The sequence below is a fragment of the Glycine soja genome, chromosome 5, assembly GCF_004193775.1.
Source record: "Glycine soja cultivar W05 chromosome 5, ASM419377v2, whole genome shotgun sequence".
NCBI lineage: Eukaryota > Viridiplantae > Streptophyta > Magnoliopsida > Fabales > Fabaceae > Glycine > Glycine soja.
Window position 1 is genome coordinate 27443099 of NC_041006.1, and position 72089 is coordinate 27515187.

The following is a 72089-nucleotide window of genomic DNA, read 5'->3' on the forward strand; positions in this document are numbered from 1 at the left end:
GTGAACAACCTAATGCTATATCTTAAGGCTCAAGGAAAAGCTTGAAGAAGCTTTAAAGAAGTTTTGGCTTTTACATGCCTAACTCCCTTGACTTTTCTTCACACACACTTGGTTGTTATCTTGGCATTTGTATAAGTTGTTATCTCGATTGTCATCATAGTGTGTGTGAAGAAAAGTTTCTAAGTTAGAAAATTTTCTTCAGAGGTTAAAACTCTCTATTTTAGTCGATTACGGTCTCATTGTAATCGATTACCAAAAGTTGTTTGAAGCTTGTAGAGTTAAGTCTCGTATTGGTTTAATCGATTATCGATATCTTGTAATCGATTATACTGTTGTTTGAGACAATGAATGATAGTAAGGAGTCTTTGCTTTAATTGATTACCAAGTGGATTAATCGATTATTTCTCTCTCGTTTGAGTGTTCAGAGGTGAACAAGAACACTTTAATTGATTACTTGGGTCATCTAATCAATTACATTGTTCTTGAATTGTTTTCCAGATGTTGGAAGAACACTTTAATCAACTACTTAGATAATCTAATCAATTAGTTTGTTAAAATAATCGATTACCTTATAGATTTAATCGACTATAGACAGTTATAACTGTTTTCTCTATAAATAACCAGCTTGTGTTCACATCTACGCATCAAGAGATCAATAGAGAATACTCAATACATCTTGAAAATAACTTCTTAGTCTCAAAATGAGCAAGATTTTGTGCTTTCATCAGTGGATAAGAGAAGAGAAGAAAAGTGATTTTTTAGTAACTCACAACTTCTTAATCGTTTGGTTATGAAGATATTTTCTTGAAAGTGCGTTGTGTCTTGAGTAGAAGAAGATCACCTTCTCAATCCAGCAAGGTTTTTGTGGTAAGATTAGTCAGGTTGTATCTCTCCTACTTTTTAGTTTGGGCTAAGAGTAGGGTTCTCTTAGGCTTATATTCACAAAGGATCCTAGTGTTGGGTGCCTTAGTCTCTTTTTTTGGGGTGGTAATTGTAGATTGACTGTGATTGCTTGTAAGGATTCTTGATGCATAGTGAAAATCTAATTCAGGTTGTGGATTAGATAATTGGATTAGCTTATCTAGAAATAGAGAGTGAACCAGTATAAAAGACTGTGTCATTCTTCTCTTGTTCTAATCTTGTTCTCTCATTCAAGGTTTAATCAACTCATTCAAGTATTAAACTAGTTTTTCACAAAGATTCAAATGTCATGATTATGAAAGAAAGGATGTTAATGAAGGATCATGTTTAAGGAAGGATTGATTACGTATTGATTACATTCAATTCATATTTGTTTTGTGATATGATCCATACAAGAGTTTTTTTGTAACTTTGTTTTTAAAAGGTATATTTTGTTTTGAAAACCAATTCACCCCCTTCTTGGTTTATTGTGTTCCATCATCTTTTTCATAAATGACCACTAAGAAAAGCATGGCTCTCTCTAGGCGTGAGATGGCTTGACTTTCGGCCGAGAAGGAAAAGGCTGATCAAGCTACAACTATTGCTACCAAAGCTGCTGGTGGGTTGACTACGCCAGTTACTCCTCCTTTAAATGTTGTGTCCATGATGGAGAAAACCCATATTTCTAAAAAGAGGGCTTGGACGAAGGCTAACGATGAAACATACATCCAAGTGGACTTTGAAGACTTGGATGCTAGGTCGGTTGGCTCGGCTTGTACTGATAGACAATCACTAATCAAAGATATATGGGGCAATTGAAACCTCATGGATTTTGGCGATCACAAAAATGAGGACAGTTTGTTTTGGGAATATGCCTTCCCCCACTCAATTCATAACCCTGGGGACATAACATGCCAAAAAGCCAATTGTGGAAACCTGAAAAACCAACCCTTTTAAGCAATGTGGGGAGCACACATGTGAAGGTGAATCAGTTGAGCATTATCCTTTGTGTAGTGGAGGACCAAGGGAGGGATCTAATAAAAGAGAAGAAACTTCTTGAAAAGGAGAAGTCTCAACTTGCATCCAAGGCTAAGAAGCTGAAGAAATAAGTTGTCGATAATGAAGTTGACAAAGTGGCCTTTGAGAAAGCCAAGGTGAACTTCCAAAAAGACAAGGAGATTTTTGTGTGAAAAAAGAGGGAGATGTTCTCCGGCTTGGAAAGTTTGAAGAAGCAGAAGAACGATCTGCAAGATAGGGTACTATTCTACAAATGCAACTAGCCACGACCATTGATAAGGTTGAGGAGGTGAAGGCTAAGGTGATCGTGGCTAACACAGAATTAGTCGTGCAGTTTGTTGAAGGCTTTAATTCCACCATGGAACAAGTCAAAGTATTGGCGGATGACATGGATTATGGAGTAGTCAACCCTTTCAAGGAAGTGGTCAATAGGGATATTGTTGAAGTTGTCGACTGAGATGCCAATCTTTGATTAGTATTTTTAATATTTTATGTTTTGAATATTTTATGTTAAAACATTAGTAATTCCAATAGTATTTCATTAAGATTGCTAAATCTTTGTTCGAATTGCTATCATTTATATTCTGAATTCTAGAAGGTAAAAAATATTTGGTTAAGTTCAAACTAACCGATTCGATCATTTAAACTCCGACCTTTGAAAGGATAATAATATTTGGCCTAGTTAAAACTAACCAATGCAATCGTCTATATTCTGACCTTTGAAAGGAAAATAATATTTGGCTAAGTTAAAAATAACCAATGCAATCGTCTAAACTCCGACCTCAAAAAGGAAAGTAATATTTCGCTAAGTTAAGACTAACCAATGCAATCATCTACATTCTGACTTTTAAAAGGAAATTATATTTGGCTAAGTTAAAACTAACCATTTCAATCGTTTAAACTCCGACCTTTGAAAGGTAAATAATATTTGGCTGAGTTAAATTTTGACGTGTCAATTCATGCCAATCATGTCGTTCATGTCGATGTTGACCATGTATCATAGGTATCACAGAGGTTAAAAGTCATGTTGCTCGTGTTGATGCCAACCATGTACCATAGGCATCATGGTGATGTAATGATCGTGTTGATGTCAACAATGTATTGTAGGTATCATTGCAGTTTAAGAGTCGTGTCATTCGTGGCAATGTCGACCATGTGTTCGACGGCCGGCAAGTGCACCAAATCGCACAAGTAGTATAAAACGGTAAGAACCGAGTATCGAACTCTTGAGGAACTTGTTTTACTTGGTAAAGTTGTGGTTCAGTAAATAAATGCCTTTGGATGAAAGTTTGGTCTCATGTATGGACAGGTATGTAAACTAAACTATTCAACAGAAAATCACGTGAGTAGTGGTGTGTGAAGACAAATAAAGAACGTGTTGGTCTTCCTACTGGATGACTGATGTAATTAAAGATGTTCTCTACCTAACAATGTTTCTGTGTTCTATGTTGTCTCCTGGAATGCTAAACCCCAATGTCTCGTGCATGTTTAGCCTAATCCTAATCAAGCATCATCCTCAGATCCCTCTTGTTGGACTAAACTTGACCAGAACCGCATTAAGACATACATACCAACATCATGAAAATACGATCCCTCGTGAAATACGATAAACTAGCCCCGTCCTATCAAGTTCTAAGGATTAAACCATTTCCCAATGTTGAATGACCCTAACTGAGCATGCATCTACGTGATCAAGGTAAAAGCATACTAAAAATGAAGTATTGATAGCACAGAGAACACATGCAACATCATTAGATAGATATAAGAGTATTTACATCAAGTACCCCATAGGAAGAACCAATTGAGGATTTAGCTCTCCATAGCAGGGAGGCTTCTTTTACAACAAAGAGAAGAGAAAGTGAAAGATTGAATAATTACAGGTAGTGGGGATGTCTCCTCCACCTCTAGAAACCTCACAATCACTCAAAATCTCGTCCAATGCTTTACAAGATAGCTTCCTCTTCAAGCTCGATTCTCTCTAAACTCTTCCACAACCAAAACTCTCAAAAAAAACTCAACCATCTCCTCCATTTTGAGAAGATAGGCGCACGCTTAGCGGAAGATAGGCTTGCTTAGCGCGTGTAAGTGACTTCTGGCTTAGTGCCAGTCATGTTCACTCAGCCTGGAGGTTCAAGTGGCGCGCTTAGCTAATTGATTCTCGTTGAGCGCATCATGATAACTCATTTGCTTTCAGGATCTTCTACACCCTTAGCCATGAACTTCTATGCTTAGCAGATGGCTCGCTAAACCAGATAATTGGCTTAGCGAGCGGCTCAAAATCAGCACTTCCACAAACTTGCTTATTTAACTTGAAATTGAAATGGAAAGGTTATTAAATACACTAAAGTGGGATACTAAGTACTTATTACCTATATTTAACAAAAAGTAATTACAACACTACAAAAAGAACTATAAATGGCAGGAGTCAAATACAATTTACACAGTTTTTTTACACAAAAGTTAGTCGTATTAACCGACTAACAAACTCCCCCAAATTTACAGTTTTGCTTGTCCTCAAGCAAATAAAGAATAGCTCACTGGTCCCCAAGTGACAAAACATGCAGTGATTATGTAAAAAGGTGTGTAACTCCCAAAATATTAGTTGCATGATAACAAATGAAACAAAAATGCCTTTATCAATTGCTTTTCACAAGGCATGTAGTTTTTTAGAGAAAAGAGCATGTTAGCAAGCAACACAACTAAATAAAGCTAGGCAGGAGACAGATTTCATGGAAAGATGCTTAACCAAAATCTCACAACTTCTGTTTCACTCAAGCACAAGTGTTTAAGCTTTTTATCAATAACAACTAGCAAGAGGTCCAATCTTTTAACTTCATCTCATGTCATAAAGTCAGAAATACACAAATTATTGGCTTGTAATGAGGCTGAGCTACAAAAATATTGGTTTTTCTAGGATTCAAAGGCTTAAATTCTAAGAGAGCACAAATCCTAGACTTAACCAATTAGTCTTTTTAATATACTTAGCTTGCTCCTTAGCCTTTCACTTGACTTGTTCTAACAACACACACTTATTTGAACTCTTTTTTTTTTATTTTTTTATTTGCTGTTTGTGTTGTTGTTTCTTACCTTTAAACATTAACCATCTAACAGACTCCCCTAAATTTGGGGTGAAATTGTCCTACACCAATGTGCCCTAGGAATTACACTTCAATGCTCACGGTTCACTATAATTATAGTTTAGCTCAAAGATGGGTGCAAATAATATAATCATTGATAACATGTAAGCTTTTGGTCAAATGGCTTGTATAAATAACAGTGGCCTTCATCATTTCCAATCCATACATTTCATTCTAAATTTCAGAGATTGATGCAATAATTATTACTCTATGCTAGTCATTCTCTCAACAATTAAGTTCACACTCTTACCGGTTTATGATCAAGCTTTTCTTTCACAACCAACCTGTCTACTGACTAACATTTCTAACTGTGAGCTACTTTCTTGTTCTTTCTCATCTAACATACACACTTGCTCAACTCATGATAAAAACACAATCTTCATTTCAATCATGCATTCAATCCACAATCAATTCACAACACCAATAATTCCACAAAAAGATCAAGTGTTTGCACTTCATACTCAGATAATCAAGTTAAGTTGTTCAGTATGCTTCAAAACATGCATACTAATTATCCACAGAAAGACAAATATATAATTATAAATATAAACCAAAATCACCCAAAAACAATGTACTAAAACTATAATAATTCCCAAAAAGGAAAAATCAGGAATTTAGAATTCCTGTGACTAGTCCTGTGTGCCTTGTGTATCTTGCATATCCTCTTCATTTGTCAGATGTAAAATTGGGGTAGCTGGAAGAGTGGCTGAGAGTCTCAGGACTGGCGTGGTAGGGTCTTCTGGCATCTCCATGATAGGTGTAGGAGGATCTACTTGTCTCTCATGTACTGGTGTAGGAGGATCTGCTACCTGCTGAGCAAAAGATAGGTCCATCCATGGTGAGAGTGGACCTTCTGAGGTCTGTGGTGTCCTCTCAGGAGTAGCAGCCTCCTGCCTCAACTATGACTCACCTGCTTCAACAGTCTCATGTATAACTGGCACAATTGGCTCAGGAAGAACATCCTCATCAGGTCTCATCTCTACTCCTGCACCTGAAAAATCAAAATCTCTAGGGATGGTAGCCTCAAAAGACGCATCTTGTACCTGTTGAGGTACTTGAGCACTGGGACCCTCACCCTCTCTCACAACAGAAGGTAAGGTTCCAGGCCAGGATACCTTCTCAATGAACTGCTCTACTGACATAATGGACCCTGGAGGAGCTACCACCTGCAAGCTCTGCAGTAATAAAATCTGCCCCTGATGAATACTCTAAAGCATGGTTTCAAAGCGCTGAGAGTCTTGGGCAGCTGGTGCAAGGGTGGCAGAAGTGGGAGGAGCTGGTGTAGGAGTGGCAGAAGTGGAAGGAGCTGGTGGTACGGAAGAAGAAGGAATATCTGTTGGTCGAGCCCTTACCTTCCTAGCCCCTCTAAAGTTAACTGTCAGATCATCCACATTCCAACAGTTTTTCTTAATGTAGGCCAAGTTAATGGTCGGGCTCAGGCTCTCATAGGTTAGAATGTCAGAGATAACTCCTCTAGCTCTGCATATAGCAGTGATCAAGGTCGGGAATCCGAGCCTAGAGGAGTTACTCTGGGCAATGGTAGAAATTTGACCCGAGATTAAGGCTCTGATATTCATGTCCATGCCTGTGACTAATCTGTAAACCAACCTGGCTCTGTCCATATTAAGATCAGAGTGTAGATGCAAATGCCTTTGGTGTTTTGATGATGATCATGATGATATGATGCAATTGATGCAAATGGGCTTTTCAAGATTAAATTCAAGACAATACTTCAAGGTTACAAGTCACAACATCAAGATGATCACTAGTATATTAGAAAGGGAATTCCTAATCGAATTAGCAAAAGGTTTGGCCAAGTAATTTAAATTAAAAAGTGTTTTTCAAAGGTTTTACTCTCTGGTAATCGATTACCAGAGGATGTAATCGATTACCAGTGGCCAAATATGCTTTACAACAGCTACTAAAATTTGAATTTAAATTTTAGACTGTGTAATCGATTACACAATTTTGGTAATCGATTACCAGCAGTTAATAAACGTTTTAATTCAAATTTTAAAAGCTGTAATCGATTACACAATTCCTGTAATCGATTACCAGACAAGATTTTCAGAAAAATCTTTCTAAGAGTCACAACTTCTCAAAGGGCCTTTTCATGACCACCAATGGTCTATATATATGTAACTTATAACACGAATTTACTCAGATTTTTTCAGAACAACAAGTGTTTATCCTCTCAAAGATCAAAATCATATTATCCTCTTAAGAATTCCTTGGCCAATTCAGTTGCAATTCATTAAGGAATTATTTGAGTGCTCAATCTGTAAAATCTATCTCTTTCTAGAGAGATTCATTCTTCTTCTTCTCCTAATTTTCTAAGGGATTAAGAGACCGTGGGTCTCTTGTTGTAAAGGAATTCTAAACACAAAGGAAGGATTGTCCTTGTGTGTTTAGAACTTGTAAAAGGAATTTACAAGATAGTGGAACTCTCAAGCGGGTTGCTTGGGGACTGGACGTAGGCATAAGGGTGTGGCTGAACCAGTATAAATCTGAGTTTGCACTTTCTCTTCCCTTAATCTCCTTTATTTATTATTGCTTTATATTCATATTCAAATTGTTTTATTTGAATCAATATTTGAGAAGTTCATTGTTAAGGGAATTTTATAACTTGAATAAAAAGTGAAATAGATTTTTAATTGGGGAAGTAGTTTGGAATATCTTAATTCAACCCCCCCCCCCTTTCTTAAGATATCTGAGGCCACTTGTCTAACACAGAGGTATGGGAAGTGGAAGTCAGGTTGCTGTAGGAGAGGACACTCCATGTCTATGCAAGAGTGGTGAGATCTTTCCTCAGAAGCTTCCACGGGTGGCCCTCTGCATTCAGAACAAAACCCCTACTAGGGATGTAGAGCCGGGCAGCAAACTCTTGAGGATCAATCCTCATCATCGTAAATCTGGAATAGGTAGGTAGTGTCTCACCCTCCTCCAAAACTATTGGGGTCTCTAAGAAGGTATTCAGGCTGTCAGCATCAATCTTGATTAAATTTCCTCTTACCTTCACTTGCTTAGGGCTCTGGTCTTCCGGGTTGTATAAGTTAGAATAAAACTCCTTCACCACAGCTACATCTATGCTTCCATCTTGGAGATTGGCGAGACGTTTGTCCAAGTTACGCCTCTCCAACTTTGCCTTAAACTCGTCAAACTCGGTATGATAAATCTTAATATTCCTTTCCGGAAGGATCCTTCGATCCAGAATGTTATCTGTGTATCGATTCCAGGCTTCCAAGGTTGGAATCTCCTGGTATCATACTGAGCTTGAGGCCTGAAAGCGGTGCATTTCCTTTTCCTGGATGCCATCTGTAAAAGGAACCCAAAATTCACATTAGACCAAAATTTATTCAAGTTTAAAAACAGAAAATAAAAGCTGAAATTAACTATGTGCGCTTAGCTGGTTACTTCTCGCTTAGCGTGCCCTCAGAAATATAACACTACAATTTAGCTCAACAGGGGCACGCTCAGCCAATTATGACAAAATTTGTTTCTGCATAATTGGCTTAGCGAGGTAGGTACTCGCTTAGCCAAGAGTAAGTTATTTCATACAGTGGCTTAGCGCAACAGGGTCACGCTTAGTCGAATCAAGGCCGCATTGAATAGCGCTTAGCCCACAATAGTGGCGCTTAGCGCACCCAAAACTTCACAAAATTTTTTTAAGTTAAGTGGCTTAGCGCAACAGACGCGCTTAGCCCAATGATTGCCGCAATGAATTGCGCTTAGCTCAAATATCCTTGGCTTAGTGCACAACAAGTGATCAGAAAATGCTCTAAGTTACCTGGGCTTAGCGAGTCGACACTCGCTTAGCCTCAAGTTTTGTCTCTTTCGAGGCTCTGGTAGCTCAGCACGCACAGTTGTCGCTTAGCCATGTTCATACCAGGTGATGAACATTCATATAAAAAGATGAACTCGCTTAGCGCAACAGACGTGCTTGGCGAGTTCGTCGCATTTTCCATAAAAAACGCAGAAAATGAACTTCATTTTCTTCTCTTTTTAGGCCTCTAAAACGCACCTATCAAACATGCCAAATCATCAAAATTACCTACATAGTACAATCTTTCACAAAGTCCTAATTTTTATCTATTCTATTTACAATATAATCCTAAAAATTAAATTGCTAACCTAATGTCTTCTATCCTAAGGTATTAACAAAAGCAAAAGCACAAATGAAATGAGGAACTTACTTGGATCATAGGTGCTTCATGAAGATTAACAGAAGATGCACGAAGAATGCACAAATGCAATGTGCAAATATTTGGGAGAGAGAGGTTGCAGGAGAGGCGTTTTAGAAAATCTGAGTGAATGTGAGTGTAACTGCTGTTACGCTTACTTATCTGTTTTTCGACCAACTCCCTTAGCGAGTGCGACCGCTAAGTGAGTTGCGAGAGACGTTTGGTTTCTCAATATGCTCGTTTAGCGGGCCGTTTCGCTGAGCCCAAGCCCAAATTTTGAAATTCAATTTTTTTTACTAGGCTTAGCGAAAGTAGAAGCGCTCAGCAAGTTGTGCAGATGAAAATTCTTACAACTCTCACTAAGTCGAGCTCATGGCCGGCTTAGCTGATATACTTCATGCTACATGCAGAGGGGTATGTGCTTAGCGCATAAGTGCACGCTTAGCGCTATCTAGGCCGCAAAGAATAGGGCTTAGCACAAGGTGACTGCGCTTAGCCACTAAACATGATGCACTTAGCGGATGGCTCTAGCTTAGCCCAATTTAGACTGAGCTGAATTTGGCTTAGCTCAGCCATGATCAGCTTAGCTAGCCCAAATATCTAAAGATGTAGGGGTTGATGCGCTCAGTGCCATTATGACACGCTTAGCGCATTTGAATACATGCGCTCAGCCAGAGGGGCTGCGCTTAGCGAGAGGACTGTTTTTTAGAAAAATAAAATTTCTAAGTTAAGATCAGTCCCCTTTTAAAAGAAACCCCTATATCTATCATTCAAAACAAGCTAATAAACCCTTTTTTCAATGATCACCAAGCAAATTCTAACTTATGTAATGCATGAAAATAGAACGAAAGTATTCGGCATTGGGTTGCCTCCCAGGAAGCGCTTCTTTAACGTCATTAGCTTGACGCTTTTACCTCAATGGGTGATATCCACGTTGTCCTTTAACTTCGGGACCTCCTTACCACCCTCCATCACTTGCAAGCAGACATTCTGATCTGACATAGGCTTGTCTTCTTCAAATAGATCAAAATTGATCTTCAGATCTTCAAAACCCATTTCCAATGTCTTTCTTCCCATGTCAACTACACAGCTTGCAGTTAACATACAGGGTCGTCCCAAAATGATGGGAACCTCATGGTCTTCCTCCACATCCATGACCACGAAGTCAGCTGGAAAGACCATCTGCTTAACTCTTATCAGAGCATATTCAATTACCTCGTAAGACCTTGTGATGGATCGATCAGCAAGCTGTAAAGTCATTCTGGTGGGCATGATTTCCAACTCTCCCAACCTTTTACACATGGAGAGTGGCATTAAGTTGATTCTGGCTCCTAAGTCAATGAGAGTCTTTCCCACTGTGACTTCACCTATTGAACAAGGAATAGTCACACTTCCAGGGTCCTTGTGTTCTGGTCGAAGGATCTTCTGTATCACAGCACTATAGTTGCCTTCCACAACGATATTCTCCTGGTGAATGTATTTGTGCTTCCTTGTCAACATATCTTTCAAAAACTTTGAGTAGAGTGGCATCTATTGCAAAGCTTCTCCAAAGGGCATAGTTATTTCCAGTTTCCTGAAAATGTCTAGGAATCTTGCCAGATGGCGGTCCTTATCTTTCTTGGATGGTACCATGGGATATGGCACTTCCATACCCTTATCTGAAGCTTTTTCTTTCCTCTTTTCTCTTTCTTTTTCATTCCTACTCTTTTCTTCATCTTTATTTTTTTTAACTTTTTCTTTTTCTTCTTTTTCTTTTTCTTTTCCTACCTCTATTTCATTTTCTTGGTCTTTTATTTTTCTTTCTTCGACCATTATTTGTTTTTCCCCCCTCTGACTCATTGCATCAGTTACCTCATTCTTCTTTTTAATAGTAGTGTCCTTTAAAGGAGCATGCTCCTTCAAAGCAACAACATCCTTATCCTCAGCCACCATAAGCTTTCTGCTTCTTGTTACAACAACTTTACACTCTTCTTTGGGATTCTTCTCAATATTTGCCCCAAAGTTGTTTGATGACTTCTCAGCTAACTGCTTGGCCAGTTGACCCACTTGAATCTCAAGGTTTTTCAGGGCTGACTTAGTACTCTTATGATTAGACATGGTCACTTGCATGAATTGAGCCAGAGTTTCTTCTAGTTTGGTAGTCCTCTGGAAAATATTAGGCCCTTATTGAGGTGGCCTGTTGGGAGGTCCACCCTGGTCCTTATTGAATTGATTACCAGGGTGTGATCTCCATTGTCCTTGCTGATTGTAGGGACCTTGCTGGAAACCTGAGAATCCTCCTTGGTTGTATCCTTGCCTTTGTTGATTTCCCATGTAACTAACTTCCTGCGTTTGTTCTTCAAAAGGAATACAATGGTCGGATTCATGAGCACCACCACAAATGGTACAACCTGTAAGCTGCAAAATAGAAGACTATGAAGGTTGACCAGTAGAAAATTTAGTTGGCAACTTACCAATTGTTTCTGTTAAGATCTCAAGTTGCTTAGAAAGCAACTTATTTTGTGCCAACACAACGTCTTGTGATGATAACTCCAATAAGCTTTTCTTGGTGGGTTGATGCACTCTATCATGTAAAATAGCATAATGATTGGCATACATATTTTCAATCAACTCAGTTTCCTCCTCAGGGGTCTTCAGCTTTATCTTTCCTCTTGCTGAAGCATCTAACAACTGTTTGGTTTGTGGTCTCAGCCCATCTATAAACATGTTCAATTGAATTGGCTCAGAGGATCCATGTGTGGGAGTCTTTCTCAACAAACCCTAAAACCTCTCCAATGCTTCACTCAAGGATTCATCAGGGAACTGGTGAAATGATGAAATAGCAGCTTTCCCTTCTGCAGTCTTTGACTCGGGGAAGTATTTCTTCATAAATTTATAACCAACTTCCTCCCACGTCTTCAGACTGTTACCTTTGAATGAATAGAGCCATTTCTTGGCTTCTCCTGCCAAAGAAAATGAAAATAAATTGAGCCTAATGGCTTCATCTGGCATTACTGCAATCTTCACAGTGTTACAAATTTCTATGTACATTGCCAGATGTGCATAAGGGTCCTCATTTGGTAATCCATGAAATAAGTTCCCCTGTATCAGATGAATCAAAGAATGAGGATAGTTTATGTTGTGAGCTTGGACTTCAGGACGCACAATACTTGTAAAGAATTGCGGCACTGAGCTACTAGAATAATCCTCAAGGGTAACCCTTTGCTGGTCTTCATCAACCATGACAGAGGCTTCTGGTAAGTATACAGCTGATTCCCTTGATGATAGTGAATCAAATGATTTAAAGTTAGAAGATTAAGCTTCTTCTTCAAGAATGGAAGCTACTTTCCTATCTTGCAACAACTTCCTTCTCCTCTCGGCTCTGTTCCTTCTTAAGGTAGCTTCAATTTCCAAGTCCAGAGGAACTAGGTTGCCTGTGGGAGATCTATGCATACAAAATACTGATAGAAACAACAGTTATCCAATTCAAGAAGAAAATAAATATGAATCAAAAGCAAATATTCACAAATAATTAAAGAATAAAGAATCGACACTTAAAGAACTGACTAAACTTTCCAAATAGAAAGAAGTTCCCCAGCAACGACGCCAAAAACTTGTTCGACGACCAGCAAGTGCACCGGATCGCGCAAGTAGTATAAAATGGTAAGAACCGAGTATCGAACTCTCGGGGAACTTGTTTTACATGGTAAAGTTGTGGTTCAATAAATAAGTGCCTTTGGATGAAAGTTGGGTCTCGTGTATGGACAGGTATGTAAACTAAACTATTCAACAGAAAATCACGTGAGTAGTGGTGTGTGAAGACAGATAAAGAATGTGTTGGTCTTCCTACTAGATGACTGATGTAATTAAATATGTTCTCTACCTAACAATGTTTCTGTGTTCTATGTTGTCTCCTGGACTGCTAAACCTTGATGTCTCGTGCATGTTTAGCCTAATCCTAATCAAGCATCGTCCTCAGATCCCTCTTGTTGGACTAAACTTGACCAGAACCGCATTAAGACATACATACCAACAACTAGGTTACCGTACCCCGATCCCTCGCGAAAATACAATAAACTAGCCCCGTCCTATCAAGTTCTAAGGATCAAATCATTTCCCAACGTTGAATGACCCTAACTGAGCATGCATCTACGTGATCAAGGTAAAAGCATACTAAAAATGAAGTACTGATAGCACAGAGAACACATGCAACATCATTAGATAGATATAATGAGTATTTACATCAAGTACCCTGTAGGAAGAACCAACTGAGGATTTAGCTCTCCATAGCAGGGAGACTTCTTTTACAACAAAGAGAAAAGAAAGTGAAAGATTGAAGAATTACAGGTAGTGGGGATGTCTCCTTCACCTCTAGAAACCTCACAATCACTCAAAATCTCATCCAATGATCTGCAAGATAGCTTCCTCTTCAAGCTCGATTCTCTCCAGTCTCTTCCATAGCCAAAACTCTCCAAAAAACTCAACCACCCCCTCCATATCGAGATTCAACTTTAAATAGGCAAGTCCGTTGAGAGGCACGCGCTTAGCGGAAAATAGGCTCGCTTAGCGCATGTAAGTGACTTCTGGCTTAGCGCCAGTCATGTTCGCTCAGCCTGGAGGTTCAAGCGGTGCGCTTAGCTAATTGATTCTCGCTGAGCGCATCATGACAACTCATCTGCTCCAGGATCTTCTACGCGCTTAGCCATGAACTTCTATGCTTAGCGGATGGCTCGCTAAGCCAGATAATTGGCTTAGCGAGCGGCTCAAAATCAACACTTCCACAAACTTGCTTATTTAACTGGAAATTGAAATGGAAAGGTTATTAAATACACAAAAGTGGGATACTAAGTACTTATTACCTATATTTAACAAAAAGTAATTACAACACTACAAAAAGAACTGTAAATGGCAGGAGTCGAATACAATTTACACAGTTTTTTTACACAAAATTTAGTCGTATTAACCGACTAACACCATGTATCATAGGTATCAAGGAGGTATAAGAGTCATCTCGTTCGTGTTGATCCTGACCATGTACCATAAATCATGGTGGTTTAAAATCGTATTGATGCTGACCTATAACTAGATCGATCCTTCAGGAAAGGAGACCTAGTCTAAAAGCATTCAAGTATAAAGTGTAATTTGTCTTTCTAGGTCAAACGTTAAGGTTTATATAGGGATAACTAAATGATCTGATATTCACATAAATGTCTATCATACATGATCTCATATGTTGCCCCAATATTTATGGGCACATATCACAGGTGGTTAAAGTCACTAAATGACCAAGGATTGAACAATGTACATAGTGGGGCATGTCATGTCACTAGTAGCATCAAAGCTTCGGTTGATGTTTAAGTGTAATAGACGACAAAATATCGACTTAGACCATTACTAGACGATGGCTGAGAGGGTTGAGGGGTTAAAAAACTAACATCAAAAACTTTTTTTCTCACCCAATGCTACGAATCATTTTCCCCATCAGACTTTTTGTCCTAGTTTAGAACAATGATCTTTTGGCACATTAGTGGACTCTCATGTCTGCTACCTATTGTTGTATTTTGTTCACTTCTTATTTTGTGCCTTAAACCTTTGACCAAAACACAAAAAGGGATTGTCATTGTCAAAAAGGCAGATTCTTGTTTGCCATGGAAATTAGAGGAGTGGCATTAATTTTCTATAGTCTCAACAATATCTTATAATTAAATACAAACTATGACCTAGTTTCAAAGAAAATTTTAACTCATTATATGAATATGTGATATAATTGGTCAATAACCCATATCAAATCCTTACAGCTAGCCTTGAGCTAGCCCTAAGGCCCCTTGCCACAACCAAATTAATACTACCTTTGATCTTATATATAAGAAACAATTATTTAATTCATCAAGACCAATAAAAATGGTTAGATATATTAGTTTTCATAAATTTTAATTTTATTCCAAGACTATCCATGACATTAAATAGTTTAAGATATGATTATTTTTCAAAAGATAATTTTTCAACCAATGAGTATACCTTATTTTGTTGATAGCTCAATAAATGCACCCACTTTCATGGAAAAATGAGTGTATATCGTTAATAAGACATCACAATTAATTGGGAGTAAAAATATAATTTAGCAATAAGTAGATCTATGTTTCTTATAATCACGACCAAGAAAATGTTGCATTTTGTTTCTTATATATAGGACCAGAGATAATAATAATTAATATTTTTTCTAGGTGTCTTCTTAAAAAACAATCTTATTCAAGACATTGTTGGACATTAAATGTAACACTTCTAATCAAAGATTTAAACCCTAGTTTGTCACGTTGTAGAAAATTGTTCGATGGAATTGGCTTGGACTTGGTTCAACAACAAAGATCTGATTCAGATCTAGTGACGGGCAATTGGAAGAGTTGGTGTAGAACGATGGAGAAGATGGACATGGTGGTAGTAGAGCACCTGCAAACACTCTAATGCTCAAGTTAGTGTTTTGATATGAGAGAGCAGATAATATGAGATAGAGTTATTTCGTACCTCATAGTTCGTACCTCAATTTTAGGCAAAAAAGTTAGTTATAAAATTATGGTCACATGTTCTGTGTGACTCATTTGGAGTCACATGACACACATTTACTTGCTTGTCAATGGTGATACTCCAAAGTAGTCGGTCTACCTAGACTGAGTAGGCAATGAGATTTTCAATCCAGGTGGGTCCCTGACATGCTACTCCATAACCAACATTAACTTCTTTTATTAGACTCAACTCTAGTGTATTGATAGCTAATAATTAATATGCAATGGTTTTGCTAATAAAGATAGTAGTTAAAGAAAATATTCAAGGAATTAGTGAATAAAACTATATTAGAAATTATGGTAAAAATGTGTTAGTAACATTAAACGTTGTATTCTGTAAAAAAAAACATTAAACATTATATCTTTCATAAAAAAAGTTGATTGATTAATTAATACCTTAATTAACCCATATGGTTGATGCAATGGTGTTAGGTCAACTGGATTCACTTGTCGGAAAACAATATATTTCGTGGAAGAAATTGTATTCAAATTCCTCTGAATGTAAAATTTCCTTGGATCAACAACAATTACACAACACGAGTAAAATTAGTCTTTAATCTAATGAAGTGAGAACATTCATAATCTCCTACCTAGATAAAAAATAATACCTCAAAGCACTATATATAGTTTTCTTCATTTGACCATGTAAAAGAAAGAATATCCCTTTGTGTGGCAACTACAGCACCAATTGTAGGGTGAAAAAATGGAGTGAGTGTCCCACTTGAACATGAGCCCATTGATATGTCAAACTTGAATGGGGCGAGCTAGTCAACCTTATGGCTACTAGTCAATTTGAGGCATGTTCTCATTTGCTTTTTGCCCTTTCCCTTAAGTCAAAGCTATGATTGAGAGCCACTTTTGATGGGTTTACACATTTAATATAATATTACAGCTTAGGTGGAAAGCAAAAAAGCATGCATCCTTCGCGGTGTGGTTATATCTTCAGTTCTGTGCGTGTTTTATTCTTAGTGCAATATCTACAAGCAGCTATATTGCGACAACACATTTGCCAGTGGAAGGAAAATAATGGCCACTTATTGCTCTTTGATTTACATCCTACAGCAAGAGAACTCGTACGTGGAGCTTTTGCTTTGGCATGCCTAATCATCCATTTCGCATTATGATTTCCAATTGGCTCATTACTCTAGGTCAAGTGAGTCATGGCACTATGTTGAAAATAATAAGTTGGTCGATCGAGATCTTCTTTCTTTCTATTCAATTCTTTTGAAAATAATAAGTGAGTCATGACACTATGTTGAAAATTGAATTAGGTAGGGTTAAAAATTAAAACGTGTAATCGTGTGCCTACCCGTATATGCATCGTATTATTGCCCCGAGTATAGCATATTAAGGGTGAAAAACATTTCATTAAAAAGGTAATTAAAAACTCAATTGATTAGGTGATCCATGCATGAGAGACAGAGCATTGGGTTCGGATTGGGCATATTAATCTTGTAAACCCGATTTCTGGGCCCATTACAAACCTGATCGTCATTGCTTGCTTGAGCCCCAAAAAACAAGTATTACTATTTTATGTGGATAGACATTTATGAGATAACATATTGTCGAATTATTGTAACATATAGTAGTATCACATAAAGAAAAAAGAAAAAAGTGAATAAAAAGTATCGTGTCAAATAGATAAAGAAAGAAGGAAGAATAATTATATTGCTAAAGTGATGAACCCTCATAATACCTACGGCATGATGTTTTAAATACTTTATTATTGGACACAATTCATATGAATATTTATCTAATTATCAATATCTTATTTCTTATTATTTAATGAATCTTAACCAATTTCTAATGATAAAAATATATAAATTTTTTATATATTATTATATTAGTATTTTTGAAAAATACTAGTAACACTCTCTCTAATTAATATTTTTAAGTTATTTTCTATTATTAGCGAAAACTTGTTTGAATATTACAAAATATTACGCATCTCACTCCTCTTTCTAATAAACTTAGTTATGATATATTTTATAGGTTTCAATAAATTATAATTAATAAAATGGAATATGATGAAAGAAGTGTACTTTTTAAAGTATGTGTTGCTAGCACTTCTTAATATTTTTAAAAAAAATTAATATCAAGAGGCACTACTAAAACAATTTTTTTACGATGCGCATTCGACAACAATTCCCAATAACCATCTTAATATGTAAGGGGGTGACAATTATGTAAATATGAGATTTTTAACGAAGACGATTTTATAAAAAACTGTCTTAGAAGAGAGAGGAATATTTAATAACCCACCCGACATGTCTTTCCCTCTACTCTCTCGCACTTAGGGTTTCCAGCGAGTGAGTGATTGGAAAGATGCAAATTGGGTCACGACGCTCTCTTCTCCACGTGCAAACTCGTCCACCGCAACGACTTGGAGGATGTCCGACGACACCCTTTTTCACATCGATAGAGATGAAGTGAGAGACAGAGAAGAAACCATTTTCATTTCTGAGAAGCCATTTTAGAATCAGATCTACGAACCAAAAATGTCTTCGAAAGAGAAGGGTGCCAATGTTCTGGTCCTCCTCCGTTGTAGGTAATTCTGTTTTCCTTTGTTAATTTTCGTGTTATGGAACTCCATTTTCCAACTATACATGTCGATTTTTCGCAGTTCGTTTAGTGGTCGTGGTTTAGAGCATCGCCAACAAGCACATCGATAGGGTTTTCACCTTCGATAAGGTCCTTCTTCTCATTCTTCCTCGCATTCAATATGTTATAATCTCCAAGCTTGAGCTTACGAAAATGGACATAAATAGTGGGATGTTAAGTTAGTTTTAGGGGGATTTCAATTTGAAATCTGAAATGTGTTCATTTTATTTTGTGAAGGTTTTTGATTCTTCTGCCCAGCAAAGGGATCTTTATGAACAAGTTGTTACTCTGATAGTTAATGAAGTTCTAGAGGGATTTTTATGCAGGCCATGCTAGCAATCTTGCCACTCAAGCAGACCAAGTTGAGGTTGAGTTGACTGTTAATTTTTTTCATTATTTATACTCTTGCTAATTATATTCTTATGTTTGATTTCATTTGCACTTGGAAATTTGAGTGCAAAACATATGTGGACTGACATGCTACAATGGAGGAAGGAGTTTGGTGTTGATACTATTATGCAGGTAAATGCAGTTGGAATTTAGGGCATTTGTTTGGCTTCTGTTTTGGCAGGTTTGAGTACAAGGAACATGACATGCTTTTGCAGTGATTGGTTGGCTTATCTATTGTTTCGTTTTTCTTCAGGATTTTGAGTTCAAGGAGTAAGTTGATTGAAATTTTGAAGCAAGTTGACGATTGTTTTATAAGCAGAGGGCATAGAAAATGCAAGGTGTTTATTCTTGGTTTTAAAATACAGAGAGCACATTCTCTATGAATAACAGGAGAAGGAAGAAGTGTGTGAAAAAATGGCGGCGGCGAACTTTGAGGTCTCTATGAATAACTCTTTCTTCTTCACTTTGACTTTGATCAGCTAAATTCAATTGTTTTAACTTTTTGGCAGGGCAATGGTCAGAAAATGAGTTTGGAAATATTTTAGTTATTCTCTTCCTCCGCTTCCACCTTCAGAATCTTTGATGATGTTGCACAACAAGTTCCTCATATACCTCCTTTTCCCTACATTGAAGTCCTTGCTTCTGAGGTATTATTGCTTCTCCCTTCATGAATCATGATTCTTTCAAACTATGTCATTTTTAATATTCCTACATACTTAGGTTCCTTCATCCATCAAACACAACGTGGACTCTGTAAATTTGGATGGAGTTACTTTGTTAAAGGTAATGTTCCTTTCTTTGTCTTGGAATTCTTTCAATATTTGAATGTTTATATTATTTTATGAACAATTCTCAGGGGCGGGTGAATACCTAACAAGTTTTTGGTTTGTCCAACTCCGATTTAGTTCTCGGGAAATATGAAGGTGATGACATTTTCTATTTATTCATTCATTCCCATCTTGTTGATGACTAAATCAGTTGCAACTTTGGTTCCCTTTGGTCTATAGGAGGACTTAAGTTGTGGGAAGGTTCACTTGATCTAATTAAATCCCTTCATTCAGATATCAAAAATAAGCTTATCTCATTTAGTGGGAAGTGAGTATTAGAGGTGAGCTTCTTTTTCTCTGTGATAAATGATTGGTTGTCAGGTTGTTTAGTTTTCGGGGGAACAAGAATTATGGTTGTTTAGTACAACTTATTATTAATTGGGTTTGAGTGGAAATTCTAAATCCATACATGGAATTGGAAGCACAGTAGCTAGTATGCATTAATGTATTTTATATACAATTTATGTTCTTTTTATACCAGAGATAAAATTGCATTCAGAACTTGCACAACCAAATGTATGCAATTGTTGATATAGTTGTTAGAGTGGAGTCCTGATCATAATTTTTCACGTAGAAAGATACACATTGCATGAAGTAGATGCTTGTACCTTGCATAGCACATCTGAGACCGTTTCTTATCAATAATTTGTGGCAAGGCAGAAGTTCACTTTTTTGTTGTTGACTAGTGTGGAATTGATAAATTGCTCCCTCATGTCAGTACAGATGCAAAAAATGATCATGGTGATGGTTATGACCCTATTCTTATGGCAGAGACAATTTACTCAATCAACAATCTCCAAATATCTATGATCTTATCAAGAAGGTATTATTTTGCTCATAGACAAGAAAAATTATATTTCTATGTTGAGTCATTACATTTTGTAAAAAATATATAATACATAGATAAATGTACAATTATTTGTGTATTTTTAATTATAAAAATATTGTTTTGCTTATCTATTGAAGTGTCAATGCACAGTGCTTGCAGCATCCTAATGGAGTTGTGTACATGGCATTATGAAAAAAGGATTTTTACTTTTAAGTTATTGAAGCATTTATATTACTAGTCTAAGTCTTAGAATGCTTATATATACATTCCTAATGTTTGTGGTTTTAGGCCGATGATCGAGAAGTGCATCTGGGATTGATATATTCGTGCTTTCTAGGCTCAAGAATGCTAGGAAGCACTGCATTTTCGTGTCTCACTAGTGGACCATCATCGCTTAGAACTGAGGACTGCCTAGTTATTGCATACATTATACTGGCTCTTCTCCTGTGTATTGTGGCTTATGACTATCAGGTGCAATTATTTATATATCTAGAAAGTATCAAATATATTTTTGGTCAGATTTTTGAGCTGGAAGTCTAGAGTCTACTCTCATGTGCAGGAAATTAGGGTTTCGGTGATACTATTTTGCTTGTTTCATGCTTGTGTTGGATTTGTTTTGCCATCACTTTCTAGATTGAGGACCATGTAATCTCTTTAACTAGAGTTGTGCTTTTGCTTGTTTCAAAATGAGTTTGTCATGACTTTCCATGTGTGCACTGTTATTATGTTAGTAATAAATGCTTTGCTGGATACTCACAACAGGGAATGGAGACAGGCAGGTGGCCACCAACCTGGTGTACTTAGCACTGGTCAAGGACTTCATAGTTATTATTAGTATCCAATTTGAAAGTGTTGGAAGTACAACTAGACTTGGGTGTTTATAAGTGTTTCATACTTTCATACTTAATTACTAAAGATAATTTTAGTTTTGGGCGCAAGATTCTTTTATCATGTGCAATGTGAAGTTGTAAGCTTGATTGTGTATGGCAATGTAAATGTTTGGCTTAACAGTTTTTACATGTGCTCTTCTAACAACACGTTATACGGTATGTTAATTAATTTCATAATTAGTGTTGGATGGTGAACTAATGTTACACCAATAATTAATGGATGATTTCTCATGAGACTAAAATTTTGTAGCAAGGAATTGTAGCCACTGGATTAGTTAACATTGCCACTTCATGGCGAAAGGTCCATTGTTTGCATCTATTTTCTACCCCTTTTGCCTTGTGCTTGTGGCTTCTGCTAGTTCCTTGTTATTAGAAGAGCACCTATACTTTGGAAGGTATGCACTATGACCTACCTTGTTCATTTAAATATGAATATTAATGTGACATTAACTTGCAAGAAATATATATTTCTCTTGCATCATTTTATTTACATAATTGTTTCACACCTAGTTTGGAAATTTTTTTGGTAAGTGATAAATTTTGTATAGAAGAACTAGAAGTATAGTTACACTGCAATGGAGACCACTCGTCCAATTAATGACACTCAGGTAATTAAGTCTTCTCTTATATCAATTATTAATTACAAGAAATAATTTTCTTATACAAATATGCCACTATTGATAAAACTATCAGAGGAATATTTGAGATTAAAAGCAAGGGTAAAAGTTTTGCAACGTTCTCAAAGGCAATTATATAACTTACCTGCTTTATTATGGCAATAAAATTCCATATTTTATTACTTAATTATTATGCCAATAAAATTTCCTATTTTATTACTTTATTATTATGTCAATAAAAAATAAAATAATCATTGACTATAAATAAAGCCTTGATTAGTAAAAAAAAATAATCATTGACTATTATGGCAATAAAAAAGTAAAATATTTTTTTTTTAAAAAAAAGAAGATATTCTAATACGGTTCTTTGAAAAATTGTCTTATTTTAAAAAAAATCGTCTTAGAATCCTTAATTTTTTAATTTTTTTTAAAAAATAAACATATTTTAAGACAGTTATTTGAAAATCATATTAAATTGTAGATATTCTAAGACGATTATTTTCTTTAAAATTATCTTAGAATTATAACTTTTCTAATACGGATTTTTGAGAACCGTCGTCATAGATGCATACATTCTACGATATCTCTTGCGACGACGGTTAATAACTGACGTAGAATGTCCAAAATAACCGTTGTAGAAAAGTACTTTTTTAGTAGTGAGGGAAAAAATTTGCATGTGGGTAGTTGAAGTAATCAAAATTAGGAAAATAGAAGAGAAATTGTATTTATATAATTTTAATGTAAAAAAATAATACAAAAATACAAAAAAGATGAGATGGACAAATATAAAGATAACCAATGAAAATCAAGTCATTGATCACAAGTGGTTAATGTACTCAAGTTAAAATTGAATCATTCGAGTAATATCTGAATTTGATCCTTGGTGAAAATAATTTTTTATCAAATTTTAATTATCTTTTGGTTGAATTCTAGATTAGTCATATCTTTTTTTTCTAATGAAGTGAAGAGTTAAAAAAATTATTAATGATGAGATAAAGAAAAAAGTTAATATTATAGAAATTATATTAATTTTTTGTTGTATAAATAATAGTATAACTCAAAACGTAAATCACGTTGGTGAAAAAAAACAGGACACTGAAAAGACAGTAAACATAACATTGCAGATTCATGTACTTTTGAACATCTGAGGCTCCAGATCAGGGGTTGGCCAAAAGGAAGAATAGAGTTAAAACACCCAAGCAATAGTATCATTCCTGTAAAGTTTACATATCCCACCCATATTCATGTTTATTGTACTCGTGCTTTGTGTATTTTATTAGATCTCCTTATAAATAAGTTGCTTTTAAAAGTATATATATGAGACTGAAAGAAGAAAAAGTTCTACATTAGTTGAAAACTTCAAAAAAAAATTATTATAAATTTATTTTCAAGATGACATTTTTAAAGACATAAATCACATTATATTATTTCAATCATAATTTTCATATTTTGTAAAATATAAGTTATTCAAAATTAAATTTGTAAATGTTAACCACAACACATACAAGTCGCATTATTTTAGTGAACGGCCAGTTATTTTATTGGCTCAACTCTCTGATCTTTCACTTCCTCGGGAGCATGATGGAGAAATAGTTAGTTTATTGAACCTTTATATAACTTTTTTTTTTTCTAGATCATAGGTGTCGTCGGAGGTAATCCTTCAGTCGAATAGAATCATCATATATGAATGATAAAGTTTTGTCTTCAAATAATTACAAAATTTAAACTCGAAACCTTTAATTAAGATAAAACAATCTCGCGCGTATCTTGATTCACAGCTTTGGTGGTAACTTCATATAGTTCTCTATGTGTGTAGTGATTGATCTATATATTCAATCAATGATTCACTCTGTTCTTAATTTTAACTGAGTTCTCAACTTCCATCGACATGAATTCTCAAATTGTTCAGACTAGTTTCGTGCCAAACCCGACTTAAAGGATTGTGTTGGAAAGGGCAATTTTCCCATAGTCACATTCATTATTTTTACTGTTCAACTTGCCATTTGCTGAAAATTAATTGGCCATGACCCTATTAACCTTTTTTCTCTTTGCAGGGAAATATAAATGGTCCATAATCTCAAATTAACCTTTTCTTTTTGCCTTCTTGTTCTTTAGAATGAGTCACGGGTTATGGTCCAAAAAAAGTTCCATGCATAATCAAGGGGAAGAGAAAGGGAGCACATGACAACAGCTTCACTAGGTCAATTTTATATGCAAATTGCTGTGGAAGAAATTAGCATTGAGGTCAATGTCTGAAGGCTATAAATGGAATACAAGTACAAGCTATTAGATCTTAGCGAGGTGGATTAACACTAAATTAATGCATGGCACAACAATTGATGATCTCTCTTAAATAAAGATTAGTTGACTTCGTTAATGCAGACACAAACTGTATGATTGTTTCTCAGTGCTTGTTTTTAGCAAATTGGGCCATGCCTTTTAACATTGATTTATTAAAGTGACACAGTTTTTTTAACCAAGTTGAAAAAAATAAAATAAATACGAAACTTACCACACTACTGTTCACAGTGAAAAGCACACTAGAGGGAACTATATTCTCATCTTTATTTCAAAGTTTGGCTTTTCTAGATTACACTGCTTATTAGTAGTGCTTTCTCTCTCTGTACCTCGCAGCTTGAGCCTAGTGCAGAAGGAAAAGAATAGAAAGCAGGTGGCAGAAGAAATATAGGAGCCTCACATTTAAGAAAGAAGAAAGGAAAGGTGTAAAAAAAAATTCATGCAGATCTCTTCTCTAGGCAAAGAAATGCAAGTTTCATCTCTTTCTTTGCTGGCAATTCAGACCCTTTATCGTGCAACACTATCAATTAGTTAAAAAGAATCACTGGATGATTATACAAATAAGGATCGTTACCAAAAAAAAAATGTGCCTCTGTCCTTGTTTATTAAATGTATTTTTGGAGCAGAAAGGTATCAAAATTAAGAGAAAATCTTAAACACTAGAAAAGCATTGGCCACACAAAAATGAGTATGTTAGTTTTATTCCTTTGTAAAAATTATATAATTATTATAATAAATAAAAAGAAAATATGCAGTGTTAGATTTGTTATACAACTGTAAGTCTGATCTGTAACAACCAATTGCTCTCATGTTTTTAGATATTTTTTCACGGGTTAGAATGAAAATATGCGTGGTTTGTAGATATTTTTTCAAATCAACACGTAGAAAAAAGGTTTTGTTAGAGTAAACCAAAATCAATTCATTTAATAAATGTATCTTAATTATATGGTTCTCATGTTAATTATATATGTTTGTGTGGTCGCTGTAAGTGTGACAACAGTCATTCCAATGCATTTTCAAATTTTATATATATATATATTCTTTTATTGTCGTTATTTTATTATAACTCTTCATTTATTCTTATTATGTTAAAAAATCCATATTCCAATTATCTTTCATTCTCCCTTTTTCTCTAATTTGTCATTTCTTTATAATATGAAATAAAAATATTAAAAGTCATATTATTTGAAAATATATATTTAATTGGTTATGTTTGAGAGTTTTAAAATACATAATTGTATTTTAATTCTCTAAGAAGTTATAAAATAATATTGTTTCCTTAAATCAAGGATATAAAAATATTTATTTGTGAAAGACTTAAGTTATGTTTGATAAAATTAACTAAAAAGTTAATCAAAAATTAAAAAATTAACCGATAGCCAAAAGAAGTGGTAATCTTGTGGTTGATAAGCTTGCAAACTTAGCATTTGAGTTGCATGATAGGTACTGATTGGAGGATGCTATCAATAATCAAGTCTATTCTCTTTTACATTCTGATGTAATTGTCATTGATGGCATTTCTGTTTCTCAATAAAATGGCAATTTTTACCTGATGTAAACCCATTTGCACAAGAGTTGAGGATGGATCTTCAAAAGTTTTTCTTTCTATTTTTTTTTTACTTGTATGAAATTTAGAAAATAGAATGGATAAGGAGAATGAAGAAGCTGGTTGGAAGAATCACTCCTCCAGAATTGGTGTCACACACACAAGGTGGTGTTCCTTAATAAACCAATTTCTTTAATCACTCAAGTAACTAAGGAGATTCACTCTCACACTTTAGAAGGTGATTAAAACTCAATTCAAGGTCTATTTTTTTTATTAGAAAATGTGTAGCCTATAAATAGGAATGACATCAAGTTGGTTACACAAATGAGAAGATGAAATGATCACCAATAACAACAATTGATGGTGTCATTAAACCTAATTAAAAATAGAATTAATAACAACAATTGATGGTGTCATTATACCTAATTAAAACTAGAATTAAGACACAAAAACATATGGAAAATTGTGCAACTCCTTGGTCAGCCAAGAGGTAGCCACAATCCTAGAGTTTTCACCTTATTAAACCTTGATTTCTTTAAATTAAAACAAGCCCAAAGGTGGTTCAAATCCAAAGAGAAATGACAGCCACTTTAACACAAGTTTAGGCCTTTATTTCAACTAACAAAATGCTAATAAAACCACTCAACAAAAGTGGGAACCCTCTACTCTTCTTGGAACATGGTGCAATTGACAATCCGAAGCTTCTCCACTTGTAACGTGGGCCTAAATTCAAATATCATGGTTAACACTTGTTAAAGAGCTTTCTTGGCCTTCTTTGTTCTAGCCCTTGCCATAGGTCCTCCAAGTCCTTCTAAAGGTTCCTTGCCCTTGTTCCTTACCTTGTCCTCATCACTCTCTCCCTCTTCAAAAGGATTTGTCCTTAAATCAGCTTCTCCATCTACATCAAAAAGAGTTAAGTCAGACAAATTAAATGTAGTACTCACATTATACTCACCGGGCAATTCAATCTTGTACGCATTATCATTTATCCTTTCAAGTACTTGAAATGGACCATCCCCTCTTGGTTGAAGTTTGGATTTCCTTTGCTCTAGAAACCTCTCCTTTCTCATGTGAATCCAAACCCAATCTCTGGGTTGGAAAACAACCTTTTTGCGCCCCTTGTTTGCTTGTTTAGCATAGCTCTCATTCCTCTTTTCAATTTGGGCCTTGACTCTTTCATGGAGCTTTTTCACATAGTCCACTTTGGTTTGTCCTTCCTTATGCTTAAAAACTGAAATATTAGGCATTGGCAACAAATCAAGAGGAGTTATTGGATTGAAACCATAAACAACCTCAAAAGGAGAACAACTAGTGGTGCTATGCACAACCCTATTATAAGCAAATTCAATTTGAGGTAAGCAAACTTTCCAATTTTTAAGATTCTTTTTCAAAATGGTCCTGAGCAAGGTACCCAAAGTCCTATTCACGACCTCCATTTGTCCATCCGTTTGAGGGTGACAGGTAGTAGAAAATAGTAGCTTAGTACCCAACTTCCCCCATAAGGTCCTTCATAAATGGCTTAGGAACTTGGAGTCCCTATCACTAACAATGCTTCTTGGTAATCCATGGAGTTTCACCACTTCTTTGAAGAACAAATCCGCCACATGATTAGCATCATCAAATTTCTTACAAGGAATAAAATGAGACATTTTAGAAAACCTATCAACAACAATAAATATGGAATCCTTACCATTACTTGTTCTAGGCAGCCCTAAAACAAAATCCATTGATAAATCAATCCATGGAGAATCTGGAATTGGTAAAAGAGTATACAAACCATGAGGCATTACCTTTGACTTGGCCTTTTTACAAACAATACAACGCTCACAAAATTTTTGCACATCTTTCTTCATGTTAGACCAATAAAAATGCTCTTTCAAGGTCTTTTGGACTCCAAAATGCCCCATCAACCCACCTTCATGGGCTTCACACACAAGCAAGTTTCTAGTAGAACACTTGGGCATACATAATTTATTTTCTTTGAAAAGGTAGCCCTCATATCTATAAAAATCATCTTTAGAAAACTTTTCACAACTTTTGAAGATTTCACCAAAGGTGTCTGATGTGCCATCATTTTCTTCTATTTTCTAAACCCTTTTTGCACCATTTTAATTACTGATTGGTCTTAATTGTCAATTAATCAGGCAGTTTTATTATTTGGGCTCATTTAGCTAATTTGATGTTTTTAATCTAATTTCAGGAATTAATGAAACATTGGGCTTAATCTGGATTTTGGTTATGGACTTTAAGAGGGCAAATTAAGCAGCGCTTACCTTAGTTAATTAGGAAATTTCGCAATTTTATTTTATGTTGTTCAGTGTTTATTTCGTTTTGGGCCAGAGTATTGTAATAGGGCCCAGTGACTTTGAGTGACTCTTTTTAAATAGTAGCCTTGGGATTCGTGCAAGGCATTCTGTTATGCTATTCATTATTCAGAGCTTTTGTTTTAGGGTTTTTGTTTTTCTGCTTTGATGCTTCTGAGTTCGTAATGCAATTTTACGTTTTCTGCTTCTAATTACAATTTCGTTCTTGCTTCTTCTTCTACTCTCATTTACGTTTCTGTTCCATTTTACATTTCTGTTCGTTTACGTTTCTGTTCATTTACGTTTCTGCTTCATGTTTCAATTGCGTTTTCTGTTTGAATCCATGGAAGGCTAGATTTTCTGGTGTTGTTTCCTTTTGAGGACGAAGCCCAACTCTCTTTGAGGTTTCGCTTGTAATGTGGTTTCCTGGCAGTTCTCCCTTCACCAGTATCCCAAATTCGTGAATATTAATCAGTGCACCCTTTGTGTTCGATTAATTGCCTCTAATCCTAACTTGCGTTCATGCTTAATGGACGAAGGGCTAACTGGTGTATGTGGTGCCTAATCACGTATTGAAAACCCTAAGTTGATTTTCGCTTAGTAAATTAAAATAGGGTTGGATTAAGTGGTTGACTGTTAGGGACGAATTCTCCATAACCCAGGATAAGAGAATGGCTTCTGAATCAGAGGAAACAACCCGTTTTTAATATTAGTAGTTTCGTATTCCAGTTTACTTGTTCTGCTCTTTAATCACAAAACAAACAAACCCCCCCCAATCGTTACTGTTACTGCAAGTATATTATGAACATTTGGTTTGTCACTGCTCGTTGGGAAACGACCTAGGATCACTTCCTAGTTACTGCATTTTCATGTTTATTTGATTCGGGTACGGCCTCGATCAGTGTCATCTCCTTCATACATTTCTTTCAAGCAATCAAATCCAATCATTTTTGTTTCAAGCATAGAAAGCAAAAAGTGCCTCCTTGACAAGGCATCCGCAACAATATTTCTTTTTCCCTTTTTATGTTTAATAACATAAGGAAATTGCTCAAGAAATTTCACCCATTTGGTATGCCTTTTGTTTAGCTTACCTTGTCCCTTTAAGTATTTTAGGGACTCATGGTCACAAACTCCTTGGGATAAAGATAGTGTTGTCATGTTTTCAACGCTCTCACTAAGGCATATAACTCCTTATCATAAGTAGAATAGTTAAGGGTAAGACCACTTAATTTTTCACTAAAATAAGCAATTGGATGATCTTCTTGTAACAATACAACCCAAATCCCAACATTTGAAGCATCACATTCAATTTCAAAAGATTTTGAAAAATTTGACAAAGCAAGTATGGGGGCATTGATTAATTTTTGCTTAATAACATGGTTAACAGTTGTTTCAGCTTCATTGACCTTCTTTGTTTTAGCCCTTGTCATAAGTCCTTCAAGTCCTTCTAAAGATTTCTTACCCTTATTCTTTGTCTTGTCCTCATCATTACCTCGAAAAAAGGTAAATTTGAAGCAATTAGGCACTTTCTCTTATACATTCAACTACCTAGCTAATTGATTTTCATGATACTTTTCTTGCATAAATAATCATGACCTGTTAATTAAATATATGTGTGTGCGTATGTATACTTAGTCTCACGAGTCTGGTTGTACAGTAGTTATATAGCTTTGATTCATAACATAACGACAACTCTTGGTCATTAACACTATTTATACAGGAAAAAATTCTCTTTCTGTACTAACACTGCTAGCCCTCGATTTTATGGCACCGGCAGAGATAACAGAGTAGCTGCTTAATTATATTCATAAACCTTATTGGCGACTTTTTGTTGGTTATTAGTTTAGCTTTCATGGTAAAAGTTGTTTACTCACACTGAAGCCAATGAACTTTTTATGTATAAGCAAGGCAATGGATTGCATGGCTTTGTTTACTTTAACAAGCTTGATCATCCCCAAAAGAAAAAATTTCGAAACCAAGTGGTGGGAAAGGGAACGAAGTAGTAAGTAACCAAAACCAAACAAGTGGGGCTCTTATATACTGTATACAGTTATATACATACATGAGATTTTATGTTAAGCACGTGGACTAATATATAGTGTGACGCTAACAATAGACATAATTAATTGCTCATATGATATAGGACGATCCTTGATTCATGTAAAACCAAAAGGACAATGATGTGTCATTATGGTTGTGTGGCCGCTAGAGATTAATGATTGAACTAATTGAAGCAAGTTATGAAATATACCCGCCTTGAGTTCTACCTTTTTAACCTTTTCACTTAATTAATTAATCGCAGAGCTTGGAAAGAATGAATGAAGGGATTAAATTGTGACTGAGAACCAAGAACTAGAATGAAATTACTAAATGTGTACATATAACAAGAATAGTGACTAGGGGGTCTTCTGAAAAATTCACGTGGCATTTCCATTATTAATGACTCTCTCTTGTTTCAGATTATATGATATAAAAAAAAATATTTCAAAATATATGTCATTTTATAAAATTAATGATACATTAAATATTTTTTTCAGAACTATTCTTAATCAATATTTAGTAGAATTAATGTATAATAAGAATAAATGAGTAATTAATTAAAGAAATAAAAATTATTAAAAAATTATCTTTTTTAAATAGCAAATTAATTATTCCATAATTCATATGTTAAAATTTTAAATGTGGTATAATATGTAACGGAATGAGTACATAACAAAGTTGATTATTGTTGGTGAGGTGATTTAAACTTGTATCTACCAGAACTAAAGAAGGGCACCTATCGCCTTAAAGGAACACAGGATGAAACACAAAAGGGAGTAAAAGAAGAGTCCCAAAGATTCTCGAGACAGATATATGTTAATGTTGTTGTGGTTGATTAAAATTTAATAGGGTTGCAAAGACACCTACATGGTTGGTGGCATTAGTAATGCACAATATCGTCTTGCAGGGTGCGTATTTAATGGTTACTACCACAATTCTTCGTTTAATAGCCAAAGGGAATGGGAATGGGAATGGGAGACACAAAAGAAGACGTACAACGTATGTTCCTCGCAGACAAGACGGCAACAATTATGAAAAAGTAACGGACAAAGAGAGGGGGGTTAATAAGGCTCTCCGTGGTTTCGATGCATTGCATGCCCTTCCCTTTTCTTTTTGTTGTAGTGTTCTTTTCTTTTTGGTCATACGGGGATACTGTTTCTGTCGTTTCCCATACTGAGACCTAGACAGGTGCGTATCATGCCATTGGATTTACATCTTCATAAGAGAATAAATAAGCAGTAATGATTATTAGGAGTATTATTACAAAAATTCCATTAATAACCACCGGGCTTCGTTCCGGTAGAAGACACGAGTCTAGTTTTCACAACGTGACAAACTAAAATTTAAACTCTATTTCAAAGAGGTATTTACGTTTAATACCAATCCAGATTGTCTCATAACATTTTATTTTTTAAATAACATAAGCTCTAAGTTAAGTCATAAAGAAATTCACTTCCTCAATAATTTTGATTATATATAAATAAATATAAAGATTAGCAATTTATTTTATGCAATCAAAGGAAAAATATCATATTTATGTCTGAAGTATTAAATGGAGGCACACAGATGTTAAATTCTGATAAAGCATTTAAAATTTCATTTAATATTTGTTTTGGAGAAAATGCCTTGGAAACATTCTTCATAGGATCCATGAAAGTCCTAAGTAAAAAAATATTCAACATCTATAAGTTCAAACATTCTCAAAAGACGCATCCTACTACACCTGTTATGATGTACCAACTATGAACAAAATCACATGATTTTTTGCTGAAGCATGTTTCAAGAAAGCTAAAAAGAGTGGTATCCTAGCATGGAGAGGACTTGAATTAAATGTTCCAATGGACACTTCTTTAGACCAAGCTTTCAATGAAGAAATTCAATCATTTAGAGACAATATGCACTTATTGAAGAAAACCTATAAATACAAGAAGCTTTGAAGAGTTGAAGTTGCGCACAAAATAATTCAAATCTTTAGTTCTCTCTTCTAAAGCTCTATCTCTATATATTTGTAAAGTTGTAAAACTCTCAAAACACCTTATATATCCTGAGATATAAGCCTAAGTGCTTAAGTTGTATAATTGTTTATAAGATGTTAAGAACTAGGCAATGAGCAAACCAACTAACAATAAATCTTTTGATTTGTTTAGAGCCGATAGTGGCTGGGTAGAACAAAGAATATAATGTATTGCATTTAGTCTTTAATTAGAAAGCATTTAGTTAGGATTATTTGTCAAACTTGTTACGTCATGGATGTTTTCATGTGTACAGTAGCCATGTTGACTTGATCTTTGATGCTAAATGGAGCTTTTCTAGTGCATGTTGGACTTTCAAGATCAGACTTGGATGTCATGGACCTTTTTGGAGGAAAAGAGAACAATTTTTGGGCTGACGCATCTAGCACGAGTGTGCCATTCAATGGCACGGACATGCCAAGTCCCTTATTCCTTGATCAAGTTATTGACGCATTTTGGGATGAGTATGCCATCCATTCACACGGGCATACATGCCATTTAGCTAACAAGTTATTATCTTATTTTGTGCATTTTTAGTGTATTTGAGCCTGAACAAATTTTATCCCATGTCTTTAAATAACTTAGGAAAACTCTGTAGAAGGGTTCCAACTTTGAGATTAATGACTTAGGAGAGCTTTTGATTTTTCTTGGTTTTTCTTTTCTCAATTGGTACTCTTTCTTTCTCTTTTATGTTTTCTTTGGGATTGAGTAATTCTCTTTAGTCTGAGATTAGGACATAGCCCTAACAACTGTTCTATGTTAATTTAATAAATTTGAGGTTTTCTTTAATTTCGTCTTTTGATTCTTCTCTTATCGCAATTCATACATGTTAGACACTTAATCACTGTTTGCATGATTTTAGACACTTAGGATGAATTGAGAGGTCAACTTAATCCATTGGAACCATAGGAGCAGAATTTAGGTTTTAATTCACGACAATAGAATTAATCCTAGGTGGATAAAACGAATTAATAAAGAACCTAAAGACTTTAATTGAACATAACACCATAACAGTAGGGGTTAATTCAATTAGATACATCTCCATTTCTTGAAAGAGAAAAGAGATGACATTAGATTAATTTGTCATTAGAAGGAATTAGAAAGAACCTTAAATTGATAAATTAACTAAACAAGAGTCTTTATGTGAAACCCCGATCTTGAAATTTCTCAAATTTGAATCTATTTCAAATATTTTCACTTATCTTTTATCTTTATCTTCTACTCAATCTTTACATTTTTAAATCAAATATTCTACCATCAAATTTAAATCTTTCCCCAAATTATTTAGTTTCTATTTTTAAATTGTGGTAATTACTAATTCCAAAAATGTGGTCCTTGTAGATTAGATATTATTATTTGATGACTACCGTTCACTTGCAATTTTCCCACACCAAAATACTAGGTGATTTCATGTTTGGTGATAAGCTTTGGTTATAAAAGCCAAGAGTGATAGTGAACAATACTTATAACTTTGATAAAGTTAATGAAACTTGGTGGGTTGTCAGAAACTAGACGTAGTCTGAGTGATAGAGATAAATTAATCTTTGTGTCCTACATATATATATATATATATATATATATATATATATATATATATATATATATATATATATATATATATATATATATATATTATGTGCTAACTGACTCAAGGTTTGAATTTGATTTTGTTATGATAAGAAACATTTGTACAAAATCTGGTATTATTGTTTGATAGTGTTTGTTTGCGAAAACACATTATCTACTTTCAAGCTATATCAGATGACAAATTTGTTTTCTAAAAAAGGTATAGAAACTTTCTAAAATCACAATTCAACTCTTATTCTTGTGATATTTGTCTTTACATCCTCCCCTAGTGTGTTTGGTATCCCACACAAGATGTGTTATAAAAATAAATATTTATGTCATAACAAAGGTTAAATATGCAGGAGTTGAAAAAATATTTGCTCCACTAAACCTAAATTCACTATAAGACAATGGCTATGGTGTACTAAACTATTATGTCATTTATGGTATACCACTTTTATTAGTCATTAGATTCATATGATCTAACGACCATATTATACATCATTTCACATAGAATCACAACTCCTCCACAACCTTTTTACCTTTTCCACAACCCTTTGCCCTATCTTTGTTGCACTTCCCTTAACTTCTCAAGCTCATTGTGCCTCCTTCGGTGAAACTCACTAAAGGAGGCATTGTTAGGAAACAATTCAAACTTATAATTTCAAATCTCTAGAATATAGTTTATATTTAAAAGGGATATTATCTTATTTTTAGGATGTTGTTTATAATTAAAGATATTATCTGGAAATTGGGGATTTGTTTCCTTATTTAAGAATAGGATGTTAAGTATATAAATAGAGAGTCTTTATATGAGAAGAAGAAGCACCCATCCCGAAAAAGGGTTCACCACCCTAAGTGAAAGAGGGGGTCATGTAGAGGGAAGGTTTGTAAGTTTGTGCTAAAAACTTATTGTGAGGTTGTTTATATAGGGATGAAAGCCTGAATCACATTAAACAAATTCGAGTTGGTAAATGTATGGATGAAATCCTGAACCACATTAACAAAATAAATTGTGTGGATATAGGAATAAGGGCTTGAACCATGTTAAACAAATTTGTGTGGTCTTTTCCTTTTAATCTTATGGTGTTGCCTTTTGTTTTGTGGAGTGTTTTCTTATCAATATATGTGTGTTTTTTCCCAATAGTGGTATCAAAGCTTGATGATTCCTGCAACCTAGTGACCAAACAGGAGAAGGGTATTGAAGAAGCTTGAGGAAGGTGATGTGGATCTATAAGGAATCATTGTGTTGAAAGTCTTCTTGATGATGTGATAGTCAAGTGGCGTGTTCCAATAGAGGTGGTTGATAGTACAAGTTTCGAGGTGTCACCATCTAAAATTTGCGGAGCATAATGTGATGAGCATCATGGAGTTGAAGATAAAATTTAAATTTTAATTGAGAGAATGATTGTTGAGGAACAATTCAAATTTGTAGCTTCAAATCTTTAGGATGTTGTTTATATTTAAAATGATATTATCTTATTTTTAGGATATTGGTTAGAATTAAAGATATTATCTGTAAATTAGAGATTTGTTTTCTCATTTAAAATTAGAATGTTAGGCCTATAAATAGAAATAAAATGTGTGAATATAGGAATAAAAGCCCAAAAATAGCATTGGATCGAGGACCTGAGGGTTAGTGAGGGTAAATTATTTAAAAAATAATAATATTTGTTATCATACATATGAAAATAATGTTTTTACCTCTAAAATTTTTGAAGTTCGACTTAAGTCTCTTGTATAAAATTGGGTGTTTTTTTTCCTCAAGTTGCTATCTAAACCTTTTCTCATCCCTCTATAAAGCATTATCTTAATTATTTTTTCGTGCATGATGTCAACACTGGTGTGCAGATGGTTGTCGTTGGTAGCGAGCAATCATGGCAAAGCTGTTAGTGAAAAGGGACGCGAGAGGGTGATATAGGGAAGGGGACTACAATGTTGCAGCTGAGGAGGTCGTGTTGGTGGCGGCAAATTCGTCAGGGGCAGCTATGGAGCAAGCTACTAGTGACAAGGGGAAAAAAGGAGAAAGGAAGACAAAAAGGAAAAGGAAAAGAAAAAGGGAAGGAGGAATGTCTCTGTAACATGCAAAGGTAAAAATGAGCTTATGGCGGGAAAGTTTGTTACACCTTCAGAACATGTGGCAATTGATCCGGGTCTAATAGAAAGAAGGCAAGGCTCACGTGTGAAGAAACCCAGTATAAAGCTTAAGGGATTTCAACAAAATTAGAGGTGTGTGTGAGGTAACCTTCTCTTTGAATCTCTTCTGAATTCCCTTTCTCCACCTTCTCAGGTATCCTCTCTGTAAGGTTTTAGGAACAATTGAAGACTGTATAGAACAGAGCAAGGCATCACTCATAGTTCCTGTTTTCAATTTGAATTTCTTCTCTAAGACACAATCTGAGCAATCTATTTTACTATAAAAATTGTTGAAAATTCAATACAAGTTTTATGTTCTACGTTTCATTGGTGCTTTCATTGTCATCAATGGTTGACACTCGCCTCAAAATGTTACAAGACCAAATTACTGCACTTACGAGCTGGATGAATGGTCAAATTGAACAAGATCAGAGGATGCAAGATCACTTAGACCTCATGCAACAGCCGATAGACTTGTTGATTGTGAATAGTGTTCAGCACAATGATGGTTCGAACTTAGAAGGTGGTCCTTCACATCAAACCTCGCCGCTGAATGTTGTTTCACCGGTGAAAGATATTTCGCTTGGATTTCCCCATTTTGATGGTTCTACTCCAATGCTGGAATGGATCTTTAAGGCTGAGAATTTCTTTTCTATCACAATACTCCAGACGCTTCGCATGTTGATATTGCTGCTATGCATTTTGACAAGGATGTTGTTCCATGGTTTCAGATGCTATAGAAGTTAACTACGGTATCTACTTGGTTAGAATTGACTAAGGCTCTAGAATCTCAGTTTGGATCTTCACTATTTGAAAATCCTATGGCTGAGCTTTTCAAATTGCAACAAACAGGTTCTGTTTCTAAGTATTATTTGCAATTTATGTCTCTTGCAAATCGTTCCGTTGGTCTTTCAGAGGATGCATTTTTTAATTGTTTCATCAGTGGTTTAGATCCTGATATTAGACGTGATGTGATTGATATGACTCCTTCTACTCTATTGAGGGTTGTTGCTTTAGAGAAATTGTATGAAAAGAAGTATAATCCTATTGTTAAGACTATCAAAAGTAATTTTGTTCAACGTTATTCTCAATTGTCCTCTAATACAAAATATCCTGCTCAAGCAAAATCTGTTACTAAGACACAACTTCCACCTTTGTTGCCTACACCACCTGGTCCACCACTGAAAACTTCAAATGTGAAACGTATCAGTCCTGCTGAGATGCAATTGGGTAGGGAGAAAGGCCTTTGTTATTTCTGCGATGATAAATTTACATTTAATCTTCGATGTCCTAATAAGCAGTTGTTGTTGTTACAAATGGAGGAGGAAGGGGTTGATGACCTTGGTGATTCATTACATCATGATAATTCGGTCACTGATTTAGTTATTCATGAGGATCATCGTCTTTCTTTTAACGCTCTGAAGGGAGGCCTTGGCATTGGTACTATTAGATTCCTGGCTTACATGGAAAAACTTCCAGTGACAGTATTAATTGATGGTGGCAACTCTGATAGTTTTCTACAGCCTCGCATCGCTAAATTTTTAAAGTTGCATGTTGAACCAGCTACTAAGTTCAAAGTAATGGTTGGTAATGGCAACTATATGACTGCTGAAGGATTAGTTAAAAAATTGAGAGTGCAAGCTCAGGGTAATGTGTTTCACTTACCGGTGTTCTTATTGCCTATTTTTGGAGCTGACTTGATTCTTGGGGCTAGTTGGTTAAAGACTATTGGTCCACATATTGCTGATTATGAGCATCTCCAGTTGAAATTTTTGTTAGATGGTAAGTTCACCACACTGCAAGGGGAGTAGGATTTAGGCCCTACTCATGATCAGTTACATCATATTCGAAGAATGATTTCTACTGATGCTATAGCTGAAATCTATAGCATGCAAGTGATTGAGGAGAATTCAATTACTTTTCCCTTACTGGATCTTCCAGCTGACATAGATCCTAAGCTAGCCTTGTTATTACACAGTTATGATGAAGTGTTTTCTACTCCTTCGAGTCTTCCCCCTCAAAGGTCTCATGACCATTCTATTCCTTTGATAGAAGGATCTTAGCCTGTTAAAGTCAAGCCATACCGATATCCTCATAGCCAGAAGGAGGAGATTGAAAAGTTAATGGCTGGAATGATTGATGAGGGAATTATCCAGCCTAGTAAAAGTCTTTTTTCCTCACCAATTATTTTGGTAAAGAAGAAAGATGGTTCTTGGAGAGTTTGTACGAACTATAGAGCTTTGAATGCCATAACCATTAAGGATATTTTTCCTATACCTACTGTTGATGAGTTGTATGGTGCATCTTATTTTTCCAAGTTGGACTTAAGATCTGGATATCACCAGATTTTACTTAAACCAGAAGATAGATGTAAAACTGCTTTTAGAACTCATCATGGCCGTTATGAATGGCTAGTAATGCCCTTTAGTTTGACCAATGCTCCATCCACTTTTCAAAGTTTGATGAATGATATTTTTGTTGGCTTACTTCGTAGATTTGTTTTAGTATTCTTTGACGATATCTTAATCTACAGTTCTAATTGGAAGGACCATTTACATCATCTGGAGGTTGTGCTGCACATTCTTAAGAAACAAAAACTCTGCTAGATTTTCTAAATGTTGTTTTGGTGTCACTAAGATTGAATATTTAGGTCATACATTATCTGGTGATAGAGTATCTATGGATTTGAGCAAGCTAAAGGCTATTAAAAACTGGCCAGAACCTACTAATTTGAAGCAGTTGCAAGGATTTCTTGGCCTCACTGGTTATTATAGGAGGTTTATTAGATCTTATGCTAATATAGCAGCACCACTTACTGATCTATTGAAGAAGGACTCTTTTAAGTGGAATACTTTTGCTGCTAGTTCCTTTCTAAAATTGAAGGAGGCTATGACTTCTGCTCCTGTGTTAGCTATTCCCAATTTTCAGTTACCTTTCACCTTGGAGACTGATGCTTCTGGAATAGGGATAGGTGCAGTTTTGAGCCAAAACAACCATCTTATTGGGTATTTTTCAAAGAAATTGTCTCCTAGGATGTAGAAACAATCTGCCTATACTAGAGAGTTCTTTGCTATTACTGAAGCTATGGCTAAATTTCGACATTACCTCTTGGGGCATAAATTTGTTATAAAAACTAATCAAAGAAGTTTGAAAGAGTTGCTTGATCAGAAATTGCAAACACCTGAGCAACAACAATGGTTACCAAAGTTTCTTGGTTATGATTTCACTATTCAATATAAGCCTGGGAAGGAGAACATACCTGCTGATGCCTTGTCCAGGAGTTTTTTTATGGCTATTTCTAGTCTTGTACCTGCCTAGAAGGAAAAAGTGGTTGATCTTATTCAAAATGATGATAAGTTAGCTAAGTTGTATAAGTCTTGCCTTATAGGGACACCACCATCTTCTAATTATACTATTCAACATGGCTTACTTTTCTTTAGAAATAAAATTTTTCTACCTGCCAATCTTGAGTTGTTAAATCAGATTATGCAGGAGTTCCATGCTTCAAAATTGGGTGGTCATGCTAGAGTTAATAAAACAATTGCACGAATTGCCTCACAATTTCATTGGGTAGGCATGAGAAAAGATATTATGCGATTTGTTAAAGAGTGTGTCATTTGTCAGCAAGCAAAAGTTGATCACCTGTTACCTACCGGGTTGTTACAGCCCTTACCAATTCCTCAACAGATTTGGGAAGACTTAGCTATAGATTTCATCGTGGCATTACCCATGTCTCAGGGATATTCTATTATCTTTGTGGTGATTGACCGGTTATCCAAGTTTGGATACTTTATACCCTTGAAGAGTGGCTTACTAGTAAGGTGGTTGCTGATGTTTTCATTTCCAACATTGTTAAGGTGCATGGTATGCCTAAAACAATTATTTCTGACAGAGATCGTGTTTTCATAGCTGCATTTTGGCAGAATTTGTTCAAAGCTCAGGGTACTACATTAGCAATGACCTCTTCATACCATCCTCAATCAGATGGTCAAACTGAAAATTTGAATAAAACTCTAGAGATGTATTTGAGGTGTTTCATTTTTTATAATCCAAAGAAATGGGTGTCTATGCTTTCGTGGGCACAATTCTGGTATAATACCTCTTTTCATCAGAGTCTTGGCATGACCCCATTTTAAGCAGCTTTTGGTAAGCATCCTCCTACTGTGCTTCGTTATGAGATTAACCCTTCCGATCCAGTGGATTTACAGGAATCCTTGAAAGAAAGAGACCAGTTGCTGGGACAATTAAAAGGTAATTTTTTGAAGGCTCAAGTGTATATGAAGCAGCAGGCAGATAAAAAAAAAGGAGAGAATTGCACTTACAAGTGGGTGATTTGGTTTTAGTCAAGTTGCAACCTTATCGCCAACATTCAGTTGTTTTAAAAAGAAATCAGAAGTTAGGTTTACGTTATTTTGGACCCTTTAAGGTCACTAAGAAGATTGGAACAGTTGTTTATGAATTACATCTTCTTACTACTACTCGAATTCACCCAGTTTTTCATATTTCATTACTAAAACCTTTTCATGGTGCTTCTTAGACACCTTATGTTCCCTTACCATTAAGTTCCAATGAGTTTGGTCCATTGGTTCAACCTATGGAAATTCTTGATGCGCGAATTGTTCATAGAGTTGGTATGGAAGTTCCTCAAGTTTTGATACGTTGGGACTTATCTGAAGTTAATGATGATGTTTGGGAGGATCTTCGGGAGTTACAACTTTCTTATCCTCATCTCAATCTTGAGGACAAGGTTGTTTCTAATGGAAAGGGAAATGTAACATGCAAAGGTAAAAATGAGCTTATGGCGGAAAAGTTTGTTACGCCTTTAGAACACGTGGCAATTGATTCGGGTCTAATAGAAAGAAGGCGAGGCTCACGTGTGAAGAAACTCAGTATAAAGCTTAACCTTGTGTTTGGATGAGGAATTTAAAGATTTCTAGGAAATTCAAATTCACAGCATTTTGATTGCCTTGATTTAAATTCCTTTCATTTTGTAAATATTTTGTTTGGATAAGGCAATTCAATTTCTTGTATTTTAATTTCCTTGTTTGGATAAAGTAATTCAATTTCAATGAAATTCAAATTTTAATTTTTAAATACTTATTTAAAAATTAAAATTTCAATATTGAATGAAAATAAACATGAGTTATTTTTTAAATAGTTAAATATTCAAAATAAATTTAATGTTATAAAATATATAATAATAAATTTTTTTAATACTTAATAATTAAATAATCAAAATAATTTTAATGCTAAACAATTTTGAATCTTATACAATATTTTTGTAGCAACACAAAAAAACTTGGATTAAACAATACTACAAAATTAAAAGATGAATGATATGTAATTCTTTATTCTTGTTTAAAAAATTAATTACCTAGTCTTGCAATAATTTTAAAAAACATATTAAAATTAAATAATTATGTAATTTAAGGACAATTATCTCGTACAAAATTCAAATGATATTAATTTCATTGTTCGTACGGGAAGAAAATTCAAATTGTTAATAACGCACCAACGCATAAACACGAATCAATACAAGCATTACAAGGTCCTAATTAATCAAGTTCCAAACAAAGATCTTAAACAAAAATTACAAGGTCCAAATTTTAAAAAAAAAAACAACGTTCTTCATTCCATAATCTTCATTCATCATCAAGTGTAAAAGGTCGAACCTGAATAATTAACATCCAATGCTGCCATTTAGGGGAGAAGAAACAAGATAATATAAGTCACAAGAGGACAGACAAATAACTATAGTGAAAATATGAGCTCAATTAAGCACAAAAAAGACACAAATTTATAATTTGAAAATTGAAATTGGAAATGTAGACAAAAGGTTACTCACCAAGTTTCATTCTCCAAGATGTGTTAAAACATAATCTGTCTTTTGGTGAATTGGAAGGGCTTTCACAATAGCTAACGCTTTGGATCGTCAGCTAACCATTTAATAGCTTTAGCCCATTGTTGTCTACTAAGATCTGGTATCAAAGCTGCCTCACGTAATACTTCTTGAATATCTTCATCATCAACTTTACCATCCATTCTTTCCACCATTCGGTTAAAAGAGTTCGCCATTTTATCCAAAGAAGCTGTTATTCCTTCTTTTTCTCCCATCTTTCTCTTGTGAGGATGTGTGCCAGAAGAAGTCGAACATTGTCTTTTTCCTTTTGTATTAGAGCTTGGTTCTTCTAAATCTATGGCAGTAGCACCTAACCCCATGAATTCCACTTCATTTGTTTCTCTACTCATCGCTTCATCAGCATCCATAGCAGTTTCAGCTCCATGACCGGTGGCTCTATCTTTAGCACACAAATCCACTATATCATCCCAATTTTGAAGCACCTTGAATCGAAACGGTTTAGCCGATTTATGCGACTGGAAAACAAAGAAAAAGTGAAATCCAATCTACTTTGAATAACAAATAGCAACATATTAAAGAAAGAATACTTACAGTGCAATATTCATTCCAAGCATTTTCATTCTCAACTGTGATCATGTGCTTAGTGCCATCCCAATCAAATCCACTCTGGCCAAGGATGTCACTTACAATACCATACCACGATCTCCATAATTTGATAAGATTTTTGACATTATCTGATGTGACATTAACATTGAAGCTTGTAGATAACACTGCGGCTGCAGCATTCAATGCTGACCTTTTCCAACCTCCGTCACCCTTGTTGCCCAAATTCCTTTGATCTCTAAGTACATCAGCCAATACACGTTCCATTTCCAAATTCCATGTAAAATAACTTCTTGTTTCCTCATTATTTTTTCCTAAAACTTTTCTTTTGTCCGTCATTTTTTCATTAGACGACTCCATTGAAGTTAATGTCACTTATTCAACCTGCACATAACAAATAGTAGATATGACCTACTTTATTCATTTGACTAGTTCAGTGCACAATCATAGAAAATATTTCAAGCAAAGTTTTTATGCAATAGCAAAGTACATAAAAGTCTATCTTCAATAGAAAAGTACAATAGTAACAAAGCACACAAAGTTTGTCAGCAATAGCAAATTACATTTAAAAAGAACTATCCTTAAGCAAAGTTTCTCCTAACTTGATAGTTAGCAAACATATTCATAGCTAATGTATCTCGAAATCTTGTCCATTCCTCGGTAGCTTGAATAGTTGTGATATCATCTATGACATTATTTTGAACTTCTTCCCTTGATTGATGGACTAACTCTTCATCAACAACAGATAAAAATTCTAAGTCTTGAACTTCTAAAAGTTGATCAGTTTGTTGTTCGTCTCTTATGAAATTGTGTAACACAAAACAAGCATTGATAATTCTTATTTGTGTCTTTATATCAAAAAATGAAGGAGTTCTTAATATACTCCATCTTTTTTTCAAGATCCCAAATGACCTTTCTATTGCATTTCGGGCACTTGCATGACGAAGATTAAATAACTCCTTGTAACTTTGAGGGGTGTTTCCAATCCACTCATTGAGATGATATCTAGTCCCTCGATATGGTGCTAAAAATCCTGGACCATTGGTATATCCCACATCCACAAGAAAATACTTACCTACAATGTTTAAAATAACAAACATAGACTTAAACTAGACCAAAAAAAAAGAAAAAAAATTATTTCTAAGAAATATTACCAGTTGGAATTTCAAGTTTGTTTTGACGACGTAATGCATCTCGTAATACTCAAGAATCTCCTGCAGACCCTTCCCACCCAGGTAACACATAAATAAACCTTAAATCTGGACCACAAGCAGCTAACACATTTGTAGAGACATCACCCTTTCTATTACGATATCTAGGTCTCTCATCAGGAGAAACTGTAACCGGAATATGAGTCCCATCAAGTGCTCCAATACATCTCTACAAACAAGACAATTTTTTAGATTCTAAGAAAATTTTATAATTAACTAATTTCTCCTAACAATTGATAAACTTACCTCAAACCATCTCCACTTGTTTGCTTCCGCACCTTCTAAAGTACAAGGTTGAAAGTTCAAATAGTCTTTGCTCACTTTCATTACCGCTCTCAAGACATCATTGAATTGCCTACTTATGGTTTCTTTAGATCTACAATAACTAAATTGCACTACCCTATATTTTAGGTTGTGAGCAAGGATATGTAAAAACATTGCTACTGCTTCAGTTGTTGGAACATTTCTTGTTCTTACTAATCCACCCTTTTCTTGTAAAATTCTACAAAGGTTAAAAAATGCATTTTTACTAAGCCTCAATTGTTCAATGCAATCTTTATTTGTTCCTCTATAAAGACGATTAAGGAAGCTCTGACGTTCTAGTTCCCAATTACGGGTTGGTTCCTTAACAAAATAGTTATTATGATACCATGTCACTACACCAATGACCATATGAACAACACAAGCAGCAGCTAATAAGATTATCTTCTTATACTCTTCTCTTTTACGTTTTCTTGAAGTCATTGCAGTGTCAACTATGCTATGATCCATTTCTTCTCAATCCAAACTGCATGATAATGATATAAGATAATATGTGCATATATTATTTGGAGATTTAAAACAAATATCTAGGTAAAAGATGTAAAACAATGATACTAGTGCAATACAAAGATGATCAACTAAAAACAATGATACTATTAAATCATGTCTTGTTCCTCTGGATTGACGACATTCATGATAATAATTGTAACTTTGCAAGTAGTTTGAATTATCTTTGAGTAGTTGGGAATATAGTAGCAGTTGTTTGAGGGGTGGTCCTAATCTCTTTTAAAAGAATTTAGTGTTCTTAATTTAATATTAGCCTGGTTATTATTTCCTCTGGTCCATGTTGATTTTTCAACTTGGATGTTTTTCATACCATCTCTGCATTTTTGTCGATTCAGAATTTCTTCTATATACTCCGTCTTATACATATTTCTTCATGTTTCAAGAAATCATTGATTAGGTTAGGAGCCTATATGCCTGCGAGAGCAGAGCGCATGGCTCGGAGGAGTGATTTTGATCAATATACCCCTTGTTGCAGTGGGGAAACCTACGATGTTGTTATATATTGTGGGATTAGGATTTCTCCCACTGAACCCAAGTCGTCTACTTTTTCAATATAAATAAATGAGTTTTAATGTGACTCTGCAATAATGTGTTTCTTTATACATAGACCCTATGAGTATGGTTAATTAATCAATTAACAACTTAAATGCTTCCTCTGTCAAATATAATACAGTATATAATTGGAAGGCAGAGAAAATGAATACAATATAAATAAACTCATTTATGTTGCAGTTGGAGATAAGTTTTCGTGTAAATTTGAGTACACACCAATACTACTCTGCACTGATTCACCTTTGACCACCGTCTAATAATCCTATAGCAAAAATATCACTATCAGTAAAATTTATAAATGAATTAATAATTATATCAGATTAATTTTATAAAATTACTACTTTTGTAAAATAAATTAAGAAGACAATTATAATAAAACAAAGTTAGTAGTATAAAGGTGCACAGTATTTAATTAGTAGGAAAAGACAATTAAAAGAAAACAAAAATATTAATGTGATTAATTTTGTAGTGATTAAAATAGAATAAGTGAATGTATAATTACTTATAGGTTATATAGAATTAGAAGGCAATTGACGGGGAGAAGAGTGAAGTAGGAGGTGAGGACAATACAATAGGGCAGCGAAGCATGTCAGATGTGTGTGTTTTTGGAAATTAAATCTTCAAACGGAACAACAATGGGGAGCAGTGCTTCTCATTCATCAAGGCTTCGTTATTCAACTATTTCTCCTTTTCTTCTACAGACATAATTGAGTGTTATTAATTTTTTAAAATACATATCACCTAGAGATTAATCAAACTCCCTCTCAATTCTGGAATACTTAATGATTCCTTCTTGTATAATTTTACGAAATAAAATATGATTATATTTCAAAAATAAAAACACACATTTACGCCTTTCAAAAATAAAAACGCTATTAAATGCATCCTCTGTGTTGTGTTGCTGCAAGCTACATGTATGTTGTTGCATGGTTATTTATTATGTTCAACCTATTATCTATGTTGTTTCTATGTTTTGAACTGTTGTGCAGTTTTCTTGCTGTGTTACTACTCTTTTGTGCCAGAACTAAGTTGCATAGAGAAGTAATAAGAAATGTTTAACAGAAGAAATGCTTGTTCCAATGGGTGGTCGATACAATCTGAATCAAGACATTTAATGTTGTCTCAACATTGGAAACAGATACTCCTGAGTCAATGGAACTACTATTAATAGCTTCTAACCATACTCATAAAATGAGGCTAGAAACTAAATAAACCTTTTGAAACATAAAAATAAAAAATTTGCTCCCAAGGACTAAAACATAAAATTTATATGTATAGGGAATAAAATAAAAAGTTTGTACAAATACTGGAACATAATAGTTAATTAAACCTTTTGAAAACTACAAGTGAAATGAATAAATCCTAAAACTTATCCTAATAATAGTAGTTTTATAAGGGTCCAAATAATCGTTTGGTATTTTTGTTTTGAAAGTCACTAATAATTATAATTGTTTTAGAAAGTAGAAGGCACGCTCGGGCACGGAGGAAGAGAGACCATAGACATCGTGCTCAGAACCAAGTTTGAAGAGAAAACGTTGATCCGATTCCGAATTTGCAAATCAGAATAGGAAGCATTTCTATGTCAAGAGACATTCATAACCATATTACTTAGGATTATGTGTGAAGGTGGGTGGGGTCTATCTGCAATTATAACTATGTAATGGAGGACTTTGAATAGAAGATTTTTTTTAATTAACTACTAAAAGAATTTTGAAGACTGGTGTACATTTTTTACTTTGATAGCTGATGCAGCACCATATGACATTGATAGGTATATTATTTTATTTTCCCTTTTGCTTATATATTTCTTTTTAACTCTATGTGCTCTTCTATGTGATTATTATATTCCTGAGTCTATGATGTACAAGTTGTATAGCAGAAATCTCTTTACTCAATAGTCAATCCTCATCCTCATCCTCAAGGGACAAAATATAAATAAGTTTTGGCATTTTCTATTAGTTGCCTCTAGACATATGCTATAGATATCATGCATTTTTTGTCACTATAAGAGCAGATAAGTCTAGAATTTTGTCTGATAGTGTATAACTAAATAATGTTTGTTTGATTCTGTTATAATATTTATTCTTCAAATGTTCTGTTCTATCAAATATCTATCATGGGAATGAAGTCATTTAAACAAGAAAGCAAATGTGTCTTCTTTTAACAGTAATGATGCCAATACCATGGGATATTTTGGTCAACTCAAGCTAATGTGGTTATGTTAGCTGCACTAAAAGCTTCTTTTATTCTCCCCGTCCAATGACTTTTTGACTACACCGGAGGAGTTTTCAAAAGATAATGATACAACTCCTGCCGTGAACGAAAATTAAAACCATTATATCTTGAAAAGACACCATGAATTTTTTAAACATTCCAGACAAAAGAAGCGCTTACAGGTTCTTTTTATGTTATCACTCTTATCACCTTATATCGTGGTCCCGGGGAATGATGTGAACCATTTAACAAATGTTGGCATTTATTTATTAGAATTTTTTATGCAGTTATGCACAAAGTTCAAGCAAAGCATACCAATATTGAAGCATGTTTTTCTTTATCATAGTAGGACTTGTATATTTGCAATTATACAGTTATTTAAAGATTTTTCAATTCATAATTTGAAAAACTAAATTCACTGCTGGAATCTTCTTACCAGGATGATGTGTACTCCATAATCACTGAGAAATGTAAAATGTATCCTAAGTGTACACTATGCATACTTAAACTTGACACTAAGGATTGTAACTGTTGTAATGAAGTTATACAAGATCCAACTCTAATTTCATCTGTCATTCACAAGTGCTCCAGAAAAATTTCCTTGTTTTTTTTTTGTTTTCTTTGTTGGATTTTTGGTATTCCTGTCACAATCTTACTTTTTCCAACTAACCTTCCCAATAGGAAGGGTATCTGCAGTTACACTGAGAGACTGAGACTTCTCTTATATTGATTGTGTTAGCAGGTACTAAGTATTTGGGGTCTTCACTACAGAACAAACCCATGTTTCCCTTTCAAGACATATTTCAAAGCAGCATCCTTGAACCCCATCAACAAATAACCAAAATGCCAAATAAATCAATTCCCTTGAACCCCCAGAAAATCATACAGTTCAAGAAATTTAAATAGATTTGTTTCTCTATTTCTCTTTGATGCATATTCACAAACATATGGTGCTCACAATCTATCTCAACTCCAAATCCATTCAATTCACACCCACCAACATATCAAAATCACGGAAACAAAATAGAAAACGAAACATAAATAAAAAAATCAAGCAACCCTTATAACTACAAAAATGAAATCAAAATCAAACAAACATAAACTTTGAAAAAAGAAAAAAAAAACAGAGATAACGAGGGAGAGAGGAACTTACCAGCGAGAGGAAGAAAAGCCACGGAGAGGGAGTGGTAACTCGTGACGCTGCTGAGAGGGAAAGAGAGAGAGCTTGTGATGGTGTGTGCTGAGAGGGAGAGAGAGCTCGTAAGGAGAGAGAGCTCGTCTGCAGTGTGCGATGAGATAGAGGGAGAGCGCGTGTGGTTTGTGCTGAGAGAGAAAGGGAATTTTAATTTCTTTGCTTTTTAATGAGAATTTCAAATTCTCTCAAATTAATATATTAAAATACTTTATAAAAATGACAGCATTTTAATTACTTTTAAAATACCCCATCCAAACATATTAGATTATTGAAAGACAATTTAATATCTCTGTTAAAATACTTTACCTGATTAAATTTCCCCATCCAAACACATTATAAGGGATTTCAACAGAATTAGGGGTATGTGTGGGGTAACCTTCTCTCTGAATCTCTTTTGATCTCTTCCAGGGTACTCTTTTCCTTGTACCTTCCTAAATTCCCTTTCTCCACCTTCTCAGGTATCCTCTTTGCAAGGTTTTAGGAACAATTGAAGACTGTATAGAACAGAGCAAGACATCACTCTTAGTTCCTGTTTTCAATTTGAATTTCTTCTCTAAGACACAACCTGAGCAATCTATTTTACTGTAAAAAATGTTGAAAATTCAATACAAATTTTTTGTTCTACGTTTCAGTCTCTGGCAACAGTGGTGGCGAAAGACGGTTCAGAGTTGTCAACGCTGGTTATTTTTCCTCTTCTGGCTATTTTCTTAGTTGCATGGAGGTGCGGCACTGGATGATGGGTCGAGGTGGTGTGCAGTGGTCAAGTGTTGGTAAATTTTAAGGTTAGCTGGGGTTGGCAACATAGTGTGGTAGAGGTTGTAGAATTCCCCGATGATGAGTCATAGTGGTTGGGTGGTCGTGGGTTAATTGTTTTGGGTGGTTCAATTGTTTCATGGGGTCTTTGATGTTTCTAGTGACGTCGATTCTTCACGTTTGACGGATGAAAGAATACAGCTAAGCTAAGAGAGACGAGAGAGAAACATTATGTTAGTTAAATTAAACAGCAAATTACAATAATGTCCCTATATTAAACTTACCAAGACAAAAATAGTTAATTGGTTTTTTTGTCCAAAAATTTTGGGGTTAATTTATTTAGGCTCCAACTAAAAATTTGGCGAGTGTGTGAGAGACAATTTGCTAATATATATCAACTTGTTTTTCATATAGTTAATGTACATTAACAAACTGTATTATTACCATGCTTTAATATAATCTCTAGATATAATTTGTATCAATTATTTATTTTACCATTGCAATAGATTTGTAAGCTTGTGAGCTACTAAAAAAAAATACAAACTTCTAAATAAGCTAGTAACTTTGCTCCTCATTTGTTACATGTGAATAAAAGTTTACCATAAATATTTTAGTATATGTGTGAAGTACAGTTTATAAAATTAATTAACTTGAGTTCAACTTAACTTGGTAAACATAATTAAGTTTAATTAAAAGTAAGTTTAATATAATTTTATGTATGTTTGGATATTTTTATTTTAAAAGTGTTTCTATTAAAATGAAAACTTGATTGGATGATAATAATAAAAAGTACTTTCAAATATATAATTATTAAAATGGACATGAATTTAACTTCACCGCAAACTCACTTTGCACATAATTTTCCACCGTCCAAGTACACCACCAACAAGCTCGTGCCTTCACGCAAGCCATGCTCTGCCATTGCAGTGCTCCTCCAACAATCAAAATCGCAAAGTTGTTGCCCTATGCATCCATCATCAAAAGTTTTTTGCACAACATGAGTCTCCAAATCGTAAGACTTAAATCTCTGTTCTAGTATTTCCCAAATCCCCTTTCCAAAATCGCAAGACTTTGATTTGCTATGGCTCTTATCTGAATTGTTTGTGTGGGATTCATGACTTTGGGTGACTATGGCGCGAAGGAGAAGGCACGTTCAACGTAAAAGCAATGAACCTGTAGCTTTTGATTGAACGGAAATTTCATGAGAATCACATTCACCTGAACGGGAAATTAGATCTGCCAAACATGTGAGAATGACGTTCAATGAAGGGTGAACAAACGTTTGGTTGCCCAAATAGAAAACCAAAAACACCCTCAATCAGTTTAAAATTTAAATACTTGCAAGCATACTTTAACATTCAAACAAAAACTAATGATTAAAAACTTAGCTATAAAATCAAACAACTTAAATATTAATTTTATTCAAGCTATCAGCTAGACTTAAAAAAAATTCTTTTTTGAAAGTGTCAAACATGTAAAGCTATTTCAATAATAAAAATAATAAATAAATGATCCAATAAATAGTTGATTCTTATGTCAGAAATATATTTTCTATTTAAATTGAAAATTCAAAACACATTTAAAAGCATATAACAAACGCTAAAAAGTAACACACAGACACACACAGTCATAACTTTGCTTATTTCAATAATATATAACTTGTGTAAAATGGGTATGGATATTATAAATTAAACAAATCACTTTATAGAGTAAATTAAGTATTGTCAATTATATATAGATAAAAAGACCAATAACTCATATTACATATGCACAGATAACAAATTATACATGTATTAAAATATTAATCAATAATTTTCTCATTAATTAACTATTAATATTACTTACTTTAAAGAAATCAGATCCATATATGATACTCAGCTTTTCTTAGAACACAAATTACAAGTACGTACATGACATATCAAAGTAGTAACTATCAACACATTCTAGAAAAACTATAAAATTATTGAAAACCATGTCAAAGTAATGGCATATATACAGTCACATATAAAATCAATTTAGTTATAATAATAATAATAATAATAATAATAATAATAATAATAATTAGCTACCGGAAAGGTAGTAACAATCTGTCAAGCTCACTCACATTTATCATGGTTGAAATATTATTGCCAGTAATAAGTTAGGCTAATACATTTCAACTTTTCAGTCCTAAATTTATGTAGTAGTTTTGTTTTTGACTTTTTTATGGAATAAGAATCAATGCAAGACAAATAATGTGAACATTATCTTAATACTCTAAATATCTCATTAGTATTTATCATTTTTTTTATCTATGTTAAGTTAAAAGATATTTTTGTCTTAAGATGGATCAAAATTCTTAATTAATTTGATTAGATGCATACAAATATAAAAATTAAAAGTTGCATCTTATGTGAAACTTGTGTCTAATGTTTCGTATCTGATGCTTTATCATAACATATCTTGGAAAAGTTGCGTTTGATGCTTCAGACCATAAGCAAATAGAGTCATATCTGATACGACTTAAGATGATATTTAAGACTTCATTTAATATTTTATATCTAGGATCTCTTTTGCAGAAAGATTCTTCTAGGATATGTCAAATCTTGTCAAATCTTATTGAAGAATAAATGAAATCAAGGTCTAAAATTTTTCAATCGCTATCAAAAGAAGACCTCTACTACATAAAACTTACTCTAACATAAAACTTGCTCTAACATAAAAGAAGTCATGCAAGCTTTGAAGAGTGGACTCTCTCCATGAGGAAAGGATGTGCATTAAATGCCTCCAACGGTCACATTCATCATATGAAGACCAAGTGAAGAAATCTATTTGTTGTAAGACAATAGATACCAAGCATTAAATGTCTCCAACGACTACATTCATCATATGAAGATCAAGTGAAGAAATCTATCTATTATAAGACAACATACACTTGAAGATGATGTCTATATAAACCATTTGAAGATTCGAAGAATTAATCTTGCGAAAAACATTCATTATTCTTTTTGCACAAAGCCTTTTGTATATTCTTGTAAAGTTAGATAAAACTATCAAAACACCTTGAATATATTGAGAGAAAAAGACTAAGTATTAATCGTATATATGTCTCTAAGACGATTCTAGATTTAGTCTCTGTGCAAACTTAAATTACGAATCTCTTCTGATTTGTATAGAGCCAATAGTGGCTTGGTTGGACAAAGAATACTGAGCGTCAGTTAAGCTTGATGTAGAGCTTGATTTGTAGAGCCAGACATGGTCGTGACGCAATACTTGTAATTTGAGAGAAGTTAGTGAAACTTGGTGTTTGGACAAGAACTGAAATCTTAGTGATAAAGACGAACCACTACGTATAACTCTATATGTTTGATGCTTACTTGATTTCCTTTCTGCTTTCAACTGACCCAATGTTTGAATTTGTTTTTAGACATTTGAAAATATCTTGTGCTTAACATGTTTATTTTCCATTGTCAGACTATGTTTCTCAAAAGATTTGATATTTGTGTTTGTAAAATTTTTTCTTCATACAAAAAACTTGGTTTTATTGCAAAAGATTTTAAAAATCTCTAAAATCATAATTCAATCCCCTTCTTATCATATTTTTCTTTACAATTTATCTCTTTTTGTCATCATATTATATTTATATTTTTTTCATCTCTCTAGACCTCAAATAATTTATGATGTTCCCGGATCATTTTTGGACTAATAATATCCTCATCAACAATATTAATGACTGCATGTGTCTCAAAGATTACCAATAGGCATCAACTAATTTCACAAAGTCATCTTATAAAAGATCTGTCTAATATTTCTTTTAAGGATAATCTTTTATGTGAAACATGTCAAAAGGCAGGATTAAACCAAAGCCTTTTTTTGAAATAAAAAGATTTCATTATTCTTTTTTTTTTCTTATAGCTGTAACACTTTTTCTTTTTAATTATGTTTGTCAAAAAATTTCAATTAAATTATAATTTTTTATTTATTTATTATGTTTGATGTAGCATGTGAACACCAATATGATATTATATGGTTGGCAAATAACTAACTCTTTAAGAATATGATCAAAAGTTCAATTTTTAGATTCATGTATAAGAAATATTATCTATCGGAAGAAATCAGTTCTCTAAATGAATTTCAATACCTAAAAGTAAGGGTGCTTATAAACCAATCTAATAAAAATCATTCAAAAAAGCAAAAAATGAATAAATGAATTGGATGTCAGATTTGATTTTGAAAACTCATATAATCTAAACCTTACATAAACACCCACACATAAAAAGTTAGCTTGTCAATGAGTCAAATATCACAATTGGTATAATATTTAAGATGATTATTATAAAAGTAAACACATTACTCAACTTCAAAGGAATTTATAACAAAACAAACAAATAGAATCTAAATTCTAATCTAAAAATGGAAATGAATAAAAAATCTGACCCAAATTTCAATTATAATTAGAGGATAATATAAAATCATTTTATATTATTAGTGTAGAGATTATTTACTCTTTTTTATTTATAAACTTATAATATCACTCATTTTTACATTTTTATTTCTTATATATTTATAAAATAATTTAAAATACTTATGGAAATATAATTAATTAAATGTATTCTTTAATAACCAGTAAAAGTATATAAATGTAATTATAAAATTTTGTGAATTTATTTTTGATAGTATGTTTTTGAAGTGTTATATTACTCATAGTTATATAATGACTTATAGACGAGATATATGTCATTTGTAATTATTTTTAAAATACATTTTTAAAAATAAAAGTAGAGAAAAAAATATTATTTTTAAGAATGTATAGAAAGTGAAAGGAGAAAGAAATGCATATAAAACAACAAAAATATCTTTAAGAAAATAAATAAGTGTACAAAAATAATACTACTTCGGATCTTATATATACTTAAGAAACAAAAGATAATATCTTTTATCCTAATTATAAAAAAACATGGAATTATTTTATTGTTAAATTTTCTTTTTACTCCTAAATAATTGTGAGGTTTATTAATTAATGATATACACTCATTTTCTCACAAAAATGAATGTATTTCCTGAGCGACCAACAAAACAAGATATACTGATTGGTTGAAAAAATTAGCTTTTGAAACATAACCACCTCTTGAACTAATTAATGTTATAAGTAGTCTTGAAATAAAATGAAAATTTATGACAAATTATCCCATCTACTCACTTTTATTAGTTTGAATGAATTTATTTGTTTATTATATATAAGATGAGAAATAATATTATTTTATTCTTTCAATACATAACCCCATCATTTCTAACTTTTTTCTAGTCAAATTGAGCAAGCAAACTTAATTGTGAGTCCCATGAATTTTTCATTTTAATCTTTCACTTTTAAACGAATCAAATAGTGAAAAAAAATGATCCTTTTACATTTGTTCACATTCAATCCATCTATTTTCACGCCTACTATATCGCATCGATCATCCGCCGACTGATTCACAACTTCAAGTATCTTCGTATTAGGTACTTGAGACTGGAGAACTGTGTATCATACTGGTCGATCGTCCGCCAATTGACCCAAGTTTCTCTCACATAACTTGGTCATTGTTGATTCATTTTTAACCAATTTCTTACTAATAATGGTAAATTATTCTTATAACCCCTCTTGAGCTGTAATAATTGTCCAAAAGCAGTTATAAGGCACCAATAATAACAGTTAATTGAGAGTTAAATGCAGAGGTGATGATTACAAAGCTTAGAAGAAAATCGTGTCTATAAGAATCCCAAAGATAAAGCTAAAACTCGTAAATCCTATGTAAGATTTAGTTACAAGAACATTTTGATATCCACCATGAGACTCGTTGAAACTCTTCTTGACACTCCTTGACACTCCTGCTTGTTTAGAGACGAGCTTATATCAAAATGTGGACTTGAAATGGTGCTCGAATACTTAGAGGGATGACGATCTCATATAGCTGGTGTAATTCATTGAATGTGAAATCCAACCAATTTGCGATTTTCACCAGCTAAGTTCACGATCTTTGTCTTGCTTTCTTTTTCAATTTTGTATGTTTATATGTTTATTTTTGTTTATGATATATATATTTCGTATCGAGTTAAGATGAATTGGGGACTCGTGTTTTACAAATTATTTGTTATGTAACTTAAACATTTTATTTATCTATATGTTGTTGTTCTCTTTTATAATGTAATCGTAACCGGTACCCTTTGGACATACAAGGACATTAAACAGTTATAATATTTTATGTCTACAAATTTGGAAACTGGATTAGACTTGAACTTGAGATCATGGCGAGGGTTATGTTATTGGCTTGGGCATAATGTATAAAACAATATGTTTTATTGACCTTTTTCCCCTACCCATTCTAAATTTGGATGTTTATCGGATATTATATTTATTTTTTTGCTATTTCTGACTGGACATGTTATATTACTACTCGAAAACTTTTGAATGTTAATGGCTTTCCCATATTAGAGGCTTTTTTTAAGAAGAGGGGTAAAATTTTACATAAGAGGATCTGAGTTAGAAGTTGTAATATTTGTTACGATTTTTTATTTAACTAAAGTTGTAAAGAATTTTTTTTTATTTTACAACTTTAAAGTCGCAAAATCTTTTATATTTTTTTGTAAGGTTTACGACTTTGAAGTCATAAACCTCTTTTTTTTAATGTTTAAATTATTTTATTTTAAATTTACAATTTTTGTACACTTTTTTATTTTTTAAAATAAAATTTAAAAAAATTATTTAAATATATAATAAATAATATTAACTTAACTTATTTATTAGTATATTTTTATGATTTTATTTGAATGTATTTTTATTAATATATTATCTAAAATTTAAATAAATATAAACATTTAAATAAAATAATATTAAAAATATATAACGTGTTTTAAATAATAAAATAGTTAAATAACATATCAAATAAAATCATAAAAAAATTACTAATAAATAAGTCAAGTTAATATTATTTATTATACATTTAAATATTTTTTTTAAAATAAAAGCATAAAAAAATTGTAAATTTTTAAAAAATAACTTAACCATTAAAAAAAAATTTACGACTTCAAAGTTTTAAATTTTATAAAAAATATAAAAAGTTTTATGACATCGTAAAACCAAAAAAAAAATTTACGACAAAAAAAAGTTTTAACAAGTCGTAGCAAGTGAACTTCCAACTAAGAAGTTGTAACACATACGCACTTATCCCCTTTTGAAAAAATTGCTTAAAATTTTACCTTTTTTGGTAAAAAAAAAAAGAGCCAATATTAGACGTGTTTACTCAATCCTAATTTCAAGATTTATTTGATAAAATAAAATATAAATAATTTAGAAATTAAATTATTTTTTTAGTCTATAGGAGTTTTTAATCTTTTTCCCCTGGCTTTTAAATATCCGACTAATTAAACGCGTGAAATCGAATAATAATAGTAAGGAAAAAATATCCATTAGGAAGAGCAACAATAGTGCATATCAAGCTCCGAACATTATGGGTATTCAATTACCTTTTTTATTAACATTAAAAATCTTTTAATACATTTCTATTGAATGACTAAACTGTAAAAGTGCACTTAATTACTCCATAATTAATTCTTTAATTGCAAAGTAAATAAAATAAACTTCTCTGTTAAAAAAACTTTTTTTTTACGATAAATTAAATATTAAAAGATTATTGTGATCTTCTTTAATCACGTTTATCTTATTCTTTTTAATTTTGGACGAGTTTATCGGATTTGTAGTTAAGTTAATATTTAATTGACTTACAAAATTAAGAATCATTCAGCATATCTATTTTATGTTTTGAATAAAATATTACGGTAATACAGTGACATCATTAGGAGGATGTTATTTTATGAAGTTGTTTTTCATCCAAGTGTATTTACATATCATTTCGTGCCGCATTTATATACGGTCGAGATACAGTGTTAAACATTTGACCTTTATATTATAGGAAAAAGTCAGGAAAGCTAGCATTCACTTTGGGGTGTCATTAAATCAATTACTTTTTCTAGTCAATTTGTTAAGCTTTTCACGCTAAAAAGAAATTCAATTTACATGGAAGGTTAATAACCTAATTTAAGTACTATTGGAATCTTGATATTCGTGGATGTGCTCTCTTGCGTATCACTCTCTTAAATATAGCATTGCATTTAATTCTTTAATTTGTATAATTCTTTGTGTTTATTATTACTCCATTTCAAAGAAATCTGTCATTTTTATTAAATTCTTGTAAATATATTTAATGAGATTTTATTAAGATATTTTAAATAAACTTACATATCGGGCTTTAATTGCTTTTGCATATATTTTTGGTTTGCTTCACTTTTTCAATGAGACATAAAGACATTACAAAAAATATGTCACCATGAAAATATATGATTGATATCGACTCTGAAAAATCACCATGTAAAGATGATTGGTATCAACTTCGATTAAAACCTTTATGTAAAATGGTTGATATAGACTCAGAAAAAGATAATCTATTAACTCGATTTTCGAAGGTATATTCTACAAAGTCAATTATGAACTTGATTTTTGAATTGAGTATGCTAAGAATTCAATCATAAAATATCAAGCCACTAAATCGGATTAAGAGCAAATATGCACAATGTATTTCCTTTTTAATGATTAAGTTATTCATTTAGTTATTGCACAAGTGCACACAACTCATTAAGTTATTAACTCAGTTTGTCAATAAGTATAATCATTTATTAAATAAACTTAGATTTCTAAAGAGTATTCAACAAGCTCAATTATGAAATATCACTTGCTATCTTGGTTTTAGAATGAGAGCTTTACAAACTCAATTATCAAACATCACTTACTATCTTGATTTTATAATGGGTACTTTACGAATTCAATTATGAAATATCACTCGCTATCTCGATTTTAGAACGAGTGCTTTACGAATTCAATTATGAAGTATTAACTCACAATCTCGGTTTTATATCGAGTACTTCACAAATTCAACTATGAAATGATTAAGTTATTAGCTCGATTATAGAATGAGTACACACAAATTGTTTCATTTTAAATTATTAAGTTATTAACTCTGTTTTAAAACATGCACACGCAAATTGTTTCATTTTAAATGAAAGTTATTAGCTCGATTTTAAAACAAGTACACACAAATCATTTCATTTTAAATTTTAAGTTATTAACTCGATTTTAAAACGAGTATACACAAATTATTTCATTTCAATGTTAAGTAATTAACTCAATTTCATGAGTACACAAATAAATTCATTTTGATGTTAAGTTATTAACTTGATTTTTCATATGAATATACATGAATTTACTATACCGGCCAGCCCCTGACTGACCCACGACTTCAAGCCTCTTTGTGCTTAGGCACTCAAGACTAGAGACCAATCCACGACTTTAAGTATCTTTGTGTTTAGGCACTCAAGGCTAGAGGACCATGTATCATACAAGTCGTTTGTTAACTGATCCAAGACTTCTCTCACATGGCTTAGTCTTTGTCGATTGGTTTTTGATAAGTCCTTACTAATAACGGTAAACCATTCTTATAACCCCCCCGGAGCTATAATAATTGCCCAAAAACCATTATAAGACACCTATAATAATGATTAGCTAGGAGTTAAAGGTAGAGGCGACCGCTTGAAAGCTTAGGAGGAGGCCGTGTCTATAAGAACCCCGAGGACAAAGTTGAGAAGGTAGATTATAGTAGTCTCAATTGAATGCTTTTGGACTAGGTATCGTAAATATTGTGGAAAACTTAGTTACAAGAACACCTATCAAATTGAAATTGAATTGGATTGAATCGTTTTTTTTATCTACCAATATTGGTTAGTATTAGATTTTGTTAGAATGTTATTGAAGAGATTCGACTCCGGAACCTCTTCTTCCTTTCCCCTTCTTCTTTTAACCCTTAAACTCTTCTTCTCAACCATCAAGTGGATCTTATAATCATCTAAATGATAAGTTAACAAAATCAAAATAATTGGATTGAATTTTTTTTGGTTGAATGACCTATTTGGTTCTTTACTTTATTTTTAATTTAATTTGATTCTTTATCTTATTTTTTTGGTTCAATTTTGTTTTTTTATCTTTATAAATTTTCTATCTAATCTGTTATCTTAATTTTTTTTGGTTAAAATAAATTATTTGTCCAAATAAAATAAAAAACTAAATAAATCCTTTATCTTAATTTTTTAACTGATTTCAGTTCAATTGCTAACAGTCTAGTATTTGGCCATATGGTAACGCATGTGGAAGATAAAAAAAAACTGAAAATGTAACATGTGAACAAAAATGAACGGATGGAATGGAATGTGAAACTAACTTGACGAAATCCTCAAATGACAGATAAAACAACACTGTTACGCCCCATAATTCGAATTCAAAATACGACGTGATATTTCTGTCGCCGTTACGCGCTGTTTTTCTGCGCGCCAACACAGCCTGTCTCGCTCGCTCTTCAATATAAACATTAAAATAACAACAACACACGAGAAAAATATTTTTTTTTCCGAGAATAAAAGAAGGAAAAAGGGAAAGAAAAGGACAAGCGTGAAGTGCTTCTAAGATTAACCCTTTGTTTGATTACCGCATTGGTCTCTCTCTCTCTCTCTCATTATCTCACTGCGATTCACTCTAGTGAGAGAAAGAAGAGAAGGAAACACACGCAGAGTTTAAAATGGCTCTGCGCACCCTCTCTTCGCTGCAATGAAGAAACGTTTTTTTTTTCTTCTCCGAAGAAGAAAAATGGCTCTCGGCGACGATGCGCAGCACCACTCTCACTCTCCCTCGTTCCTCGATTCCCTTCTCTGCGAAGAGCGAGAAACGTTCGAGGAAGACTTTGACGCGAACGGTGACGAGTGCGAGACCGAAAACAACGACCCCTCTGTGATAAAGTCGCAACCTTTGCCCTTGGTTTTGTACGACAATGACCTGTTCTGGGAAGACGACGAGCTCGTGTCGTTAATCGCGAAAGAGGGAGAGACCCATTTGCGTTCTTTTTCTGATGGGGCCCTGGAAGGGCCTCGTGTTGAAGCTGTGAACTGGGTTTCGAAAGTTTCTGGGCACTATGGGTTCTCTGCTTTGACCACTGTTCTTGCTGTTAACTACTTCGATAGGTTCATCACAAGTTTGAAGTTTCAGAGGGACAAGCCGTGGATGACACAGCTCGCTGCTGTTGCTTGTTTGTCCCTTGCTGCGAAAACAGAAGAGACCCATGTGCCACTCCTCTTGGACCTTCAAGTATGCTTTTGCCTTTGAGATTATGAAGCCTAGGTGTTTGTTCATATGACTTTTTCTTTTGTTTTGTTTCTTATGCATTGGTATTTGGTTTTTTTTGGTTAGGTGGAGGAGTCAAGGTTTGTGTTTGAGGCAAAGACTATTCAGAGAATGGAGCTGCTGGTGCTGTCAACTCTTAAGTGGAGGATGCTTCCGGTGACCCCAATTTCCTTCTTTGAACACATTGTGAGAAGGCTTGGTTTGAAAAGTCGCTTGCATTGGGAGTTTCTGTGGCGTTGTGAGCGGGTTCTTCTCAATATCATTGCGGGTATGCAACATTTTGTAGTTTGGATTTAATGCTAATTAGTGAGACACTAGATAGATACTCCATTCATGTTAAGCCAATCGGGGTTGTGCCATTATGATTGCTGATTTCTGTATATGGAATGTCATAAATTGTTGTCAGATTCAAGGGTTATGAGTTATCTTCCTTCTACATTGGCTGCTGCGACAATGATCCATGTTATTAAAGAAATTGAATCATTTAATGCGACTGAGTACATTGATCAGCTTCTGGGTTTACTAAAGATTAGCGAGGTTTGTCTCTTAAACTTTGGTTCTGTGTCTGTCTTGAATTTTCAAATCTGTTATTGATTTGGTGAGTAATTGGAAAATGTTGGTGGTGATCTTACAGGAACAAGTGAACAAGTGCTACAGAATCATACAGAAACTATTAGGTTGCCATGAAGGCATTTACGGCCTTCCCCAGAAATGCAAGCGACTATCTGAATTGGGTAGCCCGAGTGCTGTTACTGATGCATCTTTCAGTTGTGATAGCTCAAATGATTCATGGGCCGTGTCATCATCAGTCTCACTTTCACTGGAGCCGCAGTTGAAGAGGAGAAGATCTCAGGACCAGCAAATGCGATTGCCTTCTGTTAGTCGTGTGTCAATTGATGTTCTTAATAGCCCTCATTAATAATGATCTTAGTATTTACTTCAAATGTGGTAGCTTTCTTTCATATCAATCTGGCAGTTATGTTATTGAAATGCAACTAAATTATGTTCTTAGTTATAGACATTTCTAGCCAAAATTTGAAAATTAATGAGGCAGAGACTTAGATACCCTTCTCCACTTGTAAGTCTACCTGAGTTATACTTTCAGTGCAGTTTTTACTCATCTTACACTGATATTTGACAATATGCGCAATCATTAGATTTTCTTTGCATATCATCTGCCGATCCCCCAGTTTATGCAGATTAAGAACTGCATACAGATATTGCTAAGTGCTAACTGTTAATCAAAGATGGGTGAAATGTCTTAAGTGATACATTATACTACTATTTAACAACGAATCTCAAGATCAAACCAAACCCAATAGAAATAAAATGTTAGCCCTCTTGGTCTAGGAGATGCTTGTGATTTCTTCTATCCATGCCATTCCTTTCTGTTACTTCCCTAATGGGGACAGCGTACACTCACATGGAGATGGAGCCCCATCTTTCAAAAAACATATATTCACTTTTCTGGCCATCCCAATCTGTTTGCATCTGATGCTAGTCTGGCCATTTTGTTTGTCACCGAATTAGATATTAGCATTTTTTTTTGTTATACAGGAGAATTGTAAAACTCAACTGTAATTTTAAGGGCAGGATTTTGGTGATTTGCTTAATTTGTGATCATGCTTTCTAAACATTAAGCTGTAAAACAGTGCAGTTATAATTGCTTCTATTGAGTCACCCTAATTGGTTCTATTGTAGTTTAGCTAACTTAGTTCTGCATTCCAGCTTGTATATACACAGCCCTGCGTTTGGTAATGCTCGCAGAAAAAAAACGACTGTAGGTTGAAGTTTATGGGTGTTCGAAAGTCGTATTATATTCGTATCTCATATTTTACCGGTTTGAAAATAAATTTGAACATTTGACTTTTAAGCGATTCGGTGTCCCTTAGTTAAGCAAATAAGACGTTGCACTGTAATATTTTATTTTTTAAGAAATATCAGGACCACTTAACAAAGTACATAGATTAAGTAAAAAGGGACATCAAAATCATCTAAAACTAAGGAACACTGGAACAATCACCGTGCACCAGAATCTGTTTACCGATACTTTGGTCCTCTTAGTCACTTTCGGTCTCAGTACAAATAATTTATTGCAACATTTGCAGTAATACCATTATTTGAGTATATGCATGTCCATGTGAAAAAGCCGAGCTGCTATTCTTAGCAAAAGAAAAACTAAGATGATGAGTACCTAGAGATGGGCTTTCATATTATTGCTTGTTGTATTCCTTGTCATTATCAAGTGAAATGGTCAAAACAGAAAACGCATTAGCACAATAAAATATTTTTAAACTGAGTTTTCAAGCAGATGTGGTACTTGACAATACAACAACAAAAAATAGATGATGGGTGAAAGGGTGATTTCTCTCTGAAATTTTGAACCTTTAGGACCCTTGTCTGAACATTATGTGTGGAAAGCGAAAATAATTGAGCAAGGTTGACAACGTAGGCTTCCATTGGGAACAAGAGAAAATGGGGTTTCTGGACTCTCACTAAAGACCACCAAGTACCCAAAAAAGATCAAAGAGAAAAAGGGCATGTAGACCGGTCACCACTCACTGGACGCATATTTTTGAAAATGACTGGCCATAAAATGGTAAACCTCTGATTTGGGGAGGTTACTTTGTTTCTACTGTGGTCCTGTTTCTTTGCTTTTGTCACCCTGAGTTGGTTATGGTTCGCTATATGTAGCAGATGCATGATGTCCTTGTTATGATGGTTTGCAATACTCCACAGCATGAGGGGTTTTCAAAGTGACAGCTATATATTCCTGCCAAATAATAATTCTGGGTGTTATGATGAGTCCTCTATCGAGAGTCAAATTCGGTAGTTACTTTAGGCGCTTTCTCAATTCTTTATAAGAGGAGTAGCTGAAGTTATTCTTGTCTTGATTAATTGGTTATAAGGTTGTTTAGCAAACATTTTTTCCTACTTTTGGCAAAATAAATCTTTTCCACATATTTACTCACCAACCAAAAAGCCTACTGAAAACAAGAAGCGTGATTACTAAGCGCATTGATCATGTGGTTATTTTAGTATTCCAAGTCTTGTTTCTCTAAAACTGATTTTTTAGGTAAAATTTCACTCTCAAATATACTTTTAAGAAATGACTATACATAATTTTAAATTGATTTTACTCTCAAATATACTTTTCAACCCTCTTACCGTAAATCCAAACATACCTTACTAAAAGCAAGAAGACTCTAATATAGTTTCACTCTCACAAGGATAAGAGAGAAATAGAGCAAAACTTATTAGCTAATAATCTCTATAGTCAAAACTTGTTTACACCTGTGTGTATGGGGATCAAAGTATGAATCAATGTGTATACGACTATTCTCAGTGAAATGATTCTCGTACGTACACAACCAAGAGACAGGTAAGGTGCACGATGATATCTGAAGTAGCTACCTAGCATCAATGCTACAGACAAGCTGAGCATGCTCCCCATGCACGTGGTTATTATTTGCCTTGTTATTTTCGTGGTAAATGCCAAATTCTTGCAAACCAGTTATGTTTGAACATTCATACACTACATTGGCTTAATTATTTGGCCCTGAAGTGTTTGAGCAACGAGACCAAAATACAGTTTCCGTGCGCGGGAATAATTTCTAGCGAAGCATCTATATAACCTTCATTTTTTTTTTAATTGTAGGCCCAAATAGACCATAGCACGAATAGGGCAAGAACATGTATACTGATTATATTGTCCGGGTACGCAGTGACTTATCCAAACCTACATACTAGAGGATATCACATTATCACAGTATTGCGTCAACTTTTTTATTTTTTTGTTGGCAATTTTTTTTTGATTGGCATATAACTCCAACCCTTATCTTCCTCCCCCTCAGCGATCGAACCACCTTATAACTTTCATCACGTCAACTTAATGCAAAAATTATAATCTAAAATTAGATTTGATAGAGGAAAACAAATGTACACTGGGTTACTTATTTCGCTAATAATTCATTTTAGAGTTATTCTTTATCTCATTATTTATTTTCTTAATATCTAATGATTTTAATAAATAACTAGTTTTAATTATTACATCATTTTATAATTTTAATTGGATAATATTTTCTTAAAATTTACTATTAGATTGAAAGCTTCTTTTACAAAGACCAAATATGTAAAATTTTATATTAATTCAAAATTATTTATTACCCCATTCATATAGATTAAAATCAACTTAATATAAATATTTCAAAATATATTATTTAATTACCTTGTTATGTTGTTTAATTTTGATAAAATTTGATACAAATAATCTTAATAATGTGTAAATATAATACAACGGTTTGATTAATAAAAATCATATTTTATATTAAGTTATAAAAATAATATAATAGTAGTTAAAATTACACTAATAAATTTAATCCCTCCTCGTACATGATCTAATTGTTACTAGATAATGGATGACTTAATAAGCAACAACAATTACTAGAATAAATTTTGAATTTAGATCTCATTCAACTTTAAAAGTTAATTAATGAAATAAAAATGGACTCTCACACATGGTTTTAATCATATCATTAGTGAACTTGTTTTAATCATATCATTAGTGAACTGGGATCTATAAAATTTCCTTTTGACATTTTTTGGCATAGGGAAGGTAAGGGAATTAACAATGGTTAAATATAAGATTAAAACATAATGAACAAGTTAAAGATAGAGATTATTTAAGAAGAGACAGAATAGTTCACATGTGATATAACAGAGCTGAAAAGTAAGTAGTGGTTGAGCAACAACTATAGAAGTTTGTTTTCTATACATTTAGGGACAAAATGTCAACAACACTAGTACTTTTGTTTCTGCAATGGTGTGAACAGAAACAAAGAAGTTCAGAGAGTAGGAACAGCAGGAAATTTCGCGAAAACTTGTCTTTGGTCATCCTAATGTACTACTGCAGGCTAAATACATAACAAAAATGGTTGTCAATTGTGTTTAAGACAATCAACAACTCCTTTGAATTTTGAAAGAACAGATGCTGCCTGTGACAGTGTGAAGTTTCCGCCAGAGTTATGCAGCTCGTAATTTTGAGCAGAGTGGGCCATTCCTCTCAACGTATGATTTGCTTTTTGGTCTATTATGTTCTTGAGTGGTCAAAATCCTTGTTAACCACCATTATAATTTTTTCACAATTAGTCACAGCAGCAGAGGTTAAGGTTAAAGGTATGTCGTGCATTTTCTGTCAAAATTGAAGTGATATTGTGGTCGAATGTACCTTTATGTTTTATAACATGATTCTGTCATAATAAATGATGCCTAAGTCACATTTACAGTTAGAGTGACATTAATCAGGTAAATTCCTACATCAGTCTTTAGGATTGTAAAAATCAATGATTTCAGTCCCCAACTTTACAAAATCATCATTTTAATTCCTAACTTTACAAAATGTCATTCAGTCAGGGGTTATGTACGAATTTAAAAAAATGATTAAAGTGATTCACACTTATAATATCATTACTAACGCGGAGGTTTACTCGACATGATCACTAGTCACAACTTTGCTAACTTTAGCTTGCACATTGCATACAACATTAAAACTCTTAATTTTCTTCGTAAATATTTATATAAAAAAAAGGAAAAATGGATTGCTCTTTTGCATAAGCTAAGATCAACTTATATATTTTATACAAGTTCATATCATTTTACTTTTTCAAAAGTTAAATACATAAGTTAGCTTATAAAGAAGTTCAATACATTTTACTTTCTTATTTTCTTCTATTATTAAGTGTTTATAAAAAAAATGATTTAAATAGGTTTTACATTTACATAGGCTCAAGAAACAACTTACAGAATAAGTTTTTCTATGAGATTTTTTTTAGAGGATCTATGAGATTTATTAAGTATTAGTAAATAAGAATTATTTTAATTTTAACATAATTGTGTGAAAAAATCAATAAATACTTGTGGATTTGAGTGATATTGAACTCAATCATTTTAAGTAAAGTCTTATGTTTGAGTTTTATGAATGAAAAAGATGTCCCTGAAAGAAAAGATCACGCTAAAGGTGATTTGCCCGTTCAAGATCTCATATGAGTTATCACCAAAGTTGGTATATACTCAACCAATATTATGACGACCCAAAAAATATTTGTGTGGAGAAACTATTAGGTGTAAAACAATTTTTACATTATTGTCCAATTTTAAATTGATGTATCGTTTAATGAGTTTGATTTTATTAAAAAATATATGAGATATAAAAAAGATTTAATTACATTTTTTGTCTCTAAAGTTTCAAAATGTCCTGAGTTGTCCCTCATTATTTTTATGAATTTTACCCTCCAATTTATAAAACATTGCAAATTTTGCTCCATGTAAAAAAATAACCGCAATTAAGATATTTTGCGGTGATTTTTCCTTTAAATCACCACAATTAAGACAATTTTGTGATGATTTTTTCATTAATTATGTCAAAATTTTTAGGAGGAGGAAAAATTCATAATGTTTGATAAAATGTAGGGCAAAATTTGTGAAAAAAAAATTGGAAACAAAATTTATAATATTGTAAAACTTTAGAAGTAAAAAATATAATTAAACCTATAAAAAAATTGTATCAATACGTTGACAAAAATAGTAAAATACTTAGTAAGGGATATGTCAAGAGGCAATCCTAAAAATATAGGCTTCCTGAACATTAGAAAGAACCTAACCCAGCTCTTGACCAAATGGGGCTCAAGCTAGCTGCCCGTATGTACATGGACCAACCAAATCAATAGCCTAAAGTTCATGCCACTTTGTGCTAAAAAATTTGTAAGCATATAAAGCTTGCAAGTATGGCTCTCTTTTGGACCTCTATTCTTATTGACTTCTTGAACTCAATTCTGGATTAAGACATGTTTCATAGTTTTATTTTCCATGGCTTAAAGTCTTAAACGAATAATATATTGTGATTAAAATGTGGCTCCCCAGCGGTGGGCCTGACAAAGTAAATGTAAACCTAGTTTCATATGTTATTCCGTAGGGTAGTGCTTCCTGCACTTCCTTTTTTTTCTTTTGGAATGTAAAATTACATTCTGGAATACACTCTCTTTAGCTTCCTGAATAACTATTTCGGAAAGTTAAAAAACATTCTTGGAAAGAATGCAGTAAGCAACATGGGAGTGTTAGTAATAACCTATTCTGAAACACTTGTAACAGTAATGTGTAATGCAGCATCCCTAAGTTCAACCTACAATGAATATGTTTATCAAGCAAGATGATTACAACACCATTATTTCATTTTAAGTCGAAAAGCTAATCATGCAAGTTTGAAATTTAGACTACTCAGAAGAAGGATATTGCATACACATGGGAAAATACCAGATTGGCAGATTGCAGATAAAATGAAGTTAATAAAGTGACCTCATCCATCAACCTATGGAGCCCATCTCTGGCTTCAACAATTCTTCTATCTCTATCATTACTATCTAACTCAAAGATAAGACCTTTTGCATTATGAAAATAGTGCCTCCACATTGGTCAAATCTTCATAAGAATTGGAAAGAAAACAAATCACTGTAGTTTACTTGTAACTCTTGCAAAATATATGGTCATAATTTTACTCATGAATCTATGTAATACTTCGACATAAGTCAGCAAATACCGCACTACAAGCAGAGCTTAAATACTTGGAAAAAAATACACAACTACATCCCAAATACGAGAAATTATTAAGTGGTTCTAGACTAATATGTCTGCATTAATCTTTACATGATGACATATAGTTAAGTGTTATTAATTATTTATCATAAATTGAAAAACTTGAATACATGCCACGTAGACATTGGTTGGAAGCACAGACATGTGGTGGTCTTACTATACCTATTGAGGGTTGAGGCCCATGAATCACAGGTTGTATCATGTCCTATCCTCCCACATCTTGAAACTGACATTTGAGCACTTAACAGTCTCAACCTTAAAACCCGCTCAGACTCATTTGTTTTTTGAAATTTCCTCTCAGCATAATTCACAAAGGGAGCACATGGAAGAATTTATTTGATCTTATGAAAGCCACTATTTTATAAACTCTTCAATAAACTTAACCTACCAAGATAAGCTAGCTAAGCTTGTTAGATTTGTTGGTCAATACCATCAATTACGCTTTTAAAAACCAATGACATACTTACAAAGAAGTGAAAGAACTATAGCTAGTTCAGAGATGGTGAAGATCGAACTAAACAAGTTTTGATTAACAGTGGCTGTTTTTGTTTTAATAGTATTAGAGATATAGATTAGTTCAGTTAATTACAAGTTAATTATTAAGTTAGTTAATTAGTTACAAATTAGTTATTTTTGTAACCAATTATGTAACATTACTAGCATTAGTTATATAAGGATGAATGTATTCATATAAAAACTGATTTACTCATTTTTAGCATTATCCAAATTAATATTCAGTTTTTCTTTTCTCTTTTCATCTTTCTATCTTAACTTTATCAAATAGTGATTGGAACACATGCCTATTGCCAGCAGCTAGTGCATTCATCTTCAGATTTCTGTGTCTTCTTTGGATTTGTAACTCATCCGAAAGCCACAAGAATGAACTAGGCAATTATGGTCCTTGCAAATAGTTTGATAATTATGTCCATTTACATTGAACACTGGGAGACAGAATTGAGACAGGATGATAAGAAAAGATTTTTGTACTGTTCTAAAGTCTTATATAGAACTTATGATTTCAATTATTTCGTAGGTTTCAACATAAGACTTGCAAATTAATTATCCCACTGCCATCTATAAGAAATTGTTTTAAAAACAAAGAAGAGGAATTTCAGAATAGAATCATGTAGCTCGTACATTCTCTATAAATATATGTCACATCAATAATGAAGAGTATGCTGTATGTTTTCTTTCGTCGTTTTGTTGTTAATTCTCATGTTAGAGAGATTTTCTCTATTTTGCAGTTCCCTTCATAGAAAACCCTTTGTTTTAACTTTTTAAGTTTGACGTTCCAACAACCTCGAACCGGTGGCAGAACCATTCCTTTAGTATAGGATAGAGAACTTTGTCTGCTTCCCCATAAAAAACATTTTTCGCATCAACAATGAAAAGTGAGTTTAGTTGTTTACTATTGAGTATTGAGCATCAAGAAGATTTTTTTTTTTTTTTAAATTGAGTATTGAGCATCATAATATCTTCCTTCTTCTATGAGCCTTTTGTTTTTCATAGTGCATAACTACCCTTTATTATTGTGATGAGTCCACTGAATTAGATCTTTAAGATTTAGGTGCCGTGTAGACAATCTCATGATACTAGTTAAGGATAGAAATAAGTTAATTCGCTCATTAGGATTTATAGCCTAATTTACATCATTCTCAAAGGCTTTGTTCTTCTTTTTTTTTTTTTAAAAAAAAAACCTATCTAGTTGAAAATACTATTTTTTAAAAAGTAAATGATAAATTTTGCCCTCGTACTTTACATTCGTTGCCAATTTAGTTCCTATATTATGAAAATTATCAATTTAGTTCATATTTTTATATATGTACTAACAATTTAGTAATACAGTCAAGTCTCTTCTGTTTTCGTTAACATTGAGTGCATATGTGATACGTCCTTACTAATGTTTCAAATCCACGTGTGCAGGGGACATTCCACATCAATGCACAATTTATAGACTAAATGTCAATGAAAACTTCCGTAGAAGCAAAGCTTCATGGTGAATCAAGAGTGATTCAAAGATGTTTTGATGATAACAAAGATGATAACAAAAGATGATGACAAAGGTGACGACAAAAAGCTCAAAGGTCAATCAAAGAATGAGTTCAAGATATTCAAGATAGAATCAAGAACACTTCAAGATTCAAGAGGAAAGTTGAATTCAAGAATCAAGAATCAAGAATCAAGATTCAAGAGATCAAGGTTCAAGACTCAAGATTCCAAAATCAAGAAAAGACTATTCAAGAATCAAGAAAAAGCTTAATCAAGATAAGTATGAAAAGGTTTTTTCAAAAACTGAGTAGCACATGGATTTTTCTCAAAACATGTTTACCAAAGAGTTTTTTCTCTCTGGTAATTGATTACCAGATTATTGTAATCGATTACCAGTAGCAAAATGGATTTGAAAAAGTTTTCAAACTGAATTTACAACGTTCCAATTAATTTCAAAAAGCTGTAATCGATTACAATGTTTTGGTAATCGATTACTAGTGCCTTTGAACGTTGAAATTCAAATTCAAATGTGAAGAGTCACATCCTTTCACATAAAAGCCTTGTGTAATCGATTACACTGATTTGGTAATCGATTACACTGATTTGGTAATCGATTACCAGTGATTGTTTCTGAATAAATCAAAAGATGCAACTCTTCAAAAGGTTTTTGACTTTTTCAAATTGGTTTTAAGTTTTTCTAAAAGTTATAACTCTTCTAAATGGTCCTCTTGGCCAGACATGAAGAGTCTATAAAAGCAAGGCTTTGTTTTGTATTTTTAATCATTCATTCAATCAATCTTTCTAATACTTTTCCAATCAATCTTATACAATCCTTTACAAGCCTTGAATCTCTTTGAACTTCTTCTTCTTCTTTGTGCCAAAAGCTTTCCAAAGTTTTTTGGTTTTCTAAACCTTGAAAACTTGTGCTATTCATTCTTTTCATCTCTTCTCCCTTTGCCAAAAAGAATTCGCCAAGGACTAACCGCCTGAATTCTTTTTGTGTCTCTCTTCTCCCTTTTCCAAAAGAACGAAGTACTAACCGCCTGAATTCTTTTGTGTCTCCCTTCTCCCTTGTCAAAGAATTCAAAATGACACAGTCTGAGAATTCTTTTGATTCTTCCCTTTCCCTTATACAAAAGTTTTCAAAGGACTAACCGCCTGAGAATTATTTTGTATCCCCATTCACAAAGTATCAAAGGTTTAACCGCCTGAGATCTTTGTCTTAACACATTGGAGGGTACATCCTTTGTGGTACAAGTAGAGGGTACATCTACTTGGGTTGTTGATTGAGAACAAGAGAGGGTACATCTCTTGTGGATCAGTTCTAGTGGAGGATACATCCACTAGGTTCAAAGAGAGCAAGGGAGGGTACATCCCTTGTGGATCTTTGCTTGTAAAAGGATTTTTACAAGGTTGAAAGAAATCTCAAGGACTGCAGGTCGCTTGGGGACTGGATGTAGGCACGGGTTGTTGCCGAACCAGTATAAAAACTCTTGTGTGTTTGTCTTCTTCTTCCCTACTCTTTTAATTTCCGCTGTGCATTTAATTTTCGCTTTTACTTTCTGTTAAGTTTCTCTTCTACTCCTTATTCTCTTAACAACTTAGTAAAAGCCTTAGAATAGTAATTTTTTAATTAGTTAAGGTTTATGAATAATTATTCTGAGGCCACTTGATCCAACAACTTAGTGGATGATTGCCGATACCCCCCCCTTCTTAATTATTCTGAGGTCACTTGATCCAACAACTTCTTCTCTTCTCCCACCTATTTTCCATTTTCTTCTTCTCTCTGTCATCAAAGGCTATGAGCAAAATTTCAAGGTGACTGATGCAATCCTACCCCCAAGGGCATTGGATAAAAGACTCTAAGAAGATTGGGCCAGAGATGTAAGAGAAGGCCCTAGGATTCTCATGAGCCTTAGGGTAGATTTCGGGCCCATGGGCTAAGTATGAACCCACTTATCTTTGTACATATTAGATTAATGTTTCATTATTTTTGGGCCTTGTATTTATGGCTCCATAATGCAGGTAGGGTACCCTAGAATGTAGGATTTTTCAGCCCTTGTATTTTAGGATACCTAGACTAGTTTTTTTGTATTAGGGAGTTTTGTAATTTCACATGCATTAAGTGAATATTTGATGTGTGTGTTGGGAAATAAATTTAATTGAATTGGG

General features: G+C 33.5%; 3 protein-coding genes, 1 long non-coding RNA gene and 1 pseudogene across 4 annotated transcripts; 3 read left to right on the top strand and 2 right to left on the bottom strand.

The window, feature by feature from the left end:
- The first annotated feature begins 19179 nt into the window (after positions 1-19179).
- LOC114411239 lies at positions 19180-20613 on the top strand (annotated as a pseudogene).
- Positions 20614-20900: 287 nt separating this feature from the next.
- On the top strand, positions 20901-21429 carry LOC114412427. The gene is made up of 2 exons (XR_003666737.1): positions 20901-21066; positions 21184-21429. It is a non-coding gene; the product is annotated as an uncharacterized LOC114412427 (long non-coding RNA).
- A 20251-nt stretch (positions 21430-41680) lies between these two features.
- LOC114411492 lies at positions 41681-42670 on the bottom strand. Its single transcript, XM_028375152.1, has 2 exons — positions 42281-42670; positions 41681-42204 (listed from the first exon to the last, which is right to left on the bottom strand). Exons 1-2 carry the CDS (start codon positions 42650-42652, stop codon positions 41746-41748), a joined length of 831 nt encoding a protein of 276 aa, XP_028230953.1. The 5' UTR covers positions 42653-42670; the 3' UTR covers positions 41681-41745.
- A 68-nt stretch (positions 42671-42738) lies between these two features.
- Positions 42739-44355, bottom strand: LOC114411493. The gene is made up of 2 exons (XM_028375154.1): positions 43750-44355; positions 42739-43672 (listed from the first exon to the last, which is right to left on the bottom strand). The coding sequence occupies exons 1-2, from the start codon at positions 44272-44274 to the stop codon at positions 43496-43498; spliced, it is 702 nt and encodes a 233-aa protein (XP_028230955.1). The 5' UTR covers positions 44275-44355; the 3' UTR covers positions 42739-43495.
- A 15193-nt stretch (positions 44356-59548) lies between these two features.
- LOC114412428 (cyclin-D3-2-like) lies at positions 59549-61422 on the top strand. Its single transcript, XM_028376330.1, has 4 exons — positions 59549-60245; positions 60348-60549; positions 60688-60818; positions 60916-61422. The coding sequence occupies exons 1-4, from the start codon at positions 59712-59714 to the stop codon at positions 61198-61200; spliced, it is 1152 nt and encodes a 383-aa protein (XP_028232131.1). The 5' UTR covers positions 59549-59711; the 3' UTR covers positions 61201-61422.
- The last annotated feature ends 10667 nt before the right edge of the window (positions 61423-72089 follow it).

What these genes read in the sequence shown, in the direction of transcription:
- LOC114411492 (XM_028375152.1), bottom strand. Translation starts at nt 42,652, where the DNA reads ATGGAGTCGTCTAATGAAAAAATGACGGACAAAAGAAAAGTTTTAGGA. An exon ending in CTTGGAATGAATATTGCACT is followed by an intron (nt 42,205 to 42,280) that starts GTAAGTATTCTT and finishes TTTGTTTTCCAG; the next exon opens with TCGCATAAATCGGCTAAACC.
- LOC114412428 (XM_028376330.1), top strand. Translation starts at nt 59,712, where the DNA reads ATGAAGAAACGTTTTTTTTTTCTTCTCCGAAGAAGAAAAATGGCTCTC. An exon ending in TCTTCTCAATATCATTGCGG is followed by an intron (nt 60,550 to 60,687) that starts GTATGCAACATT and finishes AATTGTTGTCAG; the next exon opens with ATTCAAGGGTTATGAGTTAT. An exon ending in GTTTACTAAAGATTAGCGAG is followed by an intron (nt 60,819 to 60,915) that starts GTTTGTCTCTTA and finishes GTGATCTTACAG; the next exon opens with GAACAAGTGAACAAGTGCTA.
- LOC114411493 (XM_028375154.1), bottom strand. Translation starts at nt 44,274, where the DNA reads ATGGATCATAGCATAGTTGACACTGCAATGACTTCAAGAAAACGTAAA. An exon ending in ACAAGTGGAGATGGTTTGAG is followed by an intron (nt 43,673 to 43,749) that starts GTAAGTTTATCA and finishes TCTTGTTTGTAG; the next exon opens with AGATGTATTGGAGCACTTGA.